The following is a 72,089-nucleotide window of genomic DNA, read 5'->3' as shown; positions in this document are numbered from 1 at the left end:
AGGTCTTCCTAGAAATTTGTTGGTCATGAAATGCCTTACTCCTCTATTTATAAATTACTGTGTTCTCATACGTTTCGTTCTGGATCTCCTCCAATTCTTGCAAATTCAACTTTCGATGGGCACCGGCCTCTTCTAAATTCATATTACTCTGTTTTATCGTCTAAAAGGACTTGTGCTCAAATTTCACTAGGAGGTGACACAACTTTCCGAATACCAATCTTTAGGGTGACATTCCTATAGGGGTCTTATATGCAGTGCTATACGCCCAAAACACATCCTCTAATCAAAGATTTCAATCCTTTTGGTTGGTACAAACCATTTTTTCCAGTATCAACTTAATCTTCCTATTTGAGACCTCTACCTAACTATTGGTTTAAGGGTGGTATGATGTCGAGACCTTATGGAGTACACCATACCTTCGAAATAGCGCTGCTATGGTCTTATTGCAGAAGTGCATCCCCTTGTTGCTAACAATGGCCCTTGGCATCCCAAAATACACAAAAATATTAGATTTAATAAGCTCTGAAATCACTTTCGAATTGTTAGTCCGAGTGGCTCTAGGTTCCACCTACTTGAAAACATAGTTCACTGCCAACAATATATATGTAAAACCAATCGATGCAGGAAAAGGTCCCATAAAATCTATACTCCAAACATAAAAAATTTCTACAAAAATCATCGGGACTTGGGGCATATGATCTCTACGGGCTACATTACCTGTTCTTTGACATCGATTGCAAGATTTACAAAATAAATATGCATATTTAAATAACGAAAGCCAGTAAAATCCATTCTCCAATACTTTATGCGCAATTCGCTTTGGTCGAAAATGACCTCCACATGTAAAAGTATGACAAAAAGTTAATATTGACTGGAATTCAGTTTCACTTACGTATCTTCTCATTACCTGATCTGCGTATCTCTTCCACAGGTAAGGGTCATCCGATATGAAATATTTGGTATTGCTCTTCAACTTGTCCCTCTTTGCTTTAGGCTAACCTGCAGGTAATTTACCAGTTATTAGGTAATTAACTAAGTCAACATACCAAGACACTTTAGAATTTAGAGAAAATAATTGTTCATCAGGAAATGTATCCTTTAATGACACGTTCTCTTTTCCAACTGGTATGCGACTTAAATGGTCAGCTATCAAATTCTCTAAACTTTTTTTATCCCTTATCTCCATGTCGAATTCTTGCAGGAACAATATCCACCTTATTAGTCTCGATTTCGTATCTTTCTTGGTCATTAGGTATCTCAATGCTGCATGATCATAAAATACAATAACTTTAACACCAAATAAATATGACCTGAATTTTTCTAAAATAAAGATAACCGCTAGAAGCTCCTTTTCAGTAGTGGAGTAATTCAGTTAAACTCCATTCAAGGTTTGGGACAAGTAGTAGATGGCGTGAATTGCTTTTCCAACTCTTTGCCCCAACACTGTCTCCACTGCAAAGTCACTGGTATCGCACATGGTCTCAAATGAGAGATTCTAATCAGGAGGTTGGATGATCGGTGGCGATATCAATAGTTTATTTAACTTGACGAATGCTCTCTCACACTTGACATCGAACTCGAAAGCTGTATCTTTTTGTAAGAGTTTGAATAGAGGAGTTTCAATTTTCGAGAAATTCTTGATAAACCTTCGGTAGAAACCTGCATGTCCAAGAAAAGAACACACTTCCCATATGCTCATGGGGTAAGGTAAAGCAGATATAATATCTATTTTAGTCTGATCAACTTTAATACCCTTAGATGACACTACATGACCTAAAACTATTCCATGTTCAATCATAAAATGATATTTTTCCTAGTTAAACATGAGATTAGTTTCTATACATTTCAACAAGATCAATTTCAAATTATCTAGGTAATTATTGAAACTATCACCATATACACTAAAGTCATCCATGAAAATCTCAATAATCTTCTCAATATATTCTGAAAAAATACTCACCAAACACTTCTGAAATGATGCAGGTGCATTACACAATTCGAAGGGTAGTCGCCTGTATGCAAAAGTTTCAAATGGGCACGTGAAGGTAGTCTTCTCTTGATCCTCCGGTGCGATTGCAATTTGAAAATACGCTGAAAACCCATCCAAAAAATAATAGTAAGATCGACAAGCTAATCGTTCAATCATTTGGTTAATAAAGGGAATGGGACAATGATCCTTTTTTGTGACAGCGTTTAATTTTCGATAGTCAATACACTGCCGCCGTCCGATGGGTTTGCGAACTGACATGAGCTCACCCTTCTGGTTGACCTTCACTGTCACTCCTACCTTCTTTGGAACTATCTGTATCAGGCTCACCCGCGAGTTGTCTGATATTGTGTATATGATCTCCACATCCAACAGTTTTAATCTTTTTTTTTCGCCACTTCCATTATGATGGGGTTGAGCCTCCTTGGATCTTGCCTTACAGGTTTGGCGTCTTCTTCAAGCCTAATTTTGTGCATACACACAGACGGGCTGATCCCTTTGATGTCGGTAATGGTCCACCTATTGTCTGCTTATATTCCCTAAGAACTCGGATTAACTTGTCTTCTTGGTTTTCTGACAGTCCCACCTAGATAATCATCGGAAGCGTTTCCTTCTTGCTCAAATATGTGCATTTTAAGTGTTTCGACAGAGATTTTAGTTCAAGTACAGGTGCCTGCACCACAGACGTTAATATTCTTTGGTGAGATTCGGGTATGAAAATATGTGTGAATTCATACTTTATCGTTATGGTTGGCAACGAGTGTAATGCCCCAATCGTGTACTTCATATCTTCACTTAATTCTACCTCATGAGTTGTTTCCAACTCGAGGTACTTGGTTAAAACAACTTCTAACTCGTCCCTGCCAATAATTTCAAACACTTCCTGTACCACAAGGTCAATAGCACTCACAGAAAAAATGGAACTGAAATTAGAGTTCGAGAGGTATTTCATGATTTCAAAGATATTGAAATGAACAATTTCCTATCAAATTTCATGGACAAGGTATGCCTATTGACATCAATTTTAGTTTGGGTTGTGCTCAAAAAGAGTTTACCTAATAGCAAGGCGAGAGATCGGGAGAATGATCATCATCCATGTCAAGTACATAAAAATCAGTTGAGAATACCAATTCATTAATTTTAATCAACACATCCTCGACCAACCCATCAAGGTATGCATTTGTTCGATCAGCTAATTGAATTATTATCCCAATTTCTTTTAACGGACCTAGGTTCAAAGAAATATAGATAGATTTAGACATCACATTGATTGATACTTCTAAATCCAACATGGCATTTATAATCAAAGTATTGCTTATTTTACAGGGGATAGTAAACATACTTGGATCCTCGTATTTTGGTGGGAGTTTCCTTTGTAGAACCGCTGACACGTTCTCCCCCACAATAACTCTTTCCTCTCCCCTCAACTTTCTTCGGTTGACGCATAAATCCTTCAAAAATTTTGTATACTTTGGCACTTGTTTGATTGCATTTAGTAGGGTAATGTTGATCTTTACCTTACAGAATACTTCTAAGATCTCTTTCTCCTTGTCTTGTTTCTTCGATTTCTTCAACTTGCTAGGAAAGGGATGCGGGTTAATTTTAACTTCTATGATTGGGTCAGGGAGTACCATTAGATTCTTGTTGTTTCTGTCCTCATCCTCAAGCTCTTTCTCGATCTTTTCTTTATCCTTATCTTTTGAAGTCACGAGTTTGGATCCCTGAATTTCCTTCCCGCTCCTTAAGATCATTACACTTACATTTTTCGAGTTCAACTCAAGTTGAGACGGTAATTTTCCTTGAACGTGGAATTCCAAACGGTTGAATGCTATTGAATTGGCAATGCATTTATAGTGTATTTACTTTCTCTGCTTTATTTGGTATCATCATGTCACATAATACAGGTTCAAAATTCTGTGTCCAAATCACAACAATTTGGGAGCTAATTTCATTCCTTAAAAAAGCGGGGGAGGGGGAGGTGGCTAATTTTATAGATGAAATTTCTCTTCATAACAAATTTTGATTGTTTTAATGTTTAATTTTTCTCTTGTATTTCTATTCATTGTATACCAAAAAGATATGTTGTTATATGTTCAATTAAACTACTAATGGGTCCAGGTTGTGCAATGCACAACCAAGGTAGCTTTAGTAATATCTCATATTATATTTGTCCCGTATTTTGTAAATTGTGCTTCGAACAGCTACCTTAGAAATGCACAACGGTCAAACCTTACGGAACCACCACTGTAGCTGACTTTTGGAGTTTTGAAGAATTCAAACACCAGAATATTCACTAAAGATTTGAAGGATTCACTTATCTCTAGCAAAACTGTGAGTGATCGTTAAGAGAAACAGCTATAGAAGCATCAGATGCATTTAGAAACTTTATTAGTATTTATTAATAATGTAATTTTTGTTATATTGTTGGATTGTAATCATTTATTTTACTCCCACCATTGTGGGTTACTTGTAATATTATAAGGAAAAAAAACTTAAAATATTTGACAAATATTCAATTGATTTGCTGATTTCTTGTAGGAAACTCCCATGTTAATTTAACTGCGAAAGAGAGGATCAAAATTTGTTTATCTAGCAAACATAAATCAGAAAATCAATTTTAAAACCATGTGAGGATTAAACCACAATATTCAGAAAAACACCAAAGTGGGAATCTTTTTCCTTAAAGCCAAATTTGTTTAATAAACATTCCTCTAGCATCAGAATGTCCGATGCTGACTCACGACTCAGGCCCAGACCCTCCCAGCAACGTCAAGAACACACAGGATAGGCAATTATATTAAATTTGGAATTAGCCCCTTGAGGTTGTTTAATCATAATTTACCCTTGTTCTTTTGCATCTTAAGTGCATTGCTTTTTCTATGTTGTCATTAGGTAAATACTTAATCGTTTACTTGCACCCAAAAATAAATTTACTTGCATGACTGACCAGGGAAACAAAAAAAAACTATAAATTATAATCCACTAAACAAAATCTTGCATTTACATAAATAAATATATTTATTGATGCATATTATTGGTTGTAATTCATCAATTATCCAAGCCCAAGAATTAATATGAATAAGGAGAAGGAGGGTATAAGGCCAGAGGTGCCGAAACCATTATGATGAAATTTAATTTGGTAACCCAATTTAGGGCTGCAAACAAGTCGAGCCGAGTCGAGTTTTGAGCTAATCGAGCCGAGTCTCGACTGAATTTTACCAAGCTCGAGTTCGACGAGCCAGCAATTTCAAACTCGAGCTCGAAAAAAAATAAATAAAATAATATTTTTTCTTAATAAATAATAAAATATTAAGGATATATATGTAATTTTACTATAAAAATAAAAAATAAAAAATAAATACATATAATATACATATAATATACGTAATTTTATTATTAAATAAAAAATATATATATATATATATATATACTCAAGCTCGCGAGCCGGGCTTAATATTCTGAGCTCGAGTTCGACTCGAGCCGGCTCGAACTCGACTCGAGTTCGATATTAATCGAGTTCGACTAGAGTTTGATTCGAGCTGCTCGTGAGCGGCTCGATTCGTTTGCAATTCTAACCCAATCCGTAGTGGAACGAATTGTTGAAGAACGTGCAAACAAAAAATAATAATAATAAGAAGGAGAGACATATTTAAAAATGAAAACAAATGGGAAGAAAGTAGATCGCGCTTTTTTTTTTCAAGAGACCAGTTGAAATTTTGGTCACACCCTTTAGCGGTGCTGGATTTGATGGTGGAAGAAACTAAAATTATTAATAAAGACTACTTTGTGTTCGAGAAAAAGGAAAAGGACTAAATGAGAAAAAATATGAGATGAACGAATAAAGATACTTTAGATAAGGTATAATTTTTTTATACACTGCCAGTGTATACATAAGTTATATTGGATATATGCTACATAATTTAATTTTAAATTTGAAATTCAGTTTTTTCAAAGGTAGCATACATCTACAACTGCTAGTGTAAAAAATATTTACACTAACAGTGTTCAAAAACTTAATTCATTATTTGCCAAGCTCTTTTTTTTGGGTATCCAAATTATTTGATTTGTCATCAATTATATAGAATTGATAAAAATTTGAAACTGTTAGGTCTAAATATGTCTTCAAGGAAACTTTAAAGATGAAAATAGTTCAAACCCCAAAACATTTGTTATTCCCATTTGACAAATTTTCAATTGGTTTGGTGATTTTCTATCAAACATTTTGTATTAATTTAAATTGCATAAAAGAGGGTGGAAGTTCTGTAGTAGCGTAAATCAGTAAATCAACCAACTGATAGGGAATGAACATTTCCATTAATTGAATCTAGAATATGTCTCCAAGGATTTTTTTTCCCACAGCGTATGCCGTACGGGGACTTTCATTGACGACCTAACTTTTTATTCAATATATTAACAAAAACCATTCAAGACAGCTAACTTGACAATGATCCCTGTCCCAAGTCATCGATGGACTGGTTCATAGTGATAATTCTGATGAAAAACAAAATATATACATCGCTCTAGAGTCCAGAGCAAGTGGTCAACTTTCCATGAAGACTTTTAGGTAGTCGTCTTGATCAGCAATTTCTACTAGCATTTAAATGAACCACCCATCTGAGCTAGCTTTATCAAGTATCCGGTACCCAAAAACATCCAATGGGGCATCTTCTTGGTATTTATTCATCTTTACTACAACTGTTTTTATTCAGTTCTATTCAAGTTTCCAGCCAATTCCCATTTGGCAGTAGTAATCAATCTTATAATTATTTAGATCTTTACTGGTATATTGTACATGAAAAAATGTTAAAATTTATTAGCAAAGTCATAAATTTTGTTTGAAAAAGTAGCAAGTTTTGTTAAAAAAAAAATGGGAAGTTTTGTTTGAAAAAAAGAAAGGTTTTGTTAATGATATAGGAAATTTTACTAAAAAAAGTGATAAGATTTGTTAATGAAGTCATAAGTTTTTCTCGAGAAATCATATGTTTTATATATAAAAAAAAAGCTAAGTTTTGGAAAAAAATGGTAATTTTTGCTAAAAAATCTAGTAAGACTTAATATTTAAACAGCAAGTTACAATAAATAATAAAAGTTATTTGTTTTGTGCAAAATCTTACTATTAGTTATACCAAATTTACTATCACAATTTTGTCCCTAGTGAAACATGTGATAGCAGGATAAAACCTATATGTCGCATCATATTAGCCACTCATTTATTATTAGGATGACTTCACTCATTTATAATTATGTATCCATCAAAACAACATGTGTCCATTTAAATTCCATGAATTAGATGAATTGCAGAGAATCTTCACCCAATTGGAGACTTTTCCCATATAATTGCAATGTTTTTAAACTCGGACCGGTCAGTGAACCGGAGAGGTGGCCGGTTCGAGGTTCGACCGGTCCGACCGGTCCAACCGGCCGGTTCAAAGGTTCACTGTTTTTTTTTTTTTTTTTTAGTGTTAAGTACTAAGCAGGTTTCATTCTACACTTGAACTTTACCAACATAACTTAATTTAAGTTATGATAATAATAAATTTTCTAAAAGTTATACATAAAACATGGAATGATAAATATAATTAAAATATCATAATTCACCATAAGTTTTCATAAATTCATTATAAACATAAATAGATACAATCCAAATGTTCACCAATTATCACAAATAAAAACACAAAAAATAAATAAATTAAATATTGAAATTCTTTTACAACCCTTAAAAAAATCCATAAAAGAGTTCAAGTTAAGACAAACTATTTGAATAGCAAACTTTTATCAGTGGCATGATAAGCAACCACACCACCTTCACAATTTCATCAACTTAAACTGAAAAAGTTAAAATTTTATTATAAAAATATAAATCTAATTGCTCAAACTAAAAAAACTAAAAATTTTTGAAAAACAAATATACAGTTAAACACATAAAAAATTAATTGCTACTAAACATTACTAATTAACATGTTATATTAAATTCAATGATCCTATACCATTAATTATTTTAAATTCAATTATCAATAGCTTCGATTATGTGCCAACTACCATATTTTTGACCAGCCCAATGTTATTATTTGTAATTCCTACCCAATTCCTACACGGATGTGCACTACTTTTGCAAAAATTTCATCCTTAATTAATCGAATAAAAATAAAACAAAAATGAGGGAAACATATGAAAATTGAGGGGAAAAAGAAGAAAATGCAAAAAATCAACTAAAGATAATAATATAGAAAAAAAACCTTGAAAAGAAAAAAATTAAACTTACTAAGATGTTGGAAAACAAGAAAAGTTGAAATTTTCAACTTGTTTACAATTTGCTAAAGATAATAACCTGATAATAATGGTGAAGACTTGAGAAAATCTTGTTGTGGATATTTGGGTTAAAAATGGTTAAGAAGAAAAAATTGAAAAAAAAATAAGAGAAGAACTTGATGTTTTAATATATTTTTTAGTCAAGTAGAATTCTCAACAAACTTAACTACAGTCTAGCGGTGAGATTGTCATATCCAAACTTGGAGACCCAGGTTCGAATCTTAGCTACACCATTCTTGATATTTTGTTGAAGAATTTAAAAAACCGCTGGTTCACGGTTCTTAACGGTTCGCACGGTTCGTCCGGGTTTCAACGGTTCTCCATGAACTTCCGGCTTTAACATTAGACCGGACCGGTGACATGGCCGGTTCGCGGTCCAACCAGTCGAACCGGCCGGTCCGGTCCGGTTCTGAAAACATTGTATAATTGCAGACATGAACATATCATATAATTTGGTTGAGGCCCTTACAATAAGTGAAAGTATTGGAACACCAAACCTACTATTCTAACCCCTTTGAAACGCTATATGTGGACGTCTTGATCTTGGATGCTATGCATTTAGGAATTTTTCTTTGTTTTTCTTGGTTTGATATTTGCATTCTAGGTTGTTCGTCTATTCCTTTTTTTTTTTTTTTTGAGCTTCATCTTCTTTATAATTTAAAAGCAACTAAAATTTTTACTTATGAAAAAACTTATTAATGTCAAAGAATGTCTTCCTTGGACAAAGAGCATGTCCTTCAAGAGAAACTACCAGAGGTCATCCAATTAAACTGTTTGTCGCACTATATATAATTCACTTTAGGTAGAAATGCTTTTTGAATGCTCAAACCTCATATTCAACAATATAAACTTTTGAAAGATCAAATTTTGATAATGAACAAGTACATAAAAAAAATTCAAAATCTATACAAAACTTTTTTGATAAATGTGCACTCTTTTTTGTAACTATCCAACATGCAATGCAGAATACTGTCCTTCGTGCTTTAGATTTTGTTGTTCTCATGGAAACCTTATTTACTTGCTTCTTTAATGTAAACCTATCAAATTTAGGATGTGTGACAAAATTTCAATAGCTTTGGTGATTTTAAGTCAAACATTTTTTAATTAATTTAGATTGCAAACGTGAGGGTCGTAAATCAGAAAATCAATTCCACAACCAACTGATAGAGAATCAAAATTACCATTAGGTCACTACAAATATGTCTCTAAGGATTTTGTCTGTAAGAAAATAAAATTTTCCACGGTGTATCAAGACTTCCATTGGCGAGGACTTGGACCCGGCACATCCGTCAATTTTCTACCCAACTTGGAACGTTATATATTGCAAAGAGACATATAGATCCATCCAAATATTGCAAAGAGTCTTCAAGAGATAAAGTTTAAATCACCAGAGAAAGAGACATAGATCCATACAAATGTTGGAAAGAATTTTCATGAGATAAAGTTTAAATCTTTTTTGTGTGTGTAAATTGTCCACTTTAATGAAGAACATCGCAGGATCATCTGATTAACAAAGTATGTGGATCCTATTTTGTAAAATTTGGTTGGTTTATTCTTAAAGATGGATTAATTCAGCCAGCCAATATTGGAGTTTCAAACCATTGATTAGCATATCCGAGGGTAGTTGCATTGATTAATCTATTGGAAAACAATTGACAGATTTCTTGTATTTTTCAAGTATATTGTATCTATGGTAGATGCGTAATTTTTGTTGCATGTTTACCTGTCATTAGGTCAGTGATGTAAATCAAATCATGATGGATGATTTCCAGCAATCTATTAATGAAATTTTCTCAACCAGCCATTAATTAAGTGGTCCATGCCATTAATTTTGATACCAATTGATAAAGGAAAGCATCACTCTACAGACTTTCCATGAAGACTTTCAGTCATACTCATTTTATCTGTAATTTTCTGCTATTACTGTAGGTGATATTTTATCTAAGCTTACTTTATAGGTGACCAATACCAAATCCATTTCCTTGATAAGTAAATCAAGTCGCTAGCGATAAAGACTTTCAGTCGTACTTGTTTATCTACAATTTTCTACAAACATTTATTATTGTAGCTGATGCTTTATCTGAGCTTACTTCATAGATGACCAATACCAAAGCACTATCCTTGATAAATAAATCAAGTTGTTAGTCATAAAGACTTTCAGTTCTACTTATTTTGTCTACAATTTTCTACAAATATTTATTACTGTAGCTGACGCTTTATCTAAGCTTACTTTCTAGATGACCAATACCAAAGCAATTTCCTTGATAGATAAATCAAATAGTTAGTCATGGTGAATTGTCGGTCATGATTCATAAAAAGAGTTGGCTGTGATAGAAATACTGGTCTTATCGTAAAATAAATCAGAAAAATTACCTTATATATTCCTTACAACAATAAACTAAATACTATCTATGAACCACAAGAATAGCAATTGAATCAATTTCCTTGAGTGATTCTTAGATTGCTTATTTGAACAAACTCGTGATTGTTTCTTTCCAAATAATGGTATTATGTATGTAATATTAAATATCCAACTACATTCTACAGCTGCTTAAGGGATTTAGATTCTATGTAATCCTATGTAGTAGTGACCGCAAAGTATATTTAGTGTGGACTGACGAGTAAGATTGAAACTAAAAAGATAGATTGAATGTATGATAAAATTTAGTATGTTTTCACATATTATTGTTATATTATGTACATATTTTGTTCTAATATTTACATCTACGGTACAAGATTTTACATTATTTCGTGTATCAACTGGTAGTTTTAGATAATGATGGATATCTGTCTAAGCAGGGTTGCATCATTTAGGGGGTCAGTGCATTTTCTACGTCACAATCGCTAAGGTTTCTAGCTAATTACTATAGTACTATTCCTGCGGAGCATTTCTATAGTACTATTCCACTAATATTTCTAGCCAATTACTTTTCTTTTCATCAGCCAAATTCGATTAGATCAGATGCTTACTCGAAGTTTAATAAGAACTGAACAATAGTAGGAATAAAAACTTTCACAATGTTAGATATTAATCATTTGTTAGATATCTGATGATCAATAAAATGAGGTGATTTTGCCCAACAAAACAAAAAGAATTTACAATGACAAGAATTCCTTTTTTTGAGATTTGACTGTGTGTCACTTGTGCTCAACAAATAAAAAAAAATTTACAATTACAAGAATTCCTTTTTTTTTTTTTTGGGATTTGACTGTGTGTCACTTGTGCTACTACGTTGGAGTTAGACCACACAGCTAGCATAATGATTTATCATTTTGTTTGAGGGGACAAATGCATTTTTATTAGGCGAATATTATAATGAAATAAAGTGTGCAACTCTCATCTTTTCAGTAAATTTTTTTGGGGACCTGCTTATACATGTTGTAGATGTCAGAATTCAAATATTAAAAAATATGGTATTTTCGCTTTTTTCCATTTGTAAACATTCCTAATCATCTAATTAAAATGGACACAAACTGAGAAAGGTGTGATTACAATCATGTAACATATAAACGAAGTTATGAACTTGTTTGTTTAAGGAATAATTGCCATATAGACATGCGTACAGTTGTGACTAATATAACTATCAATTCTTCCCAAAAAAACTAATTCTGTCCCCCATGTCTGTATAGTTGTAATTGTCATAAAAGAAAATGGTTAAGTTCCTTATCTTATAGATTGCAAACCGTCAAGATTTGGATATTGCTTGCCAAATAAATAAATAAATATGAAGTCGAACGCTGATTTTTTTTTTATTTTTGATGATATTATATCAAACATTAATTCTTTCATGTCTAACTATAAAACAAATTTTTTGTCATCTTTTACATTACCATTTTCATTCTTACACTAAGGGGTAAAATGGCATAACCATATTTGAAAAATTACTTTTTCTTGTTTTATGCAAAATTTTTAGTTGTATTGCTAATGCTTACAATTAACGATAACTAACAAAAATTAAATACTCGTGTTTATTGTTTTTCACACAAAAGTTCATAAAACATAAATTTTCAAAGTGTAAAACTAATTTTTACAACTAAACATAGCTTGAATTATTTATACACACATACAATGTGTCCCGATCACTAGTTAATATGAATAACAAAACATAGGTTAGTATTGATTTTCTGTGGTGACGTAGGTATATATCCAAATCAAATTAAAATCCAGATAAAAATGAATTACTATTTACATTTGTATGTCACCAAGGATTTTCCCCACAAGCACGCAAGGATTTTCCATGCTGTCTTTCTCCTCCACCATGTCAACAGATTTTTTTCAACGAAGACTAGAAGTCATCGTCGCTTTATCACCTTTGTATAGTTCCTTCCTACTTCCTACAAACACAACGGTGAAGTGATGCTTTTTAAAGTGTGTAAATGAGGCCACCATCTGAGCTAACTATATCGAATAAACCAATTGTACCAGAGAAATCCAATGAAGCATCGTCTTCTTTGCACTTTTTCATCTTTACTACAACTCTTCTTAATTAGTTCTATTCCTGTAACCAGCCAATTCCCATTTGGCAGCAGCAAACAAGCTCATAATTATTCAAATGTCTCCTGTATTGAAAATGAATGACAAGCTCTTCTTCAATTCAAGCGTGGGTTGATAAATGAATCAAATCGTCTATTATCTTGGATTGGAGAAGGCTGTTGTTCATGGGAAGATGTTAGTTGCCACAAAACTAGTGGTAGTCTTTTGAAACTTGATCTATGCAATACGGTGCCATTTTATGATGATGATGGTTATCACTGCTCAAACTGTTTGGGAGGCCAATTAAGGGTCTGTTTGATAACATAAAAAGTGCTAAATCCGAATTTTTTCAGACATTCAAATATTTTGAGTGTTTGATAAATGAAAATTTATTTGCTGAACTTGTTAAGCAGTGCTGAATCTGTGTGTATTTTTTTCAGCACAAGAATCCTAACTGAATGCTTAATTCTGATAAGAATCAATAGAATTATTTCAACTATCTTATCTTATCTACCAAATCTACCCTTGTTTGTTAATTATGTTCAAATTCTTATTTAATTAAACAACCTAATATTCTCTATCTAACGATTTTTAGTTTCTCTTTTCTCCCTTTTTAATGACTTTCACATCTTCTTCATACTCCTCATATAATATATTTCATCTTTTATATTAATTTGATTTAAAAATAAATATTGTCATTTTCATACCTAACCATTTTAAACTAATTAAATCATAGATTCTATTTCTTTTTTGAATGAAAGGATATAAGGGCAAAATTGTCAAATTAAACTTATTAAGCATTCAACTATAAATATTTATCAAACAGTATAAATATGTTTAGTATTAAAATTCAGACATTCATATATTTTTTTCAGTGCTTAAAATTCAGCAAATTAATTGTTTCACTATTTAGATTTCAGAATTCAGACTTCAGAATTCAAATTCAGTTTTATCAAATAGAACCTAAATCCATCTTTGGTCAATTTGACCAATTTGCGATATTTGGACCTGAACTCCAATAATTTTTTGGGAATCCAAGTTCCTGCCTTCCTTGGATTGTTGAAAAACTTGAGATACCTCAATCTCTCAAGCGCGGGATTTGATGGTGAAATTCCCCGTCATTTAGGAGATCTCTCACATTTACGGTATTTAGATCTTGGAGATTCAGTTTTCTCCCCAGTATGGAATTCATTGAGCACTAAGGATCACGGATGGGTTGCAGGGCTCTCTTATCTAAAAAGCCTAGTCCTGTCCAGGGTGAACCTTACAGCTGCTCAAGATGGGTTATAGTCAATTAACATGCTTCATTCACTAACAATACTAGACTTGAATAGTTGTGATCTTTTCATCCATCTTCATCTTTCACATGTCAATTTCACATCTCTTGCTTCCCTTGCCTTCGGTGAAAATAATTTCAACAACTACATGGTCCCTCCTTGGCTCCTTAATCTTACTGGCCTCCACGATCTTCGTTTTGGTGATAATAATCTTTATGATCCAATTCATGGCCTGTTTGACCAAATGACCTCTCTAGTTCATCTCGATCTATCTTCAAACCCCTTTGATGATTCAACGTTCAACGTTGAAATCATTTTGTAATGCAAGCAGTCTTACTTATTTGGATAAGGGGAATAACAATTTGCAAGGGTCCAGCTTCCAAAACTAACAAACATATTATTGTCCTATAATAGCTTAAATGGTACCATACCGACCAATCTTTGGCAGCTGACGAAGCTACAAGTATTTGACATTGGTTACAATTCATTAACTGGTGTCCTATCTGAAGACCATTTTGTGAAACTCCGAGAGCTAAAGTCACTGGACCTAACTGGAAACTCCCTCGCTCTGAACGTGATCGCCTCGTGGGTTCCTCCATTTCAACTCCCAATGAATTCTGATGGGATCCATCATTGTGGGACCTAGGTTTCCAGCTTGGCTTCGGACGCAGAATGAGGTTGAGGTGTTGGACATGCGGAACGCGAGCATCTCAGATGCCATACCCAGCTGGTTTCATTATGATAATATTATGTCATTAGATCTCTCCAGCAACAGCCTAACAGGAAATCCTTTGGAGTTCAAACAATTGAAGCATAGTCGTTAGCGTTATCGAGATATATCTCTAAGCTCCAACAAATTGGACGGATCTCTCAAATCGTTGCCGTTGGATATTTCATATTTAGATCTTTCACACAATTTTCTTACCGGACACATTCCGGAACTTGAAGTTGGTCAAACTTGGGTTGTACATGCGCTCTTTCTAAATGATAACCGTTTCACAGGTACTATCCTTGAAGACTTGTGCAAGTTGGAAAATTTATCTTATCTGGATCTATCCAACAATCATCTCTCCGGAAGAGTTCCTCCGTGTCTAGGAAACTTGCGAGACCTGGGGATCCTAAACTTGGCAAATAACAGTCTATCTGGTCAAATTCCGAGTTCACTGGGTAACTTGTGGCAACTTTATGTTCTGCATTTGAATGGAAATAAATTCGTTGGGAAGCTCCCTACCTCAATGCAGCATCTGAGAAAAATTGCAAGATTATCTGCTTATATTTGTGAGTCATCAATATTTGACTAGTTCTTGGTGGTGGACTAAGCCAACCATGCCAATAATTCTAATACAAATGGATGAAGGAATACATCACTCAAAGAGACATTCCATGAGGACTTTAAGCCGTTATCATCTTATCAGCAATTTTCAACCATAGTTGTTGGAAATTCCATTGAACTGACTGAAAAAGCTTATTATTCAAATGTCATCTATACTGAAAGTGAATGATAAGCTCTTCTTCAATTGAGAGAAAGTTTGATAAATAAATCAAATCACCAATCATGGTGGATTGTTGCTCATGACATATGAAAGGAGTTGGCTGTGACACAAATTCTCGCCTTGTTTTAAACAAATTAGATAAGTTACCTTATATATTCCTTAGAAAAATAAACTAAAACCACAAGAATAGCAATTGAATCTATTTTGCTTGATTGATTCTTGGATTGCTTATTCCAACAAAACTCGCAATTATTTCTTGCCAAATAATGGTATCATATAATATTAAACATCCAACTAATCTATACTACTGCTTAAGGGACTTAGATTCTATGTAATCATACGTAATAGTGATTGCATAGTATAGTTAATATATGATGGTGGCTAACGAGTTAGTTCAAAATTAGAAAGATAGATTGAATGGGTGATATATTTTAATTGGGTGATAAAATTTATTATGTTTTCTCATGTTATTATCGTACTATCTACATTTTTTGTTTTAATAGTTATATCTATCATGTATGATTTTACATCGTTCGGTGCTTCAACTACCGATACCGATTTAGATGGTGATGGATGTCTCATTTAGGGTCACTGAAGCCATCGTGCTCCACAAAGACTTCCAAGTCATCGTGCTTTTGACCTTTTCCTACGGCACAATTGCAGGCCATGCCTCGCAAATGTCAACGGCCTTATCAGGACGGCATCGTGTATATATATATATATATATATATATGATAAATTTTATATGTACGGACAGTGTACATATTATTATCGTTAAATTCATGATACATATATAAAAGTTGGATTTTAAATTTTAAATTTAAATAATTATAAGTTATTCAAAACTGATAATGTATACACTGTCAGTATAAAAAAATTAATCTATATATATATATATATATATTTGTAAATGAGAAGTTTTAAATCCAAAACCTATTTACAATATTTTTGAGTTTACTATCCAATCCAATCCTTCTCAAATACTGCACCTTATATCACTTACAGTAAGGTATAAACAATTCCAGTAATATTTAATATTATCTCCTTAAAGGAGTTGGTTTTACCCATCCAATATTTTGGAGACAGGTGACAGGCTACCGATCTGCAAGTTTGTTGGTAATATAAGTTACTGAGACCTGGTTTCATCCTTTTTGTCATTGTTTAATATGCATCTGCTGGAGTAGGACAATCAGGGTTGGATTTTTTTTTTTTTTTGTTGTCTAGTTCTATCTGATTGTCTTATTTGTTATAATAATTAGTGAACAACCAGTTTTATTGTTGTATAAAGAATCATAAGAATATGCATAAGAAATGGGCAATGTTATTTCTTCTAAATTGTTCTGTTAATTAAACGTTCTTTAATTAATTTTACGTTACGAAGAGTTAATTTAAAAAGATTACTTCCAATGTGAGCAAACAAACCCATATAGGCACCAAGAAAAAAAAATCCAATGGGATATTTTTTAGTATTACTCCACTAATGTTTCTAGCTAATTACATTTCTTTTCGTTCGACTGTATGTCACGTTGTCATTTGTGCTATAACATCTGAATTATATAGAGTGATTTATCAGAGTATTTTTAAGGGACAAAAGGATTTTTATTAGGGGAATATTACAACGGAATAAATAGGGCAACTCCCATCTATTTAGTTTTTTTTTTTTTGGGACATGCTTATACATGTTGTTGTAGATGTCAGAATTCAGATATTACCAAATGCTGTATTTTCTCTTTCTCCATTGGTAGATATTCCCCAATCATCCAATTGAAATGGACACAAACTCAGGGAGGTGTGAAAATAATTTAGAAACTAAACCATATGACATATAAGCGAAGTTATTGACTTTATTTATTAAGGGATAATTGCCATTCAGTCATGCATACAGCTGTGACTAATATGACTATCAATTCTTCCCAAAAGACTAATTCTGTCCCTCATGTCTGGATGGTTGTAATTGTCGTAAAAGAAAATGGTTCAGTTACTTGTCTTATAGATTACAAACCATGAAGATTTGGATATTGCTTACCCAAAAAAAAAGAGAGAGAAAAAAGTCGAACACTAAATGTTTTTGGATTATTAGTTGATAATTTGATGATATTATGGTAACGTACGTATCCAAATCAAATTACAATCCAAATAAAAGTCAATCAATGTTTCCATTTGTATGTCACCAATGATTTTTCCCACAATCACGCAAGATTTTCAACGTTGTCTTTCCCCTCACCCGCGTCCGTAAATTTTTTTTTTCTCCCACGAAGACTTGAAGTCGTTGTCATTTTGTCACCTTTGTATAGTTCCATCCTACTTCCTACAAACACAGAACATTGAAGTGATGCTTTTTGTAAGCGTATAAATAAGGCCAACTGGCCATTTGTGCTTCCCATATCAAACAAACCAATAATACCAAAGAAATCCAATGGAGCATCATCTTCTTTGTACTTCTTCGTCTTTACTACTACTCTTCTTATTCAGTTCTGTTCCTATCACTAGCCAATTCCCGTTTGGTAGCCGCAAACAAGCTTATGATCATTCAAATGTCACTTGTATTGAAAGTGAACGACATGCCCTTCTTCAACTCAAACATGGGTTAAAAGATGAATCAAATCGTCTGTCGTCTTGGATTGGAGAAGGTTATTGTTCATGGGAAGGAATTGGTTGTCATAAAATCACTGGTAGTGTTTTGAAACTTGATCTGCGCAACATGGTGCCACTCTATTCTGATGAGGATTATCACTGCACAAATTGCTTGGGAGGCCAATTAACTCCATCTTTGTTCAATTTGACCAATTTGCGATACTTGGATTTGAGTGTGAATAATTTTTCAACATTCCAAGTTCCCACATTCCTTGGATTGTTGAAAAACTTGAGATACCTCAATCTCTCAGGTGCAGGATTTCATGGTGAAATTCCCCACCATTTAGGAAACCTCTCGCATTTACAGCATTTGGATCTTGGGGATTCCTATTCCTCCCCAGTATGGAATTTGTTGAGCACTAAGGATCTTGGGTGGGTTGTTGGGCTCGCTTCTCTACAAGGACTAGTCCTGTTCGGGGTGAACCTTACAGCCGCTCAAGATGGATTACAGTCAATTAACATGCTTTCTTCGCTAACAACACTAGACTTGCATAGTTGTAATCTTTTCATCCATCCTCATCTTTCACATGTCAATTTCACATCTCTTGCTTCCCTTGACCTTGGTGAAAATAATTTCAACAACTACACGGTCCCTCCTTGGCTCCATAATCTTACTGGCCTCCATGATCTTCATCTTGGTTATAATAATCTTTCTGATCCAATTCATGGCCTATTTGACCAAATGACCTCTCTAGTTCATTTTGATCTATCTTCAAACCGTTTTGATGCTTCAACGTTGAAATCACTTTGTAATGCAAGCAGTCTTACTTATTTGGATTTGAGTGAGAATATTTTGCAAGGACCAATACCAAATAAAATAGGCCAGCTTTCAAAACTAACAAACCTATTATTGTCCTCTAATAAATTAAATGGTGCCATACCGACCAATCTTTGGCAGCTGACGAAGCTACAAGATTTTGACGTTAGAAACAATTCATTAACTGGGGTCCTATCTGAAGACCATTTTGCGAAACTCCGAGAGCTAAAGTCACTGGATCTAACTGGAAACTCACTCGCTCTGAATGTGAGCTCCTCGTGGATTCCTCCTTTTCAACTCCAAGAAATTGGGATGGGATCCATCATTGTGGGACCCAGGTTTCCAGCTTGGCTTCGGACGCAGAATGAGGTTGAGGTGTTAAACATGCAGAACGCGAGCATCTCAGATGCCATACCCAACTGGTTTCAAGTGCTTTGTGATAATATTACGTCATTAGATCTCTCCAGCAACAGCCTGACAGGAAATCCTTTGGAGTTCAAACAATTGAAGCATAGTCGTTATGCTTCTCGAGAAGTATCTCTAAGCTCCAACAAATTGGACGGATCTCTCAAATCATTTCCGCTGGATATTTCAGATTTAGATCTTTCGCACAATTTTCTTACTGGACATATTCCGCAGCTTGAAGATGGTCAAACTTCGGTTGTACATATGCTGGGTTTTCTCTTTCTGAATGATAACCGTTTCACAGGTACTATCCCTGAAGACTTGTGCAAGTTGGAAAATTTATCTTTTCTGGATCTATCCAACAATCTTCTGTCCGGAAGAGTTCCTCTGTGTCTAGGAAACTTGCGAGACCTGTGGATCCTAGACTTGGCAAATAACACTCTATCCGGTCAAATTCCGAGTTCACTGGGCAACTTGTGGCAACTTTATGCTTTGCATTTGAATGGAAATAAATTCGTTGGGAAGCTCCCTGCCTCAATGCAGCATCTGAGAAATTTGGAAGCTCTTGATCTCGGAGACAATGGACTGAAGGATATTATACCAGCTTGGATTGGGGAAAGGTTATCAAATTTAAGGTTTCTAAGATTTCAGTCAAATAACTTCCGTGGACCTATTTCTGATACACTCTGCCAACTCTCGCATCTTCGAGTGCTGAACTTAGCACATAATAACTTGACTGGATTTATTCCTCACTGCTTTAACAACATTAGTGCCATGGTATCAGCATTTGACATTGGTTACGGCATTTATGGACAAGAAAGCCTTCAAGACATTAAGGGAGGAAGAGAATTTGAGTATTACGCATCGAGCCTTCGGCTTCTTAAATCCGTAAGCCTCTCAGCAAATAATTTAGTTGGCAAGATCCCGGATGGGATAATGGAACTGGTTCAATTGCAAGTTTTGAATCTTTCACAAAATCATTTGACTGGAAGGATCCCGGATAAGATTGGCAACTTGAAGCAACTTGAAACACTTGATCTATCAATGAATGCACTCTTCGGTGCAATCCCTGAAAGCTTATCTGATCTGTACTCATTGAACTTCCTGAATTTGTCACACAATAAACTTTCCGGGCCAATACCATCAGGAAATCAACTTCAGACCTTGACCAATCCATCCATCTATGAAGGAAACAGTGGACTTTGTGGCAAACCGCTCCCAAACAACTGCTGGGAACACAGATTGCCTACCAAAAATGGGCCTATTGATGATGATGAAGGCCACAGTGAGTCTGATTGGTCTTGGTTTTATGCTGGTACAGGACCGGGTTTTGCCGTCGGGCTCTTGGGAGTTTTGGGAATCCTTCTCTTCAAGAAATCATGGCGCTATGCATACTTCAAGTATATAGAAAGTGCCTGTGACAAAATCTGGGTAAAGACTACTCGCCTGAGGAGGAATTTCCGTTGAGTAAGTTCCTATAAAAGCACTTAAACTCTGTTTTTCATATCACACCCTAAGGAGCCACAACATCCATATCATACTATCTTTGATAATTTGCTCTTTGAAAAATTCACATTTTTGTAGACATTCCTCATCTAACTTATTCTTTTTACTTTTATATGCTGATAGTAGAGAACTAATTAGAACTTAACATTCATAATTTGCAACCTATTGTAATATGTAATTTTTTTTCTAAATATTTCTAAAGATTTGTTTTATGCGTTTGTCCAATACAAGAAAATTATAGCTCAATAAGTTTTTTTTTTCAAACAAAGAATCTTAATAAGTTATATCAACAAAAGAATAACATACCAATTTTAATAGATAGGAGTATAAAGTAGTAGATGCCTGATACCGAATAGCTTACCAACAAGATTCTAACGTCAAAGTGCTAGCTTTCAAAGAAATTTTTTTTCCGAATAACCTATTTTTTTTCCCAACAAAACCTTATTTGCTTTACCTAGGTTCTTACTTTCTAATGGCAATTGGTTCAACTCTCTCAAAATTTTGAATTCTAATAATTCTCTTCTATTATTCATATTTACATTTTGTTTTCCTATGTTTCATTAAATTCCATATTATGAATTTTATTGAATTTTTTTATTTACACCTGATTATAAAGATAATAGCATGTGGAATAATTATTTTACCATTAGCATTTGAATGCAGTAAAAATTCTATGTCGAGCAATTTAGATTGCTTATCTTGCTCATTGATCTAATTTTCCATCAGTAGTTTTATATGCTTTAGAACAGTTCCATACTAGATTAGTTTTCTACCTCCTCCACCACTGCCAGGAGTAAAGATTTGACAATTTGTGTATTTCAGACTAGACAGTTATAAATCTTGAACTTTAATTTTTTTTTTTGAAATAGGCACTTCACTAGAGAAAATTTGTTAACTTTGGTACTTTGTTATCTTTCAATATGGTAGGCCTATGACTATCAGAGTGGTTGCTGCTGTTGTTGTCCAGAGTGCCTCGAGAAGCAATAGTCGTTTTGTTGTGTTTTCGTGTATTTAAGCTTCGAGTATTCAGTGTTTTTCTGTTTTGTTTTGCATCTCAATATGTAATCTGAGGATTAGCCCTCTTTCTACAGCTGTGAATTCTATGTCAAACCAAAGTTTCAATTGTTTGCTTAAACAAATTTTGGAATTTTGTTTTACCTTCTCTCATTCTCGTCTATGCTCTTATCCAATGCAAAGATGCATGTCATGTGACTCCAAAATTAGATAAACGCTAGTTGTGGACACTTCTTGTTTTTCCTGCTAGTCCAACGCTAGCAATGTAGTTTAGAAGAGAAAAATCCAACGCTAGTCGATTAGGCACTTTTTGCGCAAGTTTCATCCATCACCTGTGTTCATGATATTTTCATGCATTTTCTTATTTTAGATCCCTTTTTTTTATCATTTTCTTGCCATTATACCCATTCTTCTATTTACTTTTTTTATTTTCTATTATTCTCATTTGCATTATCATGACCCCGCCAAGGTCGTCTGGGACATTGCAATTAATGCGATCTCACCCATTAGGAAATTTTGGCCCAATTCGAGATGGTAGGATCTCAGTTTTGCACGCGTAGGTGATTTTCAAAAGTAGGGATGGCAATGGGGGCGGGTGCCCGCCCCGCGGGGGACTCTCGGGGCGGGGGGTGGGGCGGGGGCGGGGGGGAATTTTTTCCCCCCGTTTAGTAACAGGGCGGGGGACGGGGGAGTATACCCCCACCCCATCCCCCGCCCCGCCCCCCGCAAAAGAAAAAGTGTATATATATAAATATATATGTAATTATATATAATATGTAATTTAATTAGTTATAAACTTATGATAATAATATTATTAGTTAGATGTATTATATAATGTATATTAGTGTATGTAATATAATTGATATTATCAATGATACGAATAATTAGACATGTCTACTAATAGAATTTATTAATTAGTTATACTAAATTTACTAATAGATTTATACTAAATTTCTAATTACACTTAATAGAATAACACTTTTTTCTCAAAAAAAAAGCACAAACACAATAATGAATTAGTGATTGTATTTGTACCAAAAGTGAAAACTTGACTATTTTAGTTGTATTTATTTCATCATATTGGATTGTATTCAAATAACTTTTGTTTGATTGTTTTTATGAGTTTCAATTGTAAAATTACAATGAATAATAACTGATGAAGTGTTGATATTTTAGTACTTGAATATTTATTAAAATTTAACTATAATAAAATTTTATTAATCCCGCAGGAAAAATTTTATTAACCCCGCGGGGGAAGCGGGGCGGGGCGGGGGCGGGGGGAGTGGGAGGCGGGGGACGGGGGGAATTAATAGGCAACGGGGCGGGGGGCGGGGGACCAACCCCGCCCCGTTGCCATCCCTATTCAAAAGGGGGAACTGTACCAAAATATCACAGATGTGAAAACATTTCGTTTTGAACCACACTATTTGTTCCGTGATGTCAGAAATAAATGATTGATAGGGCTTAATGTTAAGTGCACAATTAATAATGGCTTGGACTTGGGCCACGTTAGAAGTCAACTTAAAGTAGGCCCAACAGAATTGATGATATCAAATTCAAATAATTTATATGTTTAATGCTTATCTCAGTTATCTGTATTCCAAATCCAAAGTACTCAAATTTTGGATTCCCAAATAATAAATACCCAAATATCTCCAAAATGAGGGCATTTCGATAAATATATCTAAACACATGCCACCCTCAGTTGTACCAAAAACTTTAAAAAAAGGGTTATTATCATTTTACCCCATTAAACTATATCACTACTATCAGTTTACCCCATAACGTTATCTTTTAACCACTTTACCCCCATGAGTAATTCAACTCAACATATTAAGAAATTTTGGACAAAAACACCCTTTTATTTTATAGCATTGCTACATTGTTATTATCACTTTATTCGTTTAGATTATAGTAATACAATCAGTTTAGTTCCTAACATTATTTTCTAAGCATTTGATCTCGTCGTTAATCTAACTAGTATGGTCAAAATTTTTTAAATATATTTATCCTTTTTTATATATAATTAAAAATAAACAAGTTGGAATGATTATTCTTCCTTTTTTTCACTTTAAGAGATCGAAAAACATAAAAATAAAAGAATTTCTCAAATTTCTTTTTTTCACATTTATTAATACTAGGAAAAGAAAAAGAGATAGGAAAGAAGGAGACAAAAAATTAGATTTTGCAAAAAAAAAGAAAATAAAGAAAAGTCTAATATTATCATATTATTTTAAAGTTGTCGAGATTAGGATTGGAATTTGGTGGTAAACAAAAAAGTGAAATAATTTTAAAATAATAAAAATATTTAATTCTTTCTTATTTGTAATTTTTAAAAAAAGAATTGAGCTCTCTCTCTCCCTCTCCCCCTCCCCCTCCACCTACCCCTGTCCATCTTTCTATTTTTTTCAATATTAATAAGATTGCCAAGAAGAAAAAAATTAATATTTTGACTTTTTTCTTAATACTAAAAAGGAGAAGAGTCACTCTAAATTTTTTATTATTTTTATTATGCAAAGAGGAGTGTATTTTCTTCTAAAATTTTTTAACCTGCTAAGTTGGTTTAATGGTAAGACAAATTGTGTAAAAATAACTATAGGGGGTAAATTGATAATGAAACTATATTTTATGGAGGTAAAGTGATAATAATTTTAAGGGTTAAATATGTCTTTTCACTTTAATTAACAAACTCCGTTAAGTTTGACCGTTAGTTTTGGGGAGTGACTAAAAGATAACGTTAAGGGGGAAATTGATAGTAGCATCAAATGTTAAGGGGGTAAAGTGATAATAATCCTTAAAAAAATAACACAACATTCCACATTCCCAAAAACCTCCTATCCATGTGGTTAAAATTCAAATTCTCTTTGATCACAACTTATTCTTATATAGTATAAGGATGTTGGGTCATGGGTTTGAGATGACCCAATATAACCTAATCTAAAATCAACCTAATCTAAAGTTAGGCAGGTTGGGTATAATTCATTTAAGTGAAAATTCAATATCAACTAATCCAAAAAATGTCCAATCCGCTCAATTACCAGGTATAGTTTGATCTGTTGTATTTAGTTTGAAGAAATTTCTTCTTGTAATTTCATATGATTTGAAAAATTAGCAAGACATCAATGACTCGGTTGCACAGCTTAACGGTGAAATGATAAAAGAGATCTTAACTTCTACATTGAAAAATTAAGTGGCTGGTTTTGGGACTGATCCAAAACCATGATATGCCCCTTACTATGAAAGGGAAGGGGAAAAAATTATCCTTGAACTTTTATTTTTTTTAATTTTATTTATGTATTGATATTTTTTTTTGGTAATGTCAAATTTTATTAATAAATTGTTAGAAATTGTCTAGCACAAGTTGATCTACATCAAGGCAAGTTAAACATGCACTATAAATCACATATGTACAATTTAACAGATACAATAGATTCAAAAAATTACGAGCAGATCTAAAAAGTACAAAAAATTTCAAAATTGTTTTCTAATAGATAAATTGTTGCTGCTCCCATTTGTCATATTGCAATTGCTAGATCCACTAATCAACAATTTTAAGATCCAATAATGATGATGAGATCTATCAAAATAGATTCAAGATCCAACAAAATTTCAAATTTGACAATCAAATCTGAAATAAATTCAAATCTAACAACAAAAAAAGAAAAAGAAAAAAACACAAAAATGTCCATAAAAATCCTTAGAAGAATAGAAAATTCTCACTACGAATCCCTAGGAGAAGTAGAAAACTCTCACTAAGAAAATTTAGAAGAGACTTTATTAGAAAAACAAAACAAAACAAAATGAAATTCACGTGTTGTTATCTTAATCAAAATGCTTATCAATAGCCACATGATAATTCAACTAATTGAATATCAAGGTTTTGTGACAATTCTTACATGGGATGACAATTGCATCTATTAAGGGCCTTATGGTGTTATAATTCAGTTTGTTTCAGCTTCTGGTTAACTTAGTGACTAAAATTTCATATGTGGAATTAATTCTTATCGTTGTTTGTCTCTTAACTATCAATTTGTTTATATTAATTTAACATGTGTGTCTAGACATGCTTCCAAAGGATGAATAGTTGAAAAAAGATTTCATTCTTGAAGAAAAGTATATTTTTTGATTTAATTTATCTACTCCACGCCTGGAAAGAGGGATGATACACATTACTTATGGTGACTGTATATAATATTTTAATTTTGTTATTAACAAAATTCTCAAAAGATATTTAATGCATTAAACTCCCAAACAATGTTATCTAGGGGTTGGAAAATATGAAAAACAGACCCAATCCTAGTCGATTCAGAAATTCAAGGACCGAGTCTGCAATTACTTGATTCTTTAGCAGGTTAGATAAAGTGATAATTTAGAGACTTTTTTCCCTTTCAATCCTCTCTTTTTCTTCCTCCTTGCCACCACCACTCCTCCTACCACTGCCGGCCGCTACCTTCGGTTGGCACCTCCAGGCCGCTACTGCCTCCCTTCCCCCCTCCACCCCCCTTTTCCCCCGCCTCACCCTCTCCCTCACCCCACCCCATCCCCTTCCCATGCAACCTCTAGTCGCGCAACCAGAGGTCATGGGAGGGGAGATGGGAAGAGAGAGGAGAACGAGATAAAGGAAGGAGAGCGAGAGAGAAAGAAGAAGGGAGACGACGGCGACGGCGAGGTGGCGGTAGTAGTGGTGGACTGAGGTGGAAGAGTGGTGATAAAAGAGGCAAAATAGATGTGTGTTTGTAGATGTTTTGGGTTTTGCATTTTAAAAATTTTATGTGTTTTTAGAGGTTATTATAGATAAATTATTAAAAATTTTGTACAATAAAAATACCCCTGAAAACATGGGTGCCAAATGCAGCCCAAGTTACTAACCACCAAAAAGTATCGCAGTTCTTCAATAACAAAGTTTTCCATCTCTATATAAAGATCAAATGGGTCTTAATTTCCTACAAAAATTATTATTTTATACTTAGTTTATAGGGGTAATTTTAAAAACCTCCCCTGAGTTTTCGGACAGTTTCATTGCCCTTCCCCTGAGCTTTCTGAAATATCGGACACCTCCCCTATTAGGTTGTTGGGGCCCAAATCTTACACTTTACATACTGAAATGACTTAATTACCCTCACAACTTATCACATATTTTGTAATTATGTTGACAGAATTAATTAAAGCATCAGTACATAGGCTTAACTAAATTAACTACTATTTGGAAGTTAAATTAATTTCTAATATGTCATCACAAAAAGGGCCCCAATAGGTTTAGCTTAAGTTGCAATATCTGTTTCTAATTGTAAATGATGTTGGTGAATTTCAACTTTCTCCTCTATCGCTTGAACAAGTCATCTGTGTGTGTTCCTAATTGTTGCAGCTGCTCATTTCATTCATAGAAACGTGTTGCTTCAGCTCATCCAATACCAGACTCTTAAATTGTTCTCTCTTGCAGCTTGATTTTGTTGTTATATGGAGTCTCATGCAATTACTGTTACAGATAGACATTAGAAATGGCCGCAAAAAGAGTCGTTGGTTTCCAATTTTCTAAACTTTTGTTGAAATCTTGCCTTTGCTATAAGTTCTACTTACACAGTTACACCCCTCCACTTTATTTAGTGTTCAAATAGCTATGTACTATTCATATATAATTAACTCACAAATGTAACACTAGAGGGCAGTTGTGGAACCTTTTGTTTTCTCTCTCCTGATACTACTTTTATATTATTTGCGTTTTTGAATTGGACCAAATTTGTTATCACCTACTTAATTTTAGGGGAGGTGTCTGATATTTTAGAAACCTTAAGAGAGTGTAGTGCGTTGAGGTTCCTAAAATTATCCGTAGTTGCTATTATGTAAAAGTGCACTGATTTTTTGTTCTAAGGTTTAAGAAACAGGTGCAAGTTCTTTTAAGCATTACCACTCTATTTTATCCTCAAGGATATTTGTCCTTATATTGCATTAGTTAAGTGATAAATATAGCCTTAAAAAAGTATATATAATACATGACTCGGTTGTAATTTTCTTCTACTTGCACACATATTAAAAAATTTCCCTTTATTCTATCTTCCAGCAATCTTAAAACTACATTTGAAGAACTTGAACATGGCTAGTTTTTTTGAAAGAATTGGCAACCAACATCTTGAGTATGGAGATGGAGGAAACTTCATACATTGACAAAAAGGGTTAAGGTTGTACATGTTGTAGAACTCAAAAATTTCTACCGAAAAGCCACAGAAGATAAATTTCGTGAAATCAATGTATATGGGGAAGTAATTACACATATAATAATATGTGTGGGAGAAAAGAAATAATACCAATAATAATCTACTAATCACATTATCAGAACAATACTCTTAATCCTTTACTCTTCTCAACTAATACAATAATATGACTTCCTATTTATAGACTAGATGACTTGATAAACAAATCTTACAACCATAAGAAATTTCCTAATAAGATATTAATTTCTAAACAATAAAACTACCATAACTTGAATTAAGTAAAATTATTAAAACCCTAACTTGACTAAAATACTACTAAATAATAATATAAAAATTTCTAATTTTGAGCCTTGATTTAATATACCTACACATATCTTGACAACACCAAAATTTAGCACATAAGGAGACGAAAAAAAATCTTAAAGAAACTAAAGAGAAGCAGAAAGGGATAGTGATTATTAAAGTTGTAGAGGCCACATCCTTAATGAAATGGGTAATGAACTTTTTGATGTTTACCACACGGTATTAGCTATAAATGAATTTTGGGACAACTGGAATCCAAATACATGCAAGAGGATACTATAATTAAGAAGTTCCTTATTTTCTCTTTTTAATAATTATAAAATGATAGATGCAAGATGATACGAATCCCATTGATGATGAGATTCGCGACAACGAACCCCGGATTAATGGTGATAATCACAAGCTTGGAATTGAAGGAATTTTCCTACTCAGACCTCTCTAATCCCCGTGATTGGAATTTCGATACAATCTCGACGTACAATCCTATGAATTAACGAACCCTAGGAACGTTAGAAGGTGCTACATTAGGGTGTTCAAGAAAAGCTCGTAGAGCCAAGAGAGAAATTTCTGTAAAATGTCATAGTTTCCCTCCGACAAAGAAAGTAACGATACTTTAATGAGTCTTGACACAACAATAACCAAAGTAACTAGACTAACCAAAAGACACAACTAAAGGATCTTGAAAGCCGACCCATAAACCTAACTTAAACTCACGGATCCAAGCATAAGGGCTGGACCATTTATCTAGCTACTAACACAAGCCCACATAATATGGATTAAGCTAATGACATTAACTAATAAAAAACATAAGTTGGAAAATTCGGTCCATAAAATCCTTCTTCCAAACAATTTTGAGCAGCCATTTTAGTGGAGAACTCCGAGCTTATATCACAAGGCTTATTATGGCACAATTTGCAGCAATTTGAGAAATTTTTGAACCGTTAAACTTAATACAATATGCATATAGATGAAATCATTGTTGTGAGTTCCATAATAGACAAGTTGCTTCTAACGTAGAAAGATTTCAAGAAAAGTTTGAACTACAAAGAAAAAAGACATCAGTCATGAAAGTGTTTCTAAATCTGACAAGCAATTAGATGTACAAATGCAGGAATTAAGTCCTTGCAAAAGCAATAGCATCCATCAATCTGTCTCCGAGTGGCAAAGTTTCAGAAGATTTTCATGACTTCAAGGAGGAAAGATGTGAGGGGGAGTTTAAACAGGGTCAGATATGGGCACTCCACACGCCAGAGCATAAATTGCCTAAAATGTATGGTCAGATCAAGAAAATTGGACGTTCCCCTTTCACGTTGTACGTTGCACCACTTGAATCTTCCTTGGTGCCTAAAAATGCCACACAGCCAGCTTGTGGAGCATTTGTAGTGAAAAGTGTAAAACTTCAACCCTTGGAAACCTGTTCCTTTTCACTTTTGTTGAAGGCAGACGTCAATGGTAAGAGCAGGGTTGAAATTTTTCCCAAGGTGGGAGAGGTTTGGGCTCTGTACGGAAAATGGGATGCTGAATCTTCATCATCTGAGCTGCAAAATTGTGAATGTCATGTGGTAGAAATCATAGACTGCACTGATGGTCACACTAAAGTTTCACCTTTGGTACCTCTGAAGCCTCAGGGCATCCATAGTGTAAAGTGTAATCCACATACCATATCAGCATTCACTATCTCCTCTTTTATTATACTCTTACTCATAATGGATTACGCTCCATACGCTATAATAGTATGGGTCTACAATCAAATCAAACATTTTTTTTTAATAATGCACAACTCATATTTCATAAATAAATTAAGTAATTTTTTAAAAATAATTTGATTATTTTTAAAAAATAAATTATTAACTTTCATTAAATTTTTTACCTTTTGGAATTTTTATTTTCTAAAAAATAATATTATTAATTTTTGAGTTTGAACAATATATCTTTTTCTATCTCTTAAAAATAATATATTGTTATTTTCTAAAAATTAATTAATTTCTGAGTTTGAACAATATATCTTTTTCTATCTCTTAAAAATAAAATATTGTTATTTTCTAAAAAGTAATTATGTAACTATTAAACAAATATGTGATACCTCAAAAAAGGCCCACCATTTATCTTTTTTAGCAACATTACACGCATCATCAGAATGATAATGAATCCGTGTCATGGGAGGCATTATGCCTTCCAACACTCCACTGGAGATGCTCTTACAGCAAATCACTTTTTAGATCTCCCAGAGGGCAGAGATCAGATATTGATTTGAAACAATGGACAGAAGAACGAGTTAGCCGGATTTTCTCATCAAATTCCTGCTTTTCAGCTCACCTCAAAGAATGCTCTTTAGCTGGCTGTTGGCAGCTTGATGGAGCATCAGTTCCTAGGAAATTAGTCCATGGGAATTGAAGTTGCAGCATAGATGGTTTCATGAATCATATTCGGGGCTTAATGATTTTTGTGATAATACAATGATGTAGAACTAACTTACTGGAATGAAGCCATTTTGTTGTTGGTCAGGTGAAATTGGATGGGCTCTGATCATGATATTAATGGTTTTATCATTTGGACACAGCTGAAGGAGATAAGCTCTCCTTCTCCTCGTAATTTTCTACCTAAATCTGCTGGTTTTGTTCAACTGCGAAGAAAGAAAATATCAGTTTTTATTCTTTTTCCTGTTTTTGAAAACTTTACCTTAGGTTAATTATCTGTCTTTTTTATTATTTTTTTTAAAATTTAAAATTTTCTTCTATTGGAGCATGGGCGAAACAAGGATTTTAGTTTCGGGTGGGTGTATTATCAAACGTATTACGGCAAAACTAATTATAGCAAATGATAAAATGCGGGGGAGGTCAATTCTTTAAACTACAATGATATAGTTTGGGAGATAGTTGACGAGTGAAAGTGTATTAATGGAGTTTAGAAAAACTTTCTTTTTTGTATTGCTTTTTACTAGTACTGTTCTGTGTTTTAACTGAAGTAGGGGTATAAATGAGACCAATTGAATCGAAACTAATATTCAACTAATTCTACATTAAATACAATTAAAATAAGATTGTGAGTTTTTTTATTTAATTAATTGACTATTTCATTAGCCAAAGACCAACTATTAGACTTGCCATAGCTAGTGTGCACTGTAATAAAATTATTCGGCATTGAATTGAAAAAAAACCTTTTTTTAACTATTATCTTTGCGAGTAGGGATATAGAATCCTGATTCCAAAAGTAAAATTGATCAAGTTTTTAACTAATAACATGTAAATTAATAAAAACTACTCTAAATATATTTCTGTTATATATATATATATATATATATATATGAACTCTACATAGCTTCTTATCTTTATGGATTGGTGTTTACCTACCGGACTTCGAACTAAACATCATTTTTCTAATTTTACTTTGCAATGTTACTAATCCGGGCTTGTAGAGAACGTACCCGACCCGCACTCTTTCCTAAATTTTTATCCTCAAGTCCAAAGTCTAGTTTTCTCGTCAAAGTCAACTGCAGAAGTCTTCTCTCCCAAAAGTCAAACCATTGGCAGAACAGTCAACACTTTAGTACTAGTTTTTTTATTTCTTTCCTCCCATAATCTCCCTTGCCTTAGCAGTCAAAGCGCCAACTGTCTCTCTTTTACTGTCTCCTCTGAAGTATTGGTTGAGTTGGGCGAAGGCTTCCATTGCTCTTCCTGTAAGAATTCTTGACTTCTTTGTTGCTGCTAACTTGCTATACTAAATGCAATGAAAACTCCTTTGCTTGTTGTTCTTTTAAGTTTTAAGCTTTTCGGGAGCATGTTAATCTCTTGTTTGTCTGCTTTGCTTGTTTTCTTGAACTTTATGATTCTTGTTTATCATGATTTTCTATTTGGATTGGACTTGTTTAATTCATTCCTACGCTTTACTAGTTGTACAGAGAAATCTTATAGGCACAACATAAATCTTTTAGTCAAGAACTGTCATTCAGTGTGTGGCAGATCACTGTTTAGTTCCGTTTTTCCTTTATGGTCTGCAATTAAGATCGTTGATTTCTGTCATTAGAACCTGCTTTTGAGTTTTTCTTTTTGATATATTGTTTATCTAGTATGGTCACAGAAGTGAGTTTGATGGATGAAGATCTCAACTGCATAGTGCTCATGCAGTCTATGTTTTGTGTTTATGACTGTGTAGTGTATATTGGCACTGGGATTATTTCAACTACTCAATTTTCATAATTGAAATTAGATTAGGGAAACTCTAGTTCAAGTGACTGTCCTCTTTTTCCATTCAAAAAATTAGGATTGGAAATGCTATAGTTGTCTTGATTGTTGACTTATAAATGTAAAGGGAGTTGTATGGAAATTACACTGGCATTTAGCTTAGGTTCAATTCCAGGGTAGAAAAGAGTTGGCAGATTCAGTATCATTAGCTATTAAGAGGAGGAGTTAAAGCTGTAGAATCATTTTGTCTACCAGCTAGTGTTGAGTTTAGATGAGGTATTGAGAATCTTTGCTCTTCAAATTGCTTGATATCTTTGACAATAGCATTTTTCACATAACAAAAGGGTGATAATATACCAAAAAATGTGGGTGCAACAGAAATTTGATACTCCCTGTCTGCCTCGTTTGATCCAACTTCTGGGGGGAATGATGAATGCCTTCCTTGCTGCTTGTATTAAATGAAAGAATGCATTGAATCAATTCTATCACTGTCCTATTCCATATTTGTTAGCTCAGCATTTTAGCTCCTTTGAGATCTAACGTCTTCTGCAGTTGGGGAATGGAGCAGCAACATTACTTCTCCTTGTAAGTAATTTTTATAGCTTAATGATGTTTTTCTCCCTTTCCCTCCATGCTTTCTCTTTATAACATTGCCATCTGCCTAAGCCACCAGCAGTGCCTTGAAGCTTTTAGGCATTTAGCTTGCTCCTTAACCTGCCCAAAATCAATTTCTCCATTGTTATCTTCATTATGTTCCTGACCTGGTTTGCAGCTTCTTTTATTAACATCTGTGCTGCCACTGCTTTTGGATCAAAAGCAACTACATCAATGAGATTAATGCACGATGTGAGTGGTGACCAGTGTTATCCGTAACAAACATGTTATTAGCTATTCAAGGAAAGGATTGGGGAGAATTATCCATTTGGTCAAAATACTGAGGAAAGGCACTGCAACTGCGTCTATATGTGTTGTGAGTAAAATGTTTTCTGCATAGTTTTTTCTATACTCCCTTTGGGAAGCCCCACTTGATATTTCTGTTAGCTCATTTTCTTTTTGCTGAAAGGAACAGGAGAATGGCAAACTCTGCTGAATGTTTTCTGATGAGTCTTGTTATGATTGGAATTCTTAGCCAAGTGACATCAGATGCTTTTGACCACAAATATAATAAAGGCGATCCGGTGCCTCTGTATGTCAACAAAGTTGGTCCATATCGCAATCCTAGGTAAACATTCTTTTTTGTTGATTGCAGATCATTAACATTCTCTGCTTGGGTAATGGAAATTTTGAAAACAATTATTGATGAAAACTTTTAAATTTTCTTGATATTTACATGTAGCCAAGATTCATGCCATGGTTACATGCAGAGTCACTTATTTAATCTTTTGTAACATCCTGACGAAAATAGGATGTTTTCCTAGTTGGTTTCATATATTTCATGTGCTTAATTTCTTTTTCCTTTTTCTCATTTGTCACTGTAAGCTATTTCTGGTTAACCAAATAATGCTTAATCTGGATCAGATACCAAATCTAGTCTTCATACCTTCAGAGCTTGTCCCTGTCAGCATGATCTATCAACATCCTGTTCTGAATGTGTGCTGCATATGATCTCTCTTGCTAGCTTGCTCCAAATTTGATTTTTTCTAGCAATCAGAGCATCTTTTAGTTTCCTAAATACTTAGTGGCAAGTAAAAAAAATTGGTGTCCCTAATTCTCAGTTTCTGGTTGCCTTTTGCTTGTGGTTCATTTCAGTGAAACTTATCCGTATTACGATTTTCCGTTCTGTCCACCAGGTTTGTCTTCTGCATTATTTATCATCCTACTGTCCTGTGCATTATATGATCTTCATATCTTCTATCACTTTATAACTTCATTCACGTTGAAAGATTTTAGAGTTGAAATATTGCAGATCTCTGGCAAGAGAAGGAGGAATCTCTTGGTGAGGTGTTGAATGGAGATCGTCTTGTTTCTGCTCCATATAAGCTGAATTTCAGGTTAGATAGGGAATCTCAAGTTGTTTGTAGAAGAAACCTGACCAGGAAAGAGGTTGCGCTGTTCCAAACTGCTGTGGCTAAGGACTACTACTTACAAATGTATTATGATGACTTGCCAATTTGGCAATTCATTGGGGTGGCTCAGACAAACAATGTTGACACGTTTAAATATTATCTCTTCACAAAAGTCCACTTTGATATTTTCTACAGCCGAGATCATGTGATTGAAATCAACATGTCAAGTGACTCATCAAACTTGGCTGATTTAACAGAGGACAAGGTTATTGATATTGAGTTCTTATACAGTGTAAATTGGAAAGAAACGGACCTGCCTTTTGATACAAGAATGCAGAAGTACACAATGTTTGCACATTTTCCACTGAACATGAAAAAACATCAGTTTGCAATCACAAATTCATTTTGGACGATTATCCTCTTAGTTGGTTGTCTGGTTGCATTATATGTGCGAGTCCTCAGGAAAGATTTTAATGAGTAAGAAATCAAACCTGAGATAGTCAGGCTTGTGCCTTCTTTATTCTGTAGTGCAACAAATTCTTTCTTTCTGTTAACATTTTCTGTTTTACCTAAGGTATGAAAATGATGAGGAATTGGCTGATAATCAAGGACACACAGGATGGAAGATCATCCATGGGGACGTGTTCCGCTACCCAAAATATAAGTGTTGCTTAGCTGCAGCTATTGGTTGTGGAACACAGTTATTTGCAGTGTTAGTAAAACTGAGATGCCAATATCCAAAAATTATGAGATATGACATGTTGAGTAATCTTGTGGTTATTTCTGATGGTATCTTGTGCATATTGCAGCGTGCTGTCCGTTATCATATTGGGGGTTGCTGGTGTATTTCATCCATATGACCGTGGAGTTCAGAAGGTTGCATCGGTCATCATTTATGCAATAACTAATGTCATTGCTGGATTCACTGCTGTTTCTTTCTATCATCAACTTGAAGGAAGTTACTCAGTAAGTACTGGTGGTTTATTTCCTCAGTTGATACTTGACAATGCCTTGAGAATGTATTACTTTCAATGAGCCTAATTATACACTAATTTTTTTTCTTACTTTACAGGCGAAGAATCTATTTCTAGCAGGCTCTCTATTCTGTGGTCCTCTTTTCCTTACATTTTGTTTCCTAAACACTGTTGCTGGTATCTACGAATCCACAGCAGAGATTTCCATGGGCAATATTGTGAAGATTCTTCTTATATGGGTTTTCATAGCTTTGCCATTGCTTTTGTTGGGTGGGACTCTTGGGAAAATAACAAAGTCTGAGTTTCAAGCTCCTTGCAGATCCACAAAGTGTCCTAGAGAAATACCACCACTGCGGTGGTACAGGGCTGCTCTTCCTCAAATGGCAATTGCTGGATTTCTTCCATTTAGTGTTTTCTATATTGAGCTATATCCCATCTTTGCAAGTATTTGGGGCTTCAAAGAGTTCACAGCGTATGGAGTACTTTGTGTCTTTTTCATTTTCCTTGTAACTATTACGGCTCTTGTGTCAATTGGTTTGACATACCTTCAGCTTGCTGCCGAAGACCATCAATGGTGGTGGAGGTAAGTATGTAGTTTTTAACGTAATAGATTTTTTGCATTGTATTCTCTTTAAAGAGAAATTCTTTTGCTTTCTTGTCACTGTCAAAGTTTGAGGTCTTGGTAGTGTCTAGAAAACACCTCGAAAGGGAAAAAGATCAAAGGAAAAACAGGCAACGATTATCTTTTCCCCGCATTTGAAGAGTGTGAATAATGTTTGTGTTATTAAACGTTCTTCTGATCTGACAGCAATTTCTCAGTACAAGTTTTTCATATGCTTGATTTTTTAACCTTCTTGACAACTTTCAATCTGCACGACAATATTTGAATTTGTCATTCAAACCTGCAAGATAATGAATGCACAAACATTCTTCCCTTGTTTTCATAGATGATGTGGGCATCATTCTTCACAAACCTAGTAAAATCCACCGTGTTTTCTGGACTTTGGCGAACTGGTTGATAGCTTTTTAATAACTTTGCGCTGAAAAAGACATTGTTCCTTAAGAACTCTTGTGACAACGCTGATTATCATTCAGATGGTACTTTCAAATAAGCTTTTGAGAAACTTATTATTATTAACTGATCCCCAATGCTTCAACTTGAGCAGGTCCTTTCTTTGTGGTGGCTCAACTGGCTTGTATGTCTACGCCTATTGCTTCTTCTTCTACTTTCAATCAGAAATGAGTGGTTTCTTACAGACCTCATTCTTCTTCGGCTACATGACTTGCAGCTGCTTTGGCCTCTTTCTCCTGCTAGGCACCGTGGGATTCCGCGCCTCTCTAATTTTTGTTCGTCATATATATAGTTCTATCAAGTTTGAGTAGCTGTTCTTGTCCTGTTAAGCTTCTGATCGATCTTTGCTTTGTCATATCTGTCTGTAGTTAAATGTTACACAAAGAGGTTTCAAGTTCTTGTCTTAGAAGATCAGTGAAAATATAGCAAGTGGATAAGAGTCACTTTGAATTATCAGAGTTATTTCCAGAAGAAATGTATCATTTCCTGCATCCATTTGAATGTTTCCAAAGTTAATTCTTCAGTCTAGACTCAAACTCATACTCATGTGTTGATAATTCAAAATTGAAAGCTAAATCAAAATCTAGCCAAAAGTTGGTCAGGAAAGGTTTTAGTTGCTTTCTACCAACTTTATTACCTTTTCAACCAGATTGTAGGAAAAGAAAACTCAAGTTGACGGCTTTTTTTGGGCAAAACTGGTTTCATGTAGTAATCTTGGAAAAGCAACTTGTTTGCCCAAAAAACAAAGTACCCAAAAAAGAAAGACAGAAGGAAGGAAAGAAAGAAAGAGAGACAATGAGAAATGGATGAAAAACATCTGGCAAGTTATTCTTATTTTGCCCAATCTTTCCTTTTTCTTCTTAGCAAAAAATTACCTTTGCTTCATTCCTAAACAGCTTCTTAGCAGAGTTCTATGTCTAAGCAGGCACATTGCCATAGGAGAAGCACATTGACAAAATATACAAGACAATTAAGTAGCCAGGTCTTCCTCATGGTAGAACCATATACATATTGAAGCATAGAAACCGACTGTGCCTAACATGAGAAAAGGCCATAACAGATGCAGGCCATGTAGCCAAAGAAAAATGAGGTTTGCAGGAAACCACTCATTTCTGAATCTTGGAAGTAATGGTACAGGCAGAATCCATAGACATAAATGCCAACTGAACCACCATAGAGAAAGGACCTGTTCAAATTAAAAAAAAAAAAAAAAGAATTAGGTGAGTACTAGGCCACAATTAAGGAGCAAAAGGTATAATAAGAAAACTCAAGTAGCAGCCATCTTTGTAGACTGAATAGTTAAAGGAAGTAAAGAACAATAAGTCTAGAGATAGCAATAGACATGAATATAACCGTACTAAAGGTGAGTAAATTTGACAGAAGACAGACAATTGGAACAGAATCACATTGTATTGGGGAATAGTATGAAAGCCTTTCATGATTTGACATATATATGCTGAGTCAGGTCATTAGTTGGTTTCAAAATGGTGGTTTCAGTAGCTTTATAACATAGTTAGCCTTTTATGTGTTAATTCTAGTCGTTAAATAAACATCCCAACGCACCGAATGCAATGTTAAGTTGTAAGCAAAACAACAAGGAAGAAAATCAGCAACAGAATCTCTAGAACGAAAAAGTGAATCAAATATTTCACAACCATAAGCCAAGAAACCTAAACCAATTACTGTTACAACTAAAAGATTAAGAGCTAGAGATGAAAATGTAGCTCTCTGAAGACAAGGAAAGTTAATTGTCAGTTAGAACGTTGCAGGATAATGGAGATGAAGTTTTGCATTGTGATACGAGGCTGCAAAGTTCCAAACTGACTGATTGTGCAATATGAACGGCATATTACCATTTTAGCAAACTTAAGGTAAATAGTTTAGTTTGACAGCAATAACAATTAGGACTAATTGTCACTTTTAAAAGATTGTGCCCACTAACCAAAGTTTAGTTATACAAAACATAACTTACCTCCACCACCATTCATGATTTACAAGAAGAAGTTGAGCGATTGTCATACCCACAGATGCAAGAGCAGTTACAATTACCAGTAGAATGAAAACAATGAAAAGAATCCCGTAAGTTGTATGTGTTTTATAACCCCAGATGCTGTAAATTATGTAATACAGCTCAGTGTGAATTACACTGAAAGATAGAAATCCTGCCCATGTCATTTGTGCTAGACAACCTTTGTGCCAAGGCACTGATGGAATCTCTCGTGCAATCTTTGAAGTATGGCAAGGAGCACGAAATTCAGACTTCATGGATTTCCCTAATAATCCACCCAACAGAAGCAGTGGCAAAGCCAAGAATATCCACATAAAGAAGATCACTTGAAGTGTGCTCAAAGGAAGAGCTGCAGTTGAATTATATGAGATGGCAACCGAATTTAAGAAACAAAACATAAGGAAAGGAAAGGAGTATTAATTGCCTCAAGTTTATTATGCTGTAAAAATTTAAGGTAGAATGAGGTAGAAACTATTTGTGCATACCCAGTTTCTTCCTGCAAGTTGACGATAGAATGAAACTGCTACAAATCCAGCAACGCCAGATAACTCCTTGATCACATGGATGGAATACGCCAAAAAGGCCTAACGTTATAATGGAAGCCCCGCTGCCAGAACGTAGAAGAAATTACTATATGGAGACATTAGAACTTTGGTAAGATTTGAAAGGTTTATCTGAGTGTATCAGATGCATCTCAGGAAGTACTAACATTGTAAGCAACTGAATTCCAGAACCAAGAGCTGCAGAAAACAAAGACTTGTATTTTGGGCATCGAAACACATCACCTCCGAGGATCTTCCACCCTGTCTCTACTTGACCTGTTTCCTGATCATTTGCATCTCTTGACAAGATTCAAGGCAAGTAAGTGTATAGATAGAAAAAAATACTACTATTCTAAGCAACAAAGAATTATTTATTTCTTAATTAGAAAACTTCGACCACCTAATGACACCAGATAAATCATTAAGATGAATGAGATCATAATTGACAACCATTGGACAAAATCGGCAGGCTTCTTGTATTTCTCCTTTCTCTTTTCAAACAGTGTAGCTGTTTCCTTCCACTCCACCGAATATAAGAACTCAATTTCTACATCAATGTCCTTTTCCTCTGTTAATTCAACCACAAGTGATAGGTCTGGTTGGGTTCTGATCTCAATCACACGATCCCCATTATAACATATTTTAAATTGGATTCATGGTTCGCCATCGCGGGTCGCGGTCGCGTCGCGGTCTCAGTTGTTCCACATCCGTCACGGCATATCGGTTGAATATCGGGTGATATGAACATTATAACACATTAAAGATTCCAAAAATTTTGAAAAAATTACTAAAATTAGAAAATACTGAAAAAGACACAATTTAAAAAAATATCGGAGTCGACTCCGAGTTGACTCGGATATATCGACCGATATCATGTATCACGGATTCGAATCGGTCAATATCGGTCGAGTCAGAGCGAGTCGTCGCGGATATGGTAATATCCGTGATTCGGGGATCGGTATCGTACCGGTCCCTTCCGTTCCAGATACGACTCGGCCGATACGTATCGGTATCGGCCGATATGGCGAACCATGATTGGATGTGGGTGATTAGAAATTGCTTTCTGTCACGATTAACAATCCCTACGAAAGCCCAAAGGGGAAAGTCATCATAGTACATTTGGTAAACATACTCTTCGGCAATAGCAGTTTGAAACTGAAAGATATCTTTCTTTTGTCAAATTTTTTCTACACAAAACTTGACATTGTTTGTCCACAAGGAAGTCGAGTTTATAAGGAGCTTAAACAAGATGATCTCCATTCATTGCCAGGCCAAGGGATTCTTTCTTGTCCTTCACATGATCTGTCAATTTTGTAGACCTATAAGATGATCTAAAAGTTTCGCTGTGTTAAACCGAACAAAACAGTAGTTAGAAAGGAATTAGAGAAGAAGAACTAATGCGACTCATAGTAAATGTATACAAAATCAATGAGGTGGTGGAGCATTTCAGACAGAACTTGTCCAGTTGGAGGAATAATTTTGAGTTAAGGAGAGATTAGAATTGTTCAGTAGGGCTCAAAGTGGTTAATTAAAGCATTTAGTATTTTTTGAAGTAAACTAAGAAGTTGATTGAGATCGTAAAATTCCATGGTAATGTTCAAAGGCTAGGCTTATAATTCTGAATATATGAAGATCAACACAAATGACCAAATGGGTCGAAGGATTAAAAAAAACTCAAAAATCTAATGACTGAAATGAGATCAAAGTGTAAATTTTCACTTGAACAAAATGCAACTGATGAGCAACATAGTAAGACAATTGCCTTGGGTTTAGATATGGACCAATCTTGCTAACATAGAGAGGAACTGGATGTCCACTTTCATACCGGTGATTAGAGATGTCTGCTCCAGCAGGGTTCCAAATAACCATTCTCCTTGAAACTTAGAGAATGATAATGATGACAATCATTTGCACAGCCCTGGCCATTCTCCTTACTTTTTCCAGAAGATACAAAAAATCTACTTTCTCCAGCCTATTATACATGATAAGTTTGGCATATCATGCAAAAATTAGAAGTATCTTATTGCAGGAGGAAGAAGAATAGAACATGTGAGACACAATGTTTCATATAATGTCAGACAATGTAAAAGCAACATATTATGGCCCCAAAAACTTGAATAGAAGAAGTATCTAAAGCAACAATTTTTTGAGCCCAAGAGTGTCAAGGCTAAGCTATTGACATAAGAAAATCATTGTAAGTAGAGGGAGAGATAAGAGCATCCATTAGGAACAGCCGAAGGTATATATGTAGAAGCATACCGATCACAAATCAGGACAGTGGGACAGAGTCCTTCTGAGGAAGTGAACAACTTGATGACACAGATCCGTTAGTTAGAGGTAGAGTTAGTGAATTATGTCAAGTGCAATCAGTTGGAGATAGCATTAGATATGGCTGCAAGTACACAAAGTTTATTGTAATGACCGAGAAAACAAATGGCATACATAGGGAGGAAATCATGCTCAATCAATCGAAGCGAACAGTTGAAACAAGCAATTCAGCGTATGAGCAACAAGCAAAACGTGATTTCAGTATTAGGTCCTTTGTCATTATAAAATAAATCAAATCATGATTTTGCTGGCTATTTCAAGAAGACTTTCCTTAAAGTTTTATATCCAGAAGTCCGTTTTCATCATAGAAGAGCCTAAATCATGAGGCATATAATTCAGCATGTCTATCACAGGAACCTTTTATCTGATAAAGATGACCATCAGACAATTGGTATCTTCTGCATTTTTTGTGGAAGTCAAAGATATAGCCATTTTGTTCCTTTGCCATTTTGCTGTTCTTGATGAACAAAATGTGCAAGCAATTGTGAGTACGAAAACTAACTCTAAAACAAGTAAAATCCTAGTCTGTGGCTATTCTCATTGACAGGTTGTCGAAGCCTGTGCAATAATAAAACCTGCTCAAACTAAAAGTAATTTCTGTAGATAGTGGTAAGCAGGGTCGAATCCACAGGGACTGGGAATAATTGTTTCTTTTCAAATTCACAGTGACAAGGGGGTGTTTTTATGCAGGATGTGACAATCAAAGAAATTCAACTAAAATCTAAAAAGCTACTAAAAATTAAATAACAAATTACTGAAATCAAATGAGTGATAATTAAGGATCTAGCCAAGAAATAACTTCAGCAACGGTTCACCCAATTGATCATCGATAAGCAAAGGCAATTCCAATTATTTACTAATAAATAGGTTATAACTACCAAACAGGCGATGGCAGTCAACCCCTCCTTACTGTGTCGGTGATCAAGGTACGCCCGTTAATCACTGCTCTAATTGAGAAATAATCCTAGGTACGCCCATAGAATTTAATTCCCCAATTGCCTTACGTATTAGAGGAGCCCTATTCTAACCAAATAACACACTACCAGGGTTATTTTAGATTAGCCCGCGTATTCCCCTGACACGAATCTAATCGTGCCAGTTGTCACTATTTTGAGGCAATTAAACAATTACGGATTTAATACCTCAAATGACAATAGATTATCAAATCAATTAATTATCCGGATCCAAGACAATCAATTAATTAAACAACCATAAGCACTGCAACCAGAGAATATGCAAATACCAATAAATAAGAGAAAAAGATAAAATTAAATCGATCTCACAATTTTAGATGATTCAAAGCATCCGTTACTCCTTGACTAGAGAAAATGGATTTAGCTCATCGTTGATGGAAAAACCCCATACAAAGCTGAAGTGATAGTTGCGGCCATTATGTGGTAGGAGGAATTCACTACAGACCGCAAGGAAAAATCAAATGAAAAAGCTACAGGGAAATGATTCAATGCTTCAATGGCTCCTGACATCCGAGAGGCAACTACTACTAAGAAGCAAAGGAAGGAAAAGTCAAAGGTGTAAGCTAAGCTACAGGACGAAAGGCTAAGGAAGCCAGCCGTCTTCAGTCCTCTGCTGCTCTTGCCTTGTGCGGCGGCTCCCCTTAGGGGGAAGAAGAAGACTCCTTACTTCAGCCCTGCGTTCCTCCTTTTAATGCTGCGCTCTGCGAATTACCAAAAAGGACTTGTATCTCCTTGTTCCAAAAATGCCCTGGATGCCTGCTACTTGAACTCTTTCTTGATAACTGTCAAATCGGCACTTATTATGGTATTTTCGTTCTACTCCCTGAAATATATGTAAAATACTAAAAGTGAGTAGAATCTAATAATTAATTCACATTGGGTTAAGTAATAGGGAAAACTAATAATAAAATAAATGATAAAATTGCAACCTATCAATTCCCCCCACTCCTAAACCATGCTTGTCCTCAAGCATGAGAACATCAAATAAACACCAATATTTGACAATGGCTATTACTCCATCTACCATATTGCCAAGATACCAAGAAAATATAATAATCAAGCATCAATGGTCAAGTCCAAGAAACATCACTCCGGTTAGCTTCTAAACCACAAACTCCTCTAATTTCAGGTTAACTAATCTAAGAAAAAGGAATGACGCACAACATTTATCAGCAAATGGTCCAACTATTAACCAAAATCTCAACATTAAATCCATAAATCGGCAAGCTGACTTTTATTATACACTAACACAACATTCACCATTTTTTTCACATTTTCCTACTTTTCTCTTTTTTTTTCTTTTTTTTTTATTCTTTTTTTATTCTTTTTTCAATAGTAACAAAAGATTTAGTCGCTAGCCATTTGAGCCTTTTGACGCGAACTCCAACATTGGCCAGATGAAGGAGCCCGGTTACTCAGCTTCTATCGCCACGTGACCACGTACTCATAAGAACTACTACCTTTTGACGCGAGAATCAACACTTTTAGGTGCAGATCCCCGGTTACTCAGTAGTAACTAATAGCGGAGTACAGTCAAGTTTATTCATAACTAAAAAATCACAAAAACTCAATATAACACAAGAACCAAAAGAAAACTTGCATCAGCTAACCTCATTTTCAAACATGGAGAACTAAAGTTAATAACCGGACCAATTCACATGAAAATGCCAATAATCATTCCCTATGCCTAGAAGAGTTAGCCAAAAAAAAAAAAATTAGAAGAGTAAAATAATTATCGATATTCACCAAAGAGATGTTCTTGGATTCAACCACATTAACTTGACACCCTTTTATTATTAAAACTTGGCAAAAGTAGAAATAGAGGCAATAATCCAACATCAAACTTTGGCATCACTTATGAGCTAATCATTAAAAAGGAAGAAAGAAATTGAACGAGAGGTGGACAAATAGCAAATTAAAAAAAAAAGAAAGCAAAAACATCTAAAAAAAAAAAAAGCAAAAACATCTAAGAAAAACTAAAAAGTAGAAAAACTAGCACAGCTGCCCCCCCCCACACCTAGATCCTACATTGTCCTCAATGGAGGTAATAAAGTAATGAAAGCGAAGAGAACAATGAAACTTCCCTGTTGAACAGCTAAGGGATAGGAGGGAACAGTGGAGGGAAGCCGAGTTCTGGGACATCCTTGCCACTTGGTGGGTGATGTTCGTCATTCGCTCATCTACGTTGTGAACCTGTGCTTGTAAGTGGCGCCACTCACCATTGACGCCAATTATCACCCCAAACAACAAAAGACAGAATATCCAACAAGATAGCAATCACAAATGCACATTCATAGTCACTGGTGTACCCCAACTCAACAATTAAAAGCAAACACGGGCCACCCAAGCCCTAATATGGTCAACAAAGCAACAGTTGCACTCCAAAACTAACAACTAGAAACTATTATCAATGACTGGGAACTAGCAATGTCACGTCAACAAGCACAGGGACAACCTAATTCAGTCAGTCAACAAGCAAACTTGGGCCATCCACACTCTCAACAAATGCATTCTAAAATTTCAACAAATGCCCCCACCAGTCAAACCATAACAACTGCCCCAATAATATGCTAAATGCAGCAATAGAAGTGTAGAAAATTAGCAATAGCAACACAGTCACACAGTCTTGGCAATTGATCAAATATCCAACCAACTAGAGCTAACAAGTTCCATATAAAATATTCCAATAATAGCACTTAAAGACTCAACAAATGCCCCCAGCAGTGGGCCTCAAGAAGTGAACAAGTCAAGCAATAGTAGTGGAAAACTCTGACATTAACAACTGAATCTCAAACCCCCAGTTTCCAAGCAGTATTCAAGTAGAGTAGAATTAATCTAGTGGAGTCAAAATACTCACAGAGTTGATGAAACAATTCCAACGGCTGACCCAAAGTAATGAGAACTCCAACTCACAGTCAAAAGTAAACTCGGTCCAACTAAAATTTCAACAAATGTCCCCAGAAATTTCAACAAATGCTATAGCAGATCAAAGCAGTGGTAAAGCAATAGCCCCAAGTATGTACTAATCCACCAGGTAGGAACCCCGGCCACTGAGGTCACAGACAATGGTCCCAAAATAACAATATTAACCAATCACCAGGATGTCCCCAACAATTAAACGAAATTCTACCAACCTCAACAGGGAAACCAGGCAGCACAATCTCCCAATTTAATAGGCAATATCAGAATTAATTGTACCCAAAATCTCAGCAAAGAACCTATGCAAATGACCCCGAACCAAGCAGACAAAAACCCTCACATTGAACAGGCAAATCACGGGCAAAATCGCAATTGAGTTGATCATTAATTTAAATCAATAACCAGAGTGTTCTCAACAAATCAACCGAATGCTACCAATCTCAACAAGTAATTCAAGTGGCCAGGTTTTCTAATTCAACAAGCAATTTTCAGAGATAACTCAATCACAATCCCAAAAGAAACCTCAGCGAGTTCTCCAGCAATTCAAGCAGAATAGTGCCCAGCAATTCACAACGAGTCAACCAATTTCCACAGGTAACGTGAGGTTCAGAGTCTCCTCCAAAGTTAACAAACAATCACAGCAATTCAGCTCACCCAAAGTTTCAACAATTCCATCCAAAAGTTGAACAATACCCCAAAACCCACGAGTAATTCAGAAATTTAAGGACAACAATCCCAAGCCATTAGCAGGCAACCACCCATCCAACTGAAGAGAAGCAGCAATTGCAAACGAAAATAGTCCAACCAGTACCAGTGATACCAAATATTCCATCCAACGATGAGCAAGTCAATTAACTAATATACGGCAGCCTACTCAGTGATGGAACAGCAGGAGCAAACCCCAAATGCAACGATGTAGAAAGCAAATAGCGACACTAGAGTCCAAAAACTAGATTACCTCCACCGTGACGCGCTAGCAGAGAGTGTGGATGTGCGGCAATGGGCAGGGCAGTGGCGTGCGTCCGTGGCTGCCACGCGACAAACGCGTGCTTGGGTTGCTCGCCTGAACGAGAGAGAGAGAGATGGTAGAAGGGGCGCGCGACTGTGGTGAGAAAGCGGCGGCGGTGGTGGAGATGATGGAAGCTACGGCGGCTGCTGGGAAGAGGCGCGGCGGCGTGCGAAGTGGTCGCAGCTGAAGGGAGAGCTGCGAGGTTGGAGCTGCCTCTGGTGCTGCTGGAGGCGGATGAGCTGGGTGGAGCGGCGAGGTTGGAGGCAGACCGAGGAGCTGTGGAGGACGCCAGGGGGGAAAGGAGCTGTTGGCGCGCGGCGTGGAGGCTGCGGGCTTGTGGGCAGCTGCGTGCGGCTGCAGATGAGAGAGAGAGAGGGTCGCGCCAGGTGGAGTTGGGGCTGCTGCAGAGGTGGCTGCTGGAGGCTCGCGTGGCAGCGGCAGGTGGCTGCGCCGGCGGCGCACAGTGGGATCTTCAACAGCTGCGGCGGCGTGCGAGCAGGATGCGAGCGGCGTGCGACGCAGAGAAAAACAGAGGAGAAGAAAGAAAGAAAAAGAAAGAAAGAAGAAGAAAGAAAAAGAAAGAAAAGAAAGAAAGAAAGAAGAAAGAAAAAGAAAGGATTTTTTTTTTTTTTTTTTTGTTTTGCGTTGACAAGTCAAGAACTAGCCACGGTTAAGGAGAAAGAAAATTTTTACCTTTTGATTCCGTATTACTTCCTCTTTTTTTCTTTTTTTTATTTTTTTTATTTTTTCTTTTGTAACAAAAAAGAAAAGAGGTAGCTACGGTTAAAAGATTTTTTTTTTTTTTTTTTTTTTTTAATCCTTACCTTTCCCGCGAACTTCCTGCACATTACCACGCGGGCGCGTCATGAGGGCAAGAGAGCTCCCAGAAGTTTCAGAAGTTTCTGATCGTGAGCTTCCTGCTGTCACCATGCGGGCGCGTCATGACTGAAGGGCACCTATAAATCAGCAAAAACGAAAATTGAAACCCAAAATCAGTCGAATTCAAGGAGAATACATCTAAACTACCACACGAAAATGAACAAACAATTAAAAAAAATAATTGGGTTGCCTCCCAAGGAGCGCCTTTCTTTAATGTCTTTGGCTAGACATTATCATGTTTTGCTCATGGAGGATAAAATCTTGTGGCTCGTCTTACTGCTTCATCCTCTATATAGTCCTGATAACCCTCATAAATAGAATAATCCTTGAGCATACGAGCTACGGGCTTCCATGGACTAGTGAATGGCGCTAAACAAGTCAACAATGATCTGCATTCTCCACTCACTCCTCCATCACACGCATTCTTCGGTTCAAGATATTTTTCCATTGCCACTCTTAACTTATTCCTGTCATGAAATTTCAAATTTTCTGGTATAATAAAATCAATTTCAGTAACAGGAATTGAAGAATAGGAGTCAGGAAAATATTGATTAAGGAGTGGAGAAGATGTCACCGCATTTGGAGATTGTTCACTGGATTCATTCACTTGAACGAGTTGATCTTGGAGTCTCATTTCTTGCACTTCAGCTTCCTTTTCAACTGCATCTTTAAATCCGTTTTCTTGAAACTCTTGCAGTTCCATGTCATTTGGCCGGACAATTGCACTCTCATCTTCCTCAAGATTGATATTGGTTTGTGCGGGCAATTCTTCCATTTGAGAAGCCAATCGATCTATCCTGGATGTCAATTGACGCATTTGATCCGCCAGGTCGCGAAGGCTCGCTTGTGTCTTCTGATGAAATCGATTTAGGCTCGCTTGTGTCTCCTGATGAAATCGATTTGAATTAGCAATTAGTAAACCTATCATTTCTTCAAGAGACATACCTGACACGGAGGATGATTGCCGAGACTCTTGCTGTTGAAAATCCATTGGCCCGGTTGCATAATCAAAATTGGAATTATCCCACCATCCTTGATCATACCCGTTTGAATAAGGGTCATACTGCGTTTGATATTGGGGTGAAAAATCTCCAAAAGTATCAATTGGAGCGCTTAAATTATCTTGAAATGCGGGGCATGTGTCAGTTGGATAACCTGAATCAAAATAAGTTCCACAATTTGCAACAGCCCATTGATCATTAGGAAAAACATGAGTCTCATAACCCCATTCAGGAACAAAGTCCAGTCTATCATCAAAATATGGAATGTTAGCAGCCATAAAAAATAATAAAAAAAAATAAGAGAAAAATAAATTAAAAAAAATGAAAACAAGATAAACTCAAAAAGAAACAAATTAATCTGGCACCAGTCCCCGGCAACGGCACCAAAAATTGACAGGTTGTCGAAGCCTGTGCAATAATAAAACCTGCTCAAACTAAAAGTAATTTCTGTAGATAGTGGTAAGTAGGGTCGAATCCACAGGGACTGGGAGTAATTGTTTCTTTTCAAATTCACAGTGACAAGGGGGTGTTTTTATGCAGGATGTGACAATCAAAGAAATTCAACTAAAATCTAAAAAGCTACTAAAAATTAAATAACAAATTACTGAAATCAAATGAGTGATAATTAAGGATCTAGCCAAGAAATAACTTCAGCAACGGTTCACCCAATTGATCATCGATAAGCAAAGGCAATTCCAATTATTTACTAATAAATAGGTTATAACTACCAAACAGGCGATGGCAGTCAACCCCTCCTTACTGTGTCGGTGATCAAGGTACGCCCGTTAATCACTGCTCTAATTGAGAAATAATCCTAGGTACGCCCATAGAATTTAATTCCCCAATTGCCTTACGTATTAGAGGAGCCCTATTCTAACCAAATAACACACTACCAGGGTTATTTTAGATTAGCCCGCGTATTCCCCTGACACGAATCTAATCGTGCCAGTTGTCACTATTTTGAGGCAATTAAACAATTACGGATTTAATACCTCAAATGACAATAGATTATCAAATCAATTAATTATCCGGATCCAAGACAATCAATTAATTAAACAACCATAAGCACTGCAACCAGAGAATATGCAAATACCAATAAATAAGAGAAAAAGATAAAATTAAATCGATCTCACAATTTTAGATGATTCAAAGCATCCGTTACTCCTTGACTAGAGAAAATGGATTTAGCTCATCGTTGATGGAAAAACCCCATACAAAGCTGAAGTGATAGTTGCGGCCATTATGTGGTAGGAGGAATTCACTACAGACCGCAAGGAAAAATCAAATGAAAAAGCTACAGGGAAATGATTCAATGCTTCAATGGCTCCTGACATCCGAGAGGCAACTACTACTAAGAAGCAAAGGAAGGAAAAGTCAAAGGTGTAAGCTAAGCTACAGGACGAAAGGCTAAGGAAGCCAGCCGTCTTCAGTCCTCTGCTGCTCTTGCCTTGTGCGGCGGCTCCCCTTAGGGGGAAGAAGAAGACTCCTTACTTCAGCCCTGCGTTCCTCCTTTTAATGCTGCGCTCTGCGAATTACCAAAAAGGACTTGTATCTCCTTGTTCCAAAAATGCCCTGGATGCCTGCTACTTGAACTCTTTCTTGATAACTGTCAAATCGGCACTTATTATGGTATTTTCGTTCTACTCCCTGAAATATATGTAAAATACTAAAAGTGAGTAGAATCTAATAATTAATTCACATTGGGTTAAGTAATAGGGAAAATTAATAATAAAATAAATGATAAAATTGCAACCTATCACTCATCCTCAGACATCCCTAAAACAACTGGTCACAAATCTGTTTTCCATTTTCATGGTCCTAAAATCCAAAACGGCAGATTAAGAGACTATCCATTGAGCCTAAGTATAACAAATCTCGGTTTAAATTGCTTATGAACTTGAACCACTGCATTGATCACCCTTAAATGATGCAATTGACTTTTTCCTAACATTCAGGCTTGCATAACGGAAATCATTCCTTGGAGCGAAGAAATATCTTGCTATATATATGCACACACATGCATGCTAGCATGCACTGACATCTTTAGAAATTTAGTACTCTTACATCTTTAATTTGTTTCTTTTATCTCCCTTCCAAAAACCCCCTAATTGCCTGTATGTGATAAATCCACTGGTTCCTGAGGAGATGACCCTACTCTCCACTATACTCATTCAGTTTTGGTAGTAGGTCTAATATAAATTTTATTTTTGGTGGTTTGATACCCACCACTGGTTTACCTGTGTTTAATTAGAATTTATGTGAATAAGATATATTTGTTGTATCTTTGCACATTATGATGTTAGCGTATACATTTATTATATGAGTAAATTTTATATACAGTCAGTGTAAATTTTATACACTAACTTATTGAGTAAATTTTATATACACTATTAGTGTATACACTATCACGATTGAATAGATAATACGTGAGCAAATTTTGAATTTCAAATTCAAATTTTGCACATATATTATATATCTAATAGTGATAGTGTATATATTGACAGTGTATATAAGATTATATTAGTGTCTATATCTATTGTACTAATACATACATACAGTATTGTGTGTTTCAATTCAATTAACTGACAATTGCAAAAGACTCAGGATCGGAAATAATTAAATTTCATGTTTAGCACCCGCCCCATTTCATTAATTTATTTTTGTTCCTCTATTGCTTTCTCTCTGTTTTGCTTACAATTTACCTATTCATTGGTTCAGTTCACAAAAGTTCTCGAAATCAAACACTGATCCATTCAAAAGGATTGATATATATATATATATATGGAAAAATATAGAGACGTCAAAATCCAACTAGCTAAAGGTTTAGAAAAGTGAAAAGACTAAAAAAAAACCAAATTAAGAAAACTATTTCCCTATTCTCTGTCTCCAAAAATATTTGGAAATCTGAATCCTTGTCTAATTTAGTTGAGATTCCTTGACTTCCAAATCCAAGCATACTTAAATTTAACAACTGATTTTTACATTCCACCGGTTATGTATAAAAACTAATACAGACCTAGTTTCGGGTAGGAACCTCGCGGGGGTGAATATATTCTTGAATGATCGGCGTACAAAATTCACAAAAAGTTGTAACTCATTATTAACAACTTGTACTAACTCGGTAACGGGATAAAACTGCACGATCTTTTAGTCATCTTTTCTAGAGCCAACGTAACCAATAAACATGGAAATTTCAGATTGGTCGGAGCTTCTACCTGATTTGTTGATCATGATAGCCAGACGGATACAACTGATGGAAGATTTTATGGCTTTCAGAGGCGTCTGTACCTCTTGGCGAGCTGCTGCAAGTGTTGATAATTTTGTCAAGTCATGGCCTACAGTTCCATTGGTCATGCTAGCAGAAAAGAAAGACACTGATTATCGCGAATTCTACAGTCTATCTAGGGGCAAGATTTGGAGAAGAATGCCACTACCCGAAGCAAAAGGCAAAAAATGCATCGAGTCAAGAGGATGGCTGATCACAATATCAAGTTCAGGAGATATGAGCTTGTTGCATCCCTTTTCGCGGGCTCAAATTGAACTCCCAAATCAATCAACATTCCCTGAACATGATATTAATCCTGATCCTTTCTTTAATGTAACGAGTGCTGTTTTATCAGCCAGTCCATCAGAGACATCAGATTTTGTTGTGGTTATAGTTGGAGGTGGTGGTCGTTTTCTCTTGTTATGGAGGCCTGGAGACATGTCCTGGACAAGAATAGAATCAGCACAGTATGGTGCCTTCAATGATGTTTATTTCTACAAAGGAAAAATTTATGCCATCACATATGGAGGACATATTTGGGTATGGGATATGTTAGATCCTCCAGAAGCTCAATATTGTTTTACGATAAATAGGGAATTGATCGACTTTCGACGGTCACGTCTAGTGGAATCAGCAGGTAAGTTATTTGTAGTTGCAAGGGACGGGGCTGAATATGATGACGATGAGCAAACTTACGGTGTTATGAATTTTCGAGTTGTGCAGCTAGATTTGATCAAGAGGGAATGGAAAGAGATTGATAATTTGGGAGATATGGCTATTTTTGTCGGGCATAATGGCGGATTCTCGCTTGATGCCACTAGATTTCCGAGTATAATCAAGCCGAATTGTATCTACTTCACTGATGATGCGATAGAAGCCTATACTTGCACTGAAGAAGGGGGTGGAAAGGACATGGGTGTCTACAATCTTGAAGATGGACATATTGAACGATTTGATGATATCCAATCTTTTAGCTTGATCAGCCCACCAGTATGGGTAGCACCATCTTTTTGATGTACTTATCATCTGTCAAATCCCAGCCAGCAGACACCTTGAGGAAGAAGAGATTTATCATATGAGTTTGAACCAACTCTGTCTCCATACATCCTAAAACAATAAACATGTCATCCTAATCATAGGCGCTGTGGTTTTTTTATGAACACCAAAGATTTTGAGAAATTAGGAATTAGATTGAGATATTGATTTATATTACAACACTGTCAATGCTTTATAGCCGTCTGTAGCTGTCAAAGGAATCTTCATGTTTTCCTTTAACAAATTAGATTTTCTTGAAGACTTTACTAAGAGTAGTGCATATATTCTACTACCTTTGTCTCGCACATTTCAAATTTTTTGTCGACATTTGCATGCTATGGAGAAATTAGTTTGATTTGTTCACCAGTTTGGGTAGCACCGGCTTTCCGATGTACTCTGCCTTTACCCCTCTCAGAACTTTATTGTTCAGAAATTTTCTCTAATGATTTATCATTATTTATTTATTTTATTGATTTCTGTTAGTCAATTGTAATTCCCCACATACTTCTTGATGACTCGAACCTGTGAGGTGAAATATCTTATCAACTAGATTGTGCTTCGTTGTCTATATCACGACTTTGAGTCGACAAGGTTACAACATTTGCAGCAAAAAAACTCGGGTCGCTTAATTTCAGAAACTAATAGTTTTACAACTTTTCTAGGATTAGTTCATACAAAAATTCTTTGTGCAGATCAAGCTAAGAATTACTTTGTCCACCTTGCATGCTACGCACAAAATTGTTGAATTGCTCAGTTACTGCAGCCATGAGTGACTTCGTACCTTAGCTATTGCATCCAAGAGTTCCTTCACTTCAGAATATTGGCATCTATGAGTATCTTCAATGCTAACCTATAAGCTTCCAATTTCTCTTCCAAAAATTGTCTGTCAGCAGCTAGAGAATCAAGAATACCCCGAATTCTTTCATCCTGTTTACGAAGCGGCTTTTCGATACCCTTCATTCGGGTGCCTTTGGCCACGAATCACAAGCTCTGAGAACAGCTAGTATTATGGTCTGAAATTGAAATCAACTAGGAACAAGAAAAAGAAAACAGGAATTAGAGGTCATGAGTTCAAATCTCCATACTCCTTGCTTTTTAAGTCCTACCCCTCCCCTGTTAGAAAAATTAAACAAAAAAAGAAGAATAAGTTCAAAGAGATAAATGGGGAATGACAATTTCAAGATAATCTATGTTAATCTATGCTGTTTTAAAATTTTTTGATCATATTCGCGTTTAATTTTGCATCCAAGGTTGAGATATTTGAAACTTTATGCTGGAATTTGGAATACTTGAATCTTTTATTCTCCAGGAGCATTTGAGCGTAAAATCTCGGTTCACATCTGGTGGGTGTCAAACCACCAAAAATAAAATTTATATTAGACCTACTACCAAAACTGAATGAGTATAGTGGTGAGTAGGGTCGTCTCCTCAGGGAACAGGTAGGCAAATCACACAGGAAAATGGGGGGAGATTTTAGCAGTAGTACCAACTAATTTAAAAGGAATAAAAACTGAAATTTAAAGTTGAGTAAGATAGCAGGAACCAAATTACACAAATAACAATTAATTAAAACAACCTAGTCAAGGAATTAATCTTGGCACCGAAACACACAACTGATCACAGATACAAGGGACAATTCATATACTCACGAATAAACTGGTTATAGTGGTCAAGCGACGCGCCCAACCACCAATCTTTCCTTAATTTTATGGTAGTCAAGAGACGCTCATAACTACCCTCTTGTGATTAGACAACCCCAGGAATGCTCACAGGATTTAATGTAGCCACAGCATTAGGAATTAGAAAGACCCAATTCTAGATGACAAACACACATGCGGGTTTATTTAGGCTAGATTAATTATCCCCACGATCCAAATTAAACCGCTTGCGAGGCGGTGAAATTGTCTCGTTTGCCACTAATCAAGATACTTAAAGGCGACGCGCCAACATCCTAATTGGCTATCAATTATTTAGACAATCGAATAACAGGCCTAATTATCCAATAAATCTAAACAGTAATAACTCAGGGAAAAATAGAGAATAATCAAATACCCATGAACATATAAATTAAAAATAAAACAATTAAAACGATCTCACAGTTATGGTGCTCCAATCCTTGATTTATTCCTCAACTAGATAAAAGATTCAGCCTTGCCACATAACGACGAAGCAATTCATAGTTTTCATGAAGTTTTTGCTGAACCCAAGACGAAGTGAAAAACAATGCGGCCGCTAAGCGACTAACAATGATAAAGCAAAAGCCGAGAGAAGAAAAGTCCAAGACGAAGATGATCCCTAGTCTGTTGCTGTTTTCTTCTTTTATTCTTGCGCCGCCACCCACGTGCTTTCCCAAGTGGGATTTTTGTTGGAAAAGAATTCCCAAGTTCTTCTTCTTATTTCCCTTATTGAAGTGTTGCCAAAAAGTCCTCTTCCCATTCTATTTCCTAATCCCACGTAAGTTTTAAAGTATGGCTCCAAGGAAAGGCGGTGGCCCCAGGAATAGGACCCGCAATCCGGCTTTTTCATGCAACTCTGCATTGTCTAGCGTGGGCACGCCTTAGAAGCAAGAGTCTTCTGGATTTTGCCTCCCTTTTGTCACTTTCAACACTAATTGCCTGTAATTAACACAAATACTAATTATGAACAGAAATCCAATACTTTGCATACTAAACTGCCAAAATTAAGACCAAACACCCACAAATAAAGTGCATAATTATATTCCTATCAAATTCCCCCACACCAAGACAATGCTTGTCCTCAGGCATTTCAAACTTTAAATACACAACCCAGCGAGCAAACATTTTTGCAACAGTTGGATTCAAAACAATGGCTATTAATCAAAGCAACTATTGCCAATGTATGATTTAGATAACTGTCAAGTACTAATGACAAATTTTACGAGATAACTCTCCAACTAGCTTTTAAAACCAATGATTCTTTCAAATCCCGACTAACTAATCTAAGAATAGAAAATATCCAACCAACATTCTTTAATAACTGGTCTAACTATTAAGCAAAATCTCAACATAAAGACTCATGGATCCGCAGGCAATATAATTATTCACATACTTTCATGCTCGTATACTTTTCCTTTCTTTTTTTTTCTTTTTCATCATTTTCATTTTTTTTTGTTTCTTTTTCCTTTTTTTTTTCTTTTTCTTGAAGGAAGTGCTAAGTCTTGAGCCATTCAAGTCTTTTGACGCGAACTCCGACATCTCTCCAATGAAGGAGCCCGGTTACTCAACTTTAACCGCTTAAAGACCATATACTCATAGTTATCGCTGCTTTTTGACGCGAAAATCGACACTTTAGGTGAAGACCCCCGGTTACTAGTCAATGATAACCAGCGGAGTATAGCCGAATGTTATTCACAAATAAACACCCAAGTAAAATTAAAACCATGCAAGCCTGCTTCATTTCCTTAACATGGAGAACTAAGATTAATAGTTGAACCAGTTCACACAAAAATGTCAGAAAAATATTTACAATGCCTAGAAAAGTTAACCAAAAGAAATTGCAAGAGTCACAAAATCTCAAATATTTACCAGAGAGACATCCTAAAATGTTATCATATCATACTTAACATATTATCATCTAAAACCGTAACAATAGTTAAATTTGAAAATTTAGCCATTGCTTATCAGGGCTAACCATAAAAATCCAAAAGGCATGGTAAAGTTTTTTTTTTTATTTTTTTATTTTTTTGCAAAAGGGAAAGCAGTAAGAAGGAAAAGCTAGACTACTCCCCCCACACCTAAAGTCTACATTGTCCTCAATGTAAGAACGAAAAGTTGAAGTCAAGTGAAGAGAGCAAAAAACTTCCCTGAATGAATAAAAAACTGCAGCAAAACACCATGGTAGGGGAGGTGTCAGGGACTGGCAGCGTGGAGCCTCTGATGGTAGTGTGGTGTAGCGTTGCTTCAGATGGAAGCGGAAGTCTTCAATCCAAGCCTATGTCCCCAGAGTTTACTAGAGTTGCTGTAAGGCGTGACCACGCCTTATAAGGCAGAGTCTTCTGCCCAAGCATTTCTACGATGTTCAACAGCATCACTTATAGGGCGTGGGCATGCCTTGTAAATCCAAGTCTCCTGCCCAACACCAAAAACACTGGCAATGAAACAAAACAACCAAAAATCAACGAAAAATGAAAGAGGACTATAACAAAAAATGGAGGCCTTGGGTTGCCTCCCAAGAAGCGCCTTTCTTTAACGTCTTTGGCTAGACGACTCCTCAGTGAGCAATTAGGCATAGATATGATCTATCAAGTGTACCTCTTCCACAGTACCAATGTCTGAAACATGAACAAACGGTTTTAAACGATGACCATTAACTGTAAAACTCTTATTAGTCTCTAAACTCTGGATTTCAACCACACCATTGGGAAAAACATTGGCTACCACATATGGTCCAATCCAACGAGATTTTAACTTACCTGGCATGAATTTCAACCGTGAATTGAACAAGAGTACCTTTTGTCCTGGAGAAAAGTGTTTCGCACGCAATAGGCGGTCATGAAACTGCTTGGTACGCTCTTTGTACAAACGTGCATTGTCATATGCTTCAAGACGAATTTCCTCCAACTCCTGGAGTTGGAGCTTTCTCTCTTTGCCATCTCTATCCGCATGCAAATTGCATTGCTTGACTGCCCAGAATGCACGATGCTCAATAGCCACAGGTAAATGACACATCTTACCAAACACCAACCTATATGGGGACATTCCAATGGGCGTTTTATACGCCGTTCGATATGCCCACAAAGCATCATCCAATCGCAAGCTCCAATCCTTACGGTTGGGGTTAACCGTTTTCTCCAATATGCTCTTGATCTCTCGATTGGAGACTTCAGCTTGCCCATTGGTCTGAGGATGATATGTTGTACTCACACGATGGTGCACTCCATATTTTCTCATGAGAGCTGCAATGGTGCGATTGCAGAAATGGGTACCTTGATCACTGATGATAGCTCTCGGCACCCCGAACCTACTAAAAATGTGGGATTTGAGAAATCCTACAACAACTTGAGAATCATTAGTCCGGGTAGCCTTTGCTTCTACCCATTTCAATACATAGTCAACTGCTAACAGAATATACAAAAATCCAAAAGAGCTAGGAAAAGGTCCCATAAAGTCCATATCCCAAACATCAAATACTTCACAAAATAACATAAGCACTTGAGGCATTTCATCCCTATGAGACAAACTTCCAAATTTTTGACATTTTTCACAGCTTTTACAAAATGCATAAGCATCACGAAACAATGTTTCCCAATAAAAGCCACAATCAAAGATTTTTCTAGCAGTTCTCTTAGGTCAAAAATGGCCACCACATGCAAAATTATGACAATGAGCAAGGATAGAAGGAATTTTACTTTCAGGTACATATCTACGAATAATTTGATCAGAGCCTATTTTCCACAGATATGGCTCGTCCCAAATGTAGTATCGAGTATCATGGACTATCTTATCCCTCTTACTCTTACTCATGCCAATAGGAAATTTATGACTGACCAAAAAGTTCACAATATCTGCATACCAAGGTTCCTTACCTTTGAGATAGAAAAGATGTTCATCAGGAAATACCTCAGATATGGGAACTGCTTCCTCTTCCCTTATCAATCTACTCAAACGGTCAGCTACTGAATTATCCACCCTTCTCCGATCCTTGATCTCCCAGTCAAATTCTTACAGTAAGAGCACCCAACGAATGAGTCTTGGCTTGGACTCCTTTTTTGACAGGAGATACTTCAAAGCTGCATGATCAGAGTAAACCGTTACTTTTGACCCCAATAGATATGATCTAAATTTCTCAAAAGTGAAAACAATAGCTAGAAGCTCTTTTTCCGTGGTGGTGTAGTTGCATTGAGCTGGTGTCAATGTTTTTGACGCATAGTATATCACGTGACTACACTTCCCACTCCGTTGTCCAAGCACAGCTCCTACGGCATATTGACTGGCGTCACACATGAACTCAAAGGATAGCTTCCAGTCTGGGGGTTGGATGATTGGTGCCGTGGTCAACATACCCTTGAGTGTGTCAAAGGACAATTTGCAATCATCTCCAAAGTTGAATGGCACCTCCTTTTGAAGCAGGCGAGACAACGGTTGAGCAATTTTTGAAAAATCTTTTATGAAACGCCTGTAAAAACCTGCATGGCCTAGAAAACTACAAATATCCTTGACATTAATAGGGTAAGGTAGACTAGTGATCAAATCAATTTTAGCCTTATCTACCTCAATACCCCTTGATGAAACAACATGGCCCAAAACTATGCCTTCCTTAACCATGAAATAACATTTTTCATAATTAAGAACCAAGTTTGTTTCAATGCATCTTTTTAAAACTTTTGTTAAATGGTCTAGGCACTGATCAAAAAAATCACCATATACTGTAAAATCATTCATGAAAATTTCAATGCAATTATCAATCATATCAGAGAAAATACTCATCATGCATCTTTGAAATGTTCCAGGAGCATTACACAAACCAAAAGGCATACGGCGATATGCAAAAGTTCCAAAAGGGCAGGTAAAAGTGGTTTTATGTTGGTCCTCTTGAGCAACAATAATTTGATAATATCCAGAGTAACCATCTAAAAAGCAAAAGAAACACTTACCTGCCAACCTCTCAAGCATTTCATCAATAAATGGGAGTGAAAAGTGGTCTTTCCTAGTTGCGGCATTTAACTTCCTAAAGTCAATGCACATTCTCCACCCATTTTGCAATCTCATTGGCACTAACTAATTCTTTTCATTTTTCACCAATGTGATTCCAGTTTTCTTGGGAACAACATGGACTGGACTTACCCACTGGCTATCAGAGATAGGAAAAATAATTCCTAATTCTAAGAGCTTGAGAATCTCTTTCATCACCACCTCCTTCATTGCGGGATTGAGCTTGCGTTGATGCTCTCTCACGGGTTTTGCGTCCGACTCCAAAAGGATGTGATGCATGTAAATGGATGGATTGATGCCTTTGATGTCTGCTAACGTCCATCCAATTGCTGGTTTAAATTCCCGTAAGACCCGTAAGAGCCTCTCTTCTTGCAACGCAGTTAAATCATTGGCAATGATTACAGACAAAGTCTTGTTATCACCCAAGTAAGTATATTTCAAATGCTCGGGCAGTTCCTTCAATTCCACATTAGGTGCCTGTTGAACAGAAGGTAGAATTCTTTCATTAGAAGTGGGTAATGGTAGAAAAGAATTTTCAAACCTGCTTGGAAGCGGATGTAGTGAATGTAAGGACATGATAGCTCCTTTGACTTCCTCCTCCTCCATGTCGTCCACTTCCAAATTGGTCTTGCCTTGTTGTAAGACAAAGTCCAACTTGTCCCCCATGAAATTCTGTTCAAAATTCTCTTGCACAATGGTGTTAGTCATGCCAACAAAATTTACAGACTCAGTATCTACAGGATGCTTCATTGCATCAAAAATATTGAAAGTGACCTTCTCTCCATCAAATTCCACAGATAAAGTTCCTTCATGTACATCTATTTTAGTCCTTGCTGTACTCATGAAGGGTCTACCCAAAAGAATCACTGCTGAATTAGTAGAGTATTCATCATTCATATCAACAATGTAAAAATTCACAGGAAAAATGAATTCATTGACCTTTACTAGAATATCTTCAACTAGGCACTCAAAGTAGACATTAGACCTATCTGCTAGTTGAATGATTACCTTAGTTTCTTTGAGGGGTCCTAAATTCAAAACTTTAAAAATTGAAAGAGGCATGACATTTATTGAAGCACCTAAGTCAAGCATGTTTTTTTCAATTCTTTGATTGCCAATTATGCATGATATAGTAAACATACCTGGATCTTTGCATTTCTGGGGCAACTTCCTTTGAAACATCGCTGAGACATTCTCCCCCACCTTCACCTTGTCATCCAGACTTAACTTATTGCGATTAGTGCATAAGCCCTTCAAAAATTTAGCATATTTAGGCAATTGCCTAATAGCATCCAGCAGAGGAATATTGATCTCCACTTTCCTGAAGGTGTCCAAAATCTCTTTTTCAGATTCTTCCTTTTTAGCTTTTGTAAACCTGCTAGGAAAAGGAGGAGGAATGTCAACTTTCTTTGAGATTTCAGAGGATTGTTTCTCTTCTTCCTCTTCCACCTTCCTGGGCACGTCTTCTTCTCTGGTGTGGGCACGCTTAGGAGACTGTACCTCCTTGCCACTCCGTAATTGCATTGCACTAGCATTCTCCTTGGGATTAGGAATTACTTGAGATGGTAATTTCCCTCTATTGCTATTTTCCAGGTTGCTCATGGAAGTTGCCAATTGGGACATTTGTGCTTCCAAATTCCTAATACTAGCACGAGTCTCTTGTTGAAATCTGTGAGATTCCTGTTGAGATCTTTGAGCCTCTTGCTGTAATTGACTCGTGCTTTGGGCCAGTGACTTCACCATATCTTCAAGAGACATGTTTGAATTGGAAGTGGATGGTTGTTGCACTGGTGCCCGTGGTTGGAAATGTTGTTGAAAACCAAGGGATTTTGAAGCATAGCTAAAATTAGGATGATTTCGCCACCCTGGGTTGTAATTGGGTGCAAAAGGATCATTCCTTCGTGGAGGTGGTCCAGAAAAATCTCCCACTATGTTGGCTTGTTCAGGTGAATCCTCCTGGAGAGTTGGGCACATGTCAGTCATGTGTCCGGGAGCAGCACAGATACCACAAGTCTTCACAGATTGTAATTGCCCCCTTGCCATTTGACGCACCAGAGAGGTAAGCTCAGATAGTTTACCCTCTAAGGCAGAGTGATTCACTTCATTGACCCTTCTTATTGCTCCATCAGCTCTCACTCCAAATTGTTGGGAATTTTCAGCCATGGTGGAGATCAATAACGTGGCTTCGTCTGTGGTCTTGTTCACTAGAGCGCCGCCACTGGCTGCATCTAACATGCTCCTATCCATGGGTGATAATCCCTCGTAGAAATATTGTATTAAGAGCTGGTCCGGGATTTGATGATGTGGGCAACTGGCACACAGTTGTTTAAAGCGCTCCCAGTACTCATATAGAGTTTCCACATTCGCCTGCCTAACTCCACATATTTTTTTCCTTATATTGGCGGCTCTAGAGGCAGGAAAAAATTTCTCGAGGAATCTTCTCTTCAATTCTTCCCACGTAGTGATGGATCCTGATGGCAGGTAAAATAACCAATCTTTAGCCTTATCTGCCAAAGAGAAAGGGAAGGCTCTTAACTTGATGTGGTCCTCAGTGACTCCTTGAAGTCTCATTGTGGAGCACACCACATGAAATTCTTTCAAGTGTTTATGTGGGTCTTCACTACCACGAAAAGTAGGAAGTAAGTGAATAAAACCAGACTTAAACTCAAATGCCTCTTCCGTGTTAGCAAATGTAATGCATAATGGCTGTTAGTTCACGTTAGGAGTTGCCAACTCCCTCAAAGTTTTTGGGGCTGCCATTGCTACTCGGGGAATATGCACTTTGTTTTCTTCAGATTCACTTGATGAATCACTGGAAATAAACTCTTGCTCAGATTCTGAAGGTGACGTTGAATCTTGTTGTTTACGCAACTTTGCCTCCTTAGTCAACGTTCTTGCAGTCTTCTCGATCTCTGGATCAAATTCTAATTCTCCTGTACGAGAAGATCGAGGCATAAAATAAAAAAAAAATAAAAAAAATAAAAACTAAAATCTGTGCAATAAGTCACTTAAAACACCAGTTCCCCGGCAACGGCGCCAAAATTTGGTGGGTGTCAAACCTCCAAAAATAAAGTTAAAAATAACAGCCTAGTTGCCAACCAACACAATCTCAAATTTAATTTGTAAACAGGGCAAGTAGGGTCGTCTCCTCAGGGAACAGGTAGGCAAATCACAAAGGAAAATGGGGGGGAATTTTTAGCAATAGTACCAACTAATTAAAAAGGAATAAAAATGGAAATTCAAAGTTGAGTAAGATAGCAGGAACCAAATTACACAAATAAAAATTAATTAAAACAACCTAGTCAAGGAATTAATCTTGGCATCGAAACACACAACTGATCACAGATACAAGGGACAATTCATATACTCACGAATAAACTGGTTATAGTGGTCAAGCGACGCGCCCAACCACCAATCTTTTCTTAATTTTATGGTAGTCAAGAGACGCTCATAAACTACCCTCTTGTGACTAGACAACCCCAGAAACGCTCACAGGATTTCATGTAGCCACAGCATTAGGAATTAGAAAGACCCAATTCTAGATGACAAACACACATGCGAATTTATTTAGGCTAGATTAATTATCCCCACGATCCAAATTCGACCGCTTGCGAGGCGGTGCAATTGTCTCGTTTGCCACTAATCGAGATGCTTAAAGGCGACGCGCCAACATCCTAATTGGCTATCAATTATTTAGACAATCGAGTAACAGGCCTAATTATCCAATAAATCTAAACAAAAATAACTCAGGAAAAAAATAGAGAATAATCAAATACCCATGAACATATAAATTAAAAATAAACAATTAAAACGATCTCACAGTTATGGTGCCCCGATCCTTGATTTATTCCTCAACTACATAAAAGAAATTAGCCTTGCCACATAACGATGAAGCAATTCGGAGTTTTCATGGAGTTTTTGCTGAATGAAAGACGCAGTGAAAAGGCCACAGGAATGATAAAGCAAAAGCAGAGAAAAAAAAAGTCCAAGACGAAGATCCCTCCCTAGTCTATTGTTGTCTTCTTTTTATTGTTTGCGCCGCCGTTTCCTTTTTGCTAGCCGAAATAATAGGTGGGTTTCTTCAAAAAATTTGCTTCCTTTTCCCCCATTGGATTGTTACCAAAAGTCATCTTCCAATTCTATTTCCTAATCCCACGTAAGTTTAAAGTATGGCTCCAAGGAAAGGCGGTGGCCCCAGGAATAAGACCCGCAATCCGGCTTTTTCACGCAACTCTGCGTTGTCTGGCGTGGGCACGCCAGAGAAGGCACAGTCTTCTGGAATTTGCCCTTTTTATCACTTTTAACACCAATTGCCTATAAGTAACACAAATACCCATTATGAACAGAAATTCAATACTTTGCATAATAAACTGCCAAAATTAAGACCAAATAACCACAAATAAAATGCATAATTATATCCCTATCAATCATAAACCCTAACCTGCTGCTCAAGGTAAGCAACTCCCATATTAGATAAAATATCCGCAACCTTGTTCGCCTCCTTGTAGTAATGAACTATCCGAGGGGACTCACCCAGCAACTGCCAAATCTGCCACACCTCCCTCCGGATATGCCAAGACGCTGAAATTGCTTCCGCAGAATCCCCACCAAGACCAAGGAATCTAACTGGATGCTCACATTACCAAACTACCTCTGAGCACATTCGCGAAGCCCAAGCAAAAGGGCCATAGTCTCCGCACATAAACTGGATGTATCCCCCAAAAAAGCCGAAAAAGCAAATTGAGGGCTTCCTGATGAATCACGCAGGACTCCAGCACCACCGCCCGGACCCGGATTGCCTTTTGAGCACCCGTCCGTATTCAGCGTTAGCATCCCGACCTCCGGCACTATCCAAAGTATCAACTGGAATACAAACGCGCGAGCTGGATGAGAGTACCAATCATATAACTGTTGAAATGTATGGACCCCAACCTTACCCTTAAACTGAATCTCAACCAGCATCTTAACTTCCCCGAATACTGCCTGAACAATAACTGCCGACTGCATTGGTTTGCCTTCAAAAACGGCTTTATTCCTAGCCTTCCAGATATGCCAGCAAATGAGACTAGGGAGAGTTGTGAACAAAAAACGCCTCCTCGCCGCTTTCTGCCCAACAAACCACCACGCACCCATTCGAGCGCGCAGTAAGGACCCTGTACCAGTCACTCCACACACACCCCCAAAATATCCCCAGACCTCCATGGCGACCTGTCCCAACGCAAACACATGTTCAATAGATTCACAAGATGGGCTCCGACAACAAAGACACTTCGACGGCATTTGAAAACCAATCTGACATAGCGTATGCGCCATCGGCAGCCTTCCTATCAATAGCCGTAACATGAAGAAGGACACCTTCAATGGTATCTGAGGGTGCCATACCTGTGATAAAACAGCAGAAGTGTAGCGGGCTTGACGAACCTCACCAAAATTCGACGCTAGCGTGAATTTCCCAGATGTTGTCGGCATCTACACAGCCTTATCTACACGACTACCTTGAGGTATCGGTTGCTGTAAGATTGAGGAGATGATGCCCAGTGGTAAGGCCTGAGATAGCAACTGGATATTCCAGTTTCCATTTGTGACAAAGTCCCCAAAAGTGAGGTCCGGGATGACTGGCGATCTGAGAAATAAAGCACCACTGCCTATCCAATCGTACCAGAAGTGACAGGAGCCCCCATTAACTTGCCATAACATTGACAGCTCCACCTGTCGACTAACATTTCACATTCGTCTCCAAATAGCCGTAGCAGATAAACTGAGCGGCACTTGACAAGGATGCTCTTCCCTACAGTATTTAGTGTGCATAAGAGTCACCCAAAGTGAATCTCCAGTCCGAAACCTCCACCATAACTTGCACGAAAAGGCTCTGTAGACATCTTGGAGTCTTCGAAATCTTGCCCCACCCTCTTCCATCGGGTAGCACAGTTGAGACCATCGTATCCAATGGAACTTTGTTTTCTCAGCCATTGATCCCCGTAGAAAATTAGCACACACCTTTTCTATCATCGTGAATACCGAGCTAGGCACCACAACAGCTTAGAGCAAATGGACGGGAACAGAGGCAAGGACATGCTTGATAAGGATCAATTTCTCGCCTGGAGAGAGAAACCTTGACTTCCACGACAACACCCTTCCCAAGATAGCTTGGCTTACTGCCCCAAAATACAAAGATTTACACCGACCTAGGTACAGGGAGACCCCAAGTAGCGAAATGGAAAAGACTGCCTGGCAAACTACGTGATCCGCTCAATCATCCTTCGTCGAGACGGAGGCAGTGACGGATGAACTAAATATCCACTCTTTTGAGCGTTAACCAACTGCCCCGAGGATTGATGATATAACTCCAGCACCCGCATAATATGCTTCAATGAGTTAGACGAGCCATTCGCAAAGATGATTACATCATCAGCAAAAGCCAAATGAGTGATAGGAGGACACCCGTGTGGAACACGAAATCCCACAAAATCGGATTGTAGCGTAAGGTTATTCAAACCCTATGACAGCACCTCAGCTCCGATGACAAATAATGCCGGGGATAAAGGATCCCCCTGCCGAAGTCCCCTAGCCGATTAAAAAAACCATGCGACGCACCATTGACTAGGACTGAGAACCACACATTAGAAAGCAAGCGCCAAACCCTGTCAATGAATTGCTCTCCAAATCCAAACCACCGTAACACACTAACAATATGAAGCCAGGACACCCTATCGTATGCCTTAAACATGTCTAATTTTAGCGCGACATTACCTGTTCTCGAGGGCTTGCCAATACCCGACAGCACTTCTTGGGCCAGCAGATAGTTTTTCGTGATATTTCGCCTCTTAACAAAACCTGTCTGCTGGGGAGAGATAATATTTGGCAAAATCGATAACAACTTGTCGGCCAAAATTCTGGATAGCAGCTTATTAAAAAAATTACAAAGACTAATCGGCCTAAACATCGAGAAATCCTAGGGATTTGGCACTTTAGGGATAAGTACAATGGAAGTGAAGGTAATAAATTTAGGCAACTCAACCCTACAGAAAAAGCTCAGTACCACATTATAGACATCTTGAGCAATGACATCCCAAGAGAACGTGAAGAACTTACCCATTAATCCATCCGGTCCCGGAGCACTCTCTCCGTCCATTGCAAAGACCACTCGACGAACCTCCTCTATGGATGGGACTTCCTCCAAGGTCTTATTCTCCTTCTCCGTGATCAAAGGGGGAATCAAGGGCAGCATATCCAGTACAGGACCAATAGGTTCAGAAAATAAGTCTGAGAAGAATGCAATCGCTTCGTTTGCTATGTCCTCATCCTTCTCCACCCAGGAACCTTACGAATCATTAATCTGATGGATGGCGCTCTGAACCCTTCTTTGCTTCACCACCGTATGAAAAAACTTGGAATTCCGATCCCCACTATGGAGCCACCTCACTCGGGCTTTTTGACTCCAAAATTGCTCCTCAATGAGTAGTGCCTGGCTTAGGTCTGCCTGGGCCTTATGAAGTCTAGCTTGCGCCACCTCAGAGTCATTGCCCTTCACCTCTATTTCTACCCTGCGAACCTCAGCTTTTGCCACCCGAACCGCATCAAAAATATTGCCAAAAATGTGCTTGTTCCACTCTTGGATAGCCCTTCTTGTCACCATTAGTTTTAAGCACAAGACACGTAATGGGGCTCCATTCACCGGCCTATCCCAAGCTCCTCTAATTACTTCCAACAAGTCTGTCTTAGACGTCCAAACATTCAAGAACTGAAACGGCCTCGGTTTGTTGTCTAAACGAGTAGCAAAAGATATCCGTAGAAGTGCATGATCTGACGGATGTCTTGCTAAATGCTCAACAGATACGTTGGAAGAAACCTCAGCGCACTCCCCATTGATTAGCACTCTATCCAATCGCTTCCAAATTCTAGCTCTGCCCCTCCTATTGCTGCACCACGTAAAGTTGGCTCCTGAAAAATCCACGTCAAAAATGCCAGTCGCCTCCATAAAAGACATAAGCTCTACCCCCTCCTGAACACCAATCGGTCGCTCTCCAAGCTTTTCATGGGGGGCCATAATGACATTAAAGTCCCCTCCAATACACCATGGAAGGGATCTAGGATTGTCAGCCAGAAGATTCTGCCATAGTTCTCTTTGCTCGTCCAAAGAACATTTGGCATGAACAAATGAGAAGATAACAGGACCAGGAAGCAAGGGATGCTGAATAGATAGGGAAATATGCTGACTTGAGTTACCTACAACTGAGCAACTGAAAGGAGCACAATAACAAACCCAAATGTCGTCCGACAAATTTGTAATAACTGAATCAAATGCTAGACGCATACGAATGAAATCAATTTTAGACACGTCAGTTTTAGGCTCACAAATAACAACAAACTTAACCCCATACATCCGTATTAATTTTATCAGTCTTCTAAGATTTGGGAATTTGGAAACCTCTCGAATATTTCAGAAAATTGCGTTAATTATAAGGCAAAACCCGAAAGGAGTTATAGGTTGGTGTTGCAGACCGCAACTGTCTATCAGAAGGGAAGCGCGCACGGACACCTTTCCCTCGCCCTTGCTTGATGCCTTGCACACCATTAATGACCTTATCTATGTTTAAAGCCTGGACCGATGACTCCGCTATATTTGCCTATCTCACAATCATCCGCGGAGATAAGTTGCCCGCCACGAGAGGCAGCTCAACATACACCTCCGCAATCTCCCCCTCCGCCACACCATCCTCCCTATCAAGCTACGAACCATGCCCATCAATTCTGTCCATGCTGTTATCCGGGAGTTGAGCAGGCTGCCCATCACCAATCTCCCACTGTACAGGTTGCAATAGCTGCTGCCCAATTCCCTGTTCTGGCGCCTTGTCAAGCTCAAGGTTTAGACTCCCATCTACAGCACCCTTCACCCCACACACCAGGACATCTGACCCAGCACTTGCACTCGCAGTGCTGCCCATGGCAACAGGCTGCCCAGCTCCCTGTCGTGCACCATGAGCCACACACTCCGCCGCCCCAATCTGATGCAATTCCTCCGCGAAGTGTGCGACAGGATGAGCCGCACCAGCACCCGCAAGTTGAGCCGTACCAGCAGGTTGAGCAGCACACTCCACCGCACCAGCAGGTTTCTGCTGCAATTCCCCTTCAAGCTTAAGCTCTTGACACATCCCTGCTTCCTCCGTCGCAGCTAACAGAACCCCCCTTCGGTAAGTTTGAAGGTGCATGGGTCTCCTTTGCAGAGACCTCCACCTTCGTCTTAGCGGCAGCGGTAGCATGGGTAGCATGTGACGCCACCGTATGTCGTTTGGGTACCCGAGAAGCAGCAAATTCCTCAGCGTTCCTTTTGCAATCACCAACAGAATGTCCCAACCGCCAACACTTTGAGCAATACGAAGACAAATCATCAATGACGATCTGCTGCCAAAATCCAGTCTCACCCTCCACTGCCACCCAAACCCGCGAGCGGATTGGCTTCACCAAATCCACTTCCACACATACCCTGGCCACACTTGGCCGTGTGCCTGCCGACGTTGCCGCATTCAAGAACAATGGCTTCCCAACTGGAGAAAGGATGGAAAATAATGAGTGTTTATCAAAATAGTGTATCGGCAAAGCTGGTAAGGTCACCCAAACTGGAGCCAGAGATGATTCCTTCTGAACATGGAAATCCCTTGTCCAGCGAAACACACGCATTGGAAATCTACCTAATTGCCAAATCCCTCGTGTCCATAGTCTATTGAAATCCATCTCAGCCGTGCACTTGATAAGCATATGGCGATAGTCCATCAAACCAACCGAAACATGGTCTCTCAAATTCGGTGAAGCAAAGAACTTCCGGATGTCCTCCAATGTTGGCCGACCATGCGAAAACTTCCCCACCAAAGCCCAGCGAAACGGTGCTGCCAACCTGTCTGCATCCTCCTTGGAAAATATGACGGCAGCCTCATCTTTGTATGTTGTCACAGGCCGTAGCTGTATCGGTGATGACGAAGGCTGGGAGAACAACTGTGAGAATGACTTCCTTGCGGAAGGGGATGTTCCTTGTCCCTCAGCCGAAGGCTGAAGGGCCGCCATGCAAGGCACCAACGGCAAGAAGATGGAGTTCTAGGAGAGAAACCCTAGCCGCACAGAGATAGTTTTTCACCCTTCTCGTAATACTAATTTATATAACTGTATTGCTTTCAACTGTACGTGCTAAGTTCTAGTTATTGTTTGACTGTAATATGTTTGCCTAATGAAGAGATGAAACATAGATTTTTGGAGTTTACATAATGCTTGAATGGATTGTCTTCGATTCCTCATATGATAGTACAAGAAAATAGTATGTTGGAATCTGATCGAACGAATGCTGTATTTCTTCATTTCTTTGTTTCTATCTATAAAGGATGAACCTATTATGAAGCTTGGATTTAAATGGATGATGAAAAAGAAAAATAATTTACATTGTTCAAGTTCTTGATCTTCAATTTCTTTGGTGCTATCTATAAACTAAAGGAAAAACCAATTTGCAGCACTCGTATTGAAATAAATAAAAATAAAAAAATAAACTACATTAGACTTTCGCATTTTGAAATTTTTTTATGTTACTTCAATCTTGTAACAGTGATTGAAAGAAGATATATAATATAAAACTTGCATGTAGGTGACCTTGCATTTGTGGAATGCGAGGTTAGACCTCGCTTTTTTTTATTGGATTTTGTGAGTCTGAAAAATTTAGTAAGACATCGCATTTGTCAGATGTGAACTCACCGAGTTCGCATTTGACAAATGCAAAAATCCTCTTGACAGAATTCCATATTTAAAATGCCCCTTTTGTAGAAAAATTTCAAAGTTCATCATAAAATTGAAAATTCATCAATGCCTCTGTCCCTTTCTGTTTCTCAAAATCACACCTTTTCTCTATTAAAAAAAAAACAAATTTAGAAAAAAAAAGACAGTATGACCTTCAATTTTATGAAATAAAGTGACACTAGCAAGAATGGTAAAATTTGACATATAAGCTAGTTAAGTATTTAATTGCTTCCCAATGATGAATTGTCTAATGGTTAAGATTGATTTAGTAGCTAAGCTTGAGATTTCACGTATTAGAGGTACTGACCACCTAGCTTCTAATTCCTCTGTCCCTCACCATTTATTATGTCCCACCCTTTCCTTGTTGGAAAAAATTAAAAACAAAATATTTAATTGCTTGTCAAGGAGATCTTATTTTGGTAGCTAACATTGAGATCTCATTCTAGTGATTAAGATTAAGATCTCAAAACGTAGGGTCAGGGTGTAGACACCATATTTTTCTTGATCTTAAGTTTACTATTATCTTTATTTTATTTTTGCTTATTTTCAATAAAAATTACTTAAGTAATCATTTTAGTTTTGTTTTGTAGGTTTGTGCAATAAAGAAAAAAAAATCAAGGAAATAACTCATTTTTTCTTTGAACCCCAAACCCAATTCCTAAACCCCAAAAAAAAACCCACTCAAAACCCAAATAAAGCACAAGCGAAAAACCCATGTAAAAGAAAATAAAGAAAAGAAGGAAAGCCTAAAGGAACAACGCCCAATTGACACATTTCTCTTCTTTCCAAAAAAAAGAAAAATTGCTGGAGCCTTGCACGCGCCATTTCCCCTCCATTTCGCAAACCAATACGAAGCATGTACTGGAAACATTATGGCATTTTCTTCTTGATTTTTCTTTCTTTTTTCGCTTTTTTTTCATTCTTTCTTTTTTTCCCAAGTTTTGTTGGTACAAAGGCAACTCCCCATATCGAATCTTATCCTTTAAACTTAACAAAAATTCATCAAAGGAAGGAAAAAGGAACGCATCATCCCATTCTTCATTCTAACCATCATTTATAGGTTTTAGGGTTTTGTTTCTTAACATGGGTTCATATAAATACCATCTTTAGAGAGTTTTACGGCGGAGAAATAGGAGTTTGCTGGTTTCAGCTGCTGGAGAGAGAAGCAAAGGAAAAGAGAGAAATTTTTAATCCAGCAAACCACAAAAATAGAGCTGACCAACCAATCCTGTTTGAACACCTTTTCTCTTTTTTTAAGCTCTATTTTGAGAGATTGTTTTTCCTACATACCCCATAAATGTAGTAGAAGAACTTTTGTGTTGAAAATTTCCTAAGAAGATAGCTATAAACTCATAAATTTGACATCAAATTTGGGGGAAAATCAGCCCTGGTGCCTACGTTGGAGGCTTGGATTCAGCTTTTTCTTAGCTTCATGATTCGTTCATTTTGGCACCATTTTTTTACTAGTACATCTAGGTAGAAGCTCTCAAACTTTGGTCTTTATATCTTTTTCCATTTGGATGCATCTTGGGAGGTTTCCTTTTCATGTTTTGTCACTTTAAGGACCAGGGATGATGAAAACTCTTTTGGATAGTTATGATCTAAATTTTTTTTTAATATTTTAGCCCTTGAGCATCAGTAAAATCTGTGTATTTCTTGTTTATACATTTGGATGGAGTTCTAGACATGAAACATGACTTGCATGAGGGTTTTGCCTAGAAGTTTGATGTGGGATATGTTGTGAAGTTTGGGGTTTGTTCTTGGACTTTAAATTTAATTTTGATTGGTTTTGTGTTGATTTGGATCTTGTTTGATGTTTTAGATACTCCATGATGTTGTAAGGATCATGTTCATGTCAAAATTTAATGTTAAAAGTCTTTGAATTTTTTTTTCCGGGGAAGACTACGGCCATCTGGCCGGAGCTCTTGATGAAGTTTCGCAAACTCATGTTTGAATTGAGTTTGTTACGTTTCTGTTTCCCATTTCGTTTCGTATGTTTTGTTTCTGTTTTATTGGGTTTTGTTTTGTTTCATTTTATGACGGAAATAGGTCTATTATATTGGTTGGGTTGGCTTTAGACT

At 36.8% G+C, this 72,089-nt stretch overlaps 4 protein-coding genes, 1 non-coding gene and 1 pseudogene across 9 annotated transcripts; 4 read left to right on the top strand and 2 right to left on the bottom strand.

Annotated features, from left to right (window-relative positions):
* The first annotated feature begins 14,667 nt into the window (after window positions 1–14,667).
* Window positions 14,668–21,829, top strand: LOC113752305 (receptor-like protein EIX2). The gene is made up of 4 exons (XM_027296423.1): window positions 14,668–14,866; window positions 15,050–15,347; window positions 18,013–20,767; window positions 21,770–21,829. The coding sequence occupies exons 1-4, from the start codon at window positions 14,668–14,670 to the stop codon at window positions 21,827–21,829; spliced, it is 3,312 nt and encodes a 1,103-aa protein (XP_027152224.1).
* A 10,128-nt stretch (window positions 21,830–31,957) lies between these two features.
* On the top strand, window positions 31,958–37,117 carry LOC113754230 (transmembrane 9 superfamily member 2-like). Of its 5 annotated transcripts, XM_027298595.1 has the most exons (10): window positions 31,986–32,044; window positions 33,102–33,134; window positions 33,322–33,519; window positions 33,609–33,771; window positions 34,299–34,339; window positions 34,456–35,032; window positions 35,130–35,267; window positions 35,365–35,521; window positions 35,628–36,112; window positions 36,696–37,117. In XM_027298595.1, exons 4-10 carry the CDS (start codon window positions 33,623–33,625, stop codon window positions 36,910–36,912), a joined length of 1,764 nt encoding a protein of 587 aa, XP_027154396.1. In that variant the 5' UTR covers window positions 31,986–32,044; window positions 33,102–33,134; window positions 33,322–33,519; window positions 33,609–33,622; the 3' UTR covers window positions 36,913–37,117. The 5 variants fall into 5 exon arrangements, with proteins under 5 accessions (XP_027154399.1, XP_027154397.1, XP_027154395.1 ...); XM_027298598.1 differs by lacking the exon at window positions 33,102–33,134 and having other exon boundaries at window positions 31,958–32,044; window positions 33,619–33,771; XM_027298596.1 differs by lacking the exon at window positions 33,102–33,134 and having other exon boundaries at window positions 31,958–32,044; window positions 33,613–33,771.
* Window positions 37,118–37,542: 425 nt separating this feature from the next.
* Window positions 37,543–41,020, bottom strand: LOC113752304 (annotated as a pseudogene).
* Window positions 41,021–51,445: 10,425 nt separating this feature from the next.
* Window positions 51,446–52,540, top strand: LOC113752303 (probable F-box protein At1g44080). The gene has a single exon (XM_027296422.1). It carries the CDS (start codon window positions 51,446–51,448, stop codon window positions 52,538–52,540), a length of 1,095 nt encoding a protein of 364 aa, XP_027152223.1.
* Window positions 52,541–59,298: 6,758 nt separating this feature from the next.
* On the bottom strand, window positions 59,299–61,803 carry LOC113752302. The gene has a single exon (XM_027296421.1). It carries the CDS (start codon window positions 61,801–61,803, stop codon window positions 59,299–59,301), a length of 2,505 nt encoding a protein of 834 aa, XP_027152222.1.
* On the top strand, window positions 61,526–61,632 carry LOC113754583. Its single transcript, XR_003465265.1, has one exon. It is a non-coding gene; the product is annotated as a small nucleolar RNA R71 (small nucleolar RNA).
* Window positions 61,804–72,089: the final 10,286 nt, after the last annotated feature.

This window comes from Coffea eugenioides, chromosome 11 (genome assembly GCF_003713205.1).
Source record: "Coffea eugenioides isolate CCC68of chromosome 11, Ceug_1.0, whole genome shotgun sequence".
NCBI classification, from domain to species: domain Eukaryota; kingdom Viridiplantae; phylum Streptophyta; class Magnoliopsida; order Gentianales; family Rubiaceae; genus Coffea; species Coffea eugenioides.
This window is presented reverse-complemented; position numbering and strand designations above follow the sequence as displayed.

Coding starts and splice junctions, on each gene's coding strand:
- LOC113752305 (XM_027296423.1), top strand. CDS start 14,668: ATGGGATCCATCATTGTGGGACCTAGGTTTCCAGCTTGGCTTCGGACG. Junction 14,867..15,049: donor CAAACAATTGAAGCATAGTC/GTTAGCGTTATC, acceptor ACCGTTTCACAG/GTACTATCCTTGAAGACTTG. Junction 20,768..21,769: donor GTGCCTGTGACAAAATCTGG/GTAAAGACTACT, acceptor TCAATATGGTAG/GCCTATGACTATCAGAGTGG.
- LOC113754230 (XM_027298598.1), top strand. CDS start 33,623: ATGGCAAACTCTGCTGAATGTTTTCTGATGAGTCTTGTTATGATTGGA. Junction 33,772..34,298: donor GGTCCATATCGCAATCCTAG/GTAAACATTCTT, acceptor GGTTCATTTCAG/TGAAACTTATCCGTATTACG. Junction 34,340..34,455: donor TTTTCCGTTCTGTCCACCAG/GTTTGTCTTCTG, acceptor GAAATATTGCAG/ATCTCTGGCAAGAGAAGGAG.
- LOC113752303 (XM_027296422.1), top strand. CDS start 51,446: ATGGAAATTTCAGATTGGTCGGAGCTTCTACCTGATTTGTTGATCATG.
- LOC113752302 (XM_027296421.1), bottom strand. CDS start 61,803: ATGAGACTTCAAGGAGTCACTGAGGACCACATCAAGTTAAGAGCCTTC.